The sequence below is a fragment of the Mesocricetus auratus genome, unplaced genomic scaffold, assembly GCF_017639785.1.
Source record: "Mesocricetus auratus isolate SY011 unplaced genomic scaffold, BCM_Maur_2.0 Super-Scaffold_100004, whole genome shotgun sequence".
Classification (NCBI taxonomy): Eukaryota; Metazoa; Chordata; class Mammalia; order Rodentia; family Cricetidae; genus Mesocricetus; species Mesocricetus auratus.
The window spans coordinates 118674050-118738340 of NW_024429189.1; the positions used below are offsets into that span (position 1 = coordinate 118674050).

Sequence of the window (64291 nt, forward strand, 5' to 3'; positions counted from 1 at the left end):
CTATGAGCATAGACCCTGCCTCAAACAACTTTTAGCTTTCATTTCCTGAGTGTTAGCATTGTCCACACCCCATCCTGGACCCACATTTTGGGTGAAAGACAGGCTTTCACTGTGTGATCCAGGCCATCTTCAGCTGCAGAAACTGGTGCCACGGCCTCCTAAGTAACAGATGTTTACATCTATGGATCTCTTGTATGTTTTGTTGTGGTGGCTTACGCTAACGTTTTTTCTTGTAAGTGCTAAGAATTGATTCTAGTGTCTTGCTATGCACATGTATGAGACTTAGCTACATCTAACATTCGGATGTCCCTTTCTTTTTTTCTTTTTTTGGCTTTGAGACAACTTCTCCCTGCCAACTTTCAGCGCTCCTGCCTCAGCACCCCAAGTGCTACCGTTGCAGATGAGGGTCCGTTTGCACTTGGTGTTGGGTCCTTGACAGCTTACCTAGTGTATCATCTTTCTGTTTCTCCAAAATAGGCTTGCAGCACACACCCCCCCAATAAAGAAGCAGTTGTGTGTGTGTGTGTGTGTGCTTTTCTAATTGCTGTCCACAATGTTGTGTGAGTCAGGGCAAAGGTCACACAAGCCCATGGACCCAACGGTGAGGACCTGACTCACTGTCTTAGCTGGCTTACTAGAGAGACAGCAATGACACAAGTCCTGGAGGTCTCATAAGGCCACAGTAGGCCAGAGATGTCACTCTTGGTGACTGTACAGCTCTTTGTCACTGCTTTTCCTGCATTCTTCTTCCCTTCAGAACTTAGCATTCACCCCCACTGATGAGGGAGGGAATGAGTGACAGGCCAACTGACCAATGGGCCCCAGAGGATGGGCTGGGCTGGGGCTTGTGCTGTCATGGAGAAGAGAGAAGCCTGTCTGAGAGGAGGGGCAGAGGGAAGGAGACCTGGAGAGAGCAAACAAAGGGGTCATGAGGAGAGAGTGCACTGGCTTCTTGAGGCTCTGCAGAGGCTGGGCAGGGAGAAAGGGCCAGGGACAGAAGGGAACTTAGGCTGTCTGGGGCAAGCATGCCATAATGACCTTGTTTGAAGAGTTGTCATACAGCAGTTAGCGTCTCAGACCTGAGCTTTCTCTTGAGTGCTCCATCTGAGCCATCTGAGTTTGATGAGGGTCCCGGGATAGGGTTCAGGAGCCCAGTATCACCCAGAGACTGGATCACGGGCCTCTCTCTTGAACCAAGGGTATAGAGACCATGGTGGGAAAGTTGGAATGAGCTGCCCTCTCATGACCCTGTCTCCTTCCTTTCTATCCATTATGGCCTCCTCCCACAGACAGCAATGAAGGGAAACAGCAGACACCTCAATGATGAAGAGGGTGTCAGTGGATGTGAGGACTGTGTTATCATCAATGGGACCTGCAGGGACCAGTCCTCAGATGCCAAGAATGTCCCCTTGACCCAAGTCTTGGAGGCACTCTGCACAGTGGAGAACGGCGGTAGGTGGGCACGGAGGAGCTGGGGTGGGATTATAATCTGACACAACAGGTACAGCTGCACACACCACTCTGCTGGGACCAGAGCTTCCTCCTGGCTCATGAAGCTGTGGTAATTCTGAGCGCCCACACATGCTTCCTTAAAGGGGACCGGTCCACTCCCACAGGACACAGGCAACACCAAAGCTCTGTCTTGCCTCTGCCCACAGCTTCCTGCCTTTTCTTCTTCTTGGGACTCTGAGGAAGAGCACCCAAGGTGGCGGGTCCCTTACTTTGCCATTCATGGTAAAGAGGTCATGGATCCTCTTGTGCTGACATCATCATGGATGAGAGGTGCTTCTTACTGCCCCTTCCTCATAGTACCCCCAAGAACACCTGGAATTCAGTCCCGATGGTTTCAAGCCTCCTATGTTGTCCAGTCCTGTCCTTGAGACCTATGGTTCTAATCAGAACTTTCTGCAAGGGCAAAAGTGGACATTTCCCATGTTCACCCTAGTAGTCACTTGACCACATAGAAATACTTAAATGCAGTCACTATTAGAAACCGGATCGTTCATTTAAATGAAATTGTTATCATAGGATTAGGCAGTGACTTTCTTAAGGGAACTGGATGCCTCCCCTCCAGACCAGGACCCCATATGTTGCTACTTAGCTTGTAGGGAGGAAGGCATGAGCTGGTGCCCTGTTGCTTTATGAGTACATAGAGGAGACAAGGACCCAGCACAGTCTCTGCTGATGACTGGTTTGGGGAGACACCAGAGAAGGCCTGTTGCCACTTCGTCTGAATGTGTATTCTGACTCTATCCCCCACAGGCTGCAGAGCACGCTCACGGCGGTCCAAGAGGAGGGTCTCCAACACGGTTACTTCCATTCAGGTACCATCTCCTCCTTTCCAAGGTTCTGGACATTTCTTTTTGCTTTCATCATATGTGCATCCTGAGGCTCGAAAAATTGGAAATCTAGACAATAAAGTCTCCACTCATTTATTTAATCAGGCTGGACAGTTCTAAGTTATTGGGTCCTTGCTTGTTTCTGAATCTGATTCTTAATTTATGTGATCAATATTGTTGATAAGTTGATTAATACAGCAAACTTCACTTATTCCAATGTGGTCGTACCATGTCTGGACTTTTTGGACTGTTTGGACTTATTTTGTTTCATGTTGAGACAGGATCTGTCTGGGTAGCCCTGCTGGGCCTGGAAATCTTTGTGCAGACCAGGTGTCCACCACACCTGATTTTTTTGTTTCCTTTCTGGGAATCAAGCCTGAAGCATCACACATGGTCTAATGTAGGACTATATCCCAGTCCTTAAAGTTTGGTTTTTAAATTCCTCTATTCTTATCACAAAAGAACAAGTCACAACATAAACAAACAAAAATCCAAACCAAAGAAATCCCCAAACATAAAATACTTGGGAATTAACCTAACCAAGAAAATGAAAGACTTGTATAATGGAAACTTTAAGACACTGAAAAAATAAATTAAAGAGGAAAGTAGATGATAAAAAGACCCCCCATAGCCGGGTGTTGGTGGCACACGCCTTTAATCCCAGCACTCGGGAGGCAGAGACAGGAGGATCTCTGTGAATTCAAGGCCAGCCTGGTCTACAGAGCCAGTTCCAGGGCACCCTCCAAAGCCATAGAGAAACCCTGTCTCGAAACCCCCCAAAAAGACCTTCCATGGTCTTGGATTAACAGAATTAATATGAAAATGATTGTGCAAACACAAGTAATTTACAGACTTGATGCAATCCTCATCAAAGTTTTGTTAGGAGTCTTTCTTTGTCCCATCAATTCCCAAGTAATGACACAGAGACTTATTAATTATGAAAGTGTGGCCTTGGCTTAGGCTTGTCCCTCTAACTCTTATAACTTAAGTTAACCCACTTATTTTAATCTACCTTCTGTCTCGTGGCTCATTACCTCATCTCTCCATACTGCTCATGCTGCTTTATCCACGTCTGGCTGGTGATCCCACCTTTCTTCTTCCCTGAGACCGCTCTGTCCCCAGAAGTCCTGCTTAACCTCTTCCTGCCTAGCTATTGGCCATTCGGCTCTTTATTAAACCAATCACATCTTTACACAGTGTAAAGGAATATTTTGCAACAAAGTTCCATTGAAATTTTCCAGATAACTAGAAAAGCACAATTAAAAACTCATATGAAAATACAAAAGACCACAAGTAACCAAATTGATCCTGAACAGAAAGAACACTGTTGGAAGGATCACAATACTCCACGTCAGATTATGTTACTCAGTTACGCAGGGACGAATTGAGTAGAGTGCCTAGAGGTAAACTCACACAGGTGTGGCCACCTAATTTTTGACAAAGATGTTAAAAACATAGCCTGAAGAAAGGATACCCTATTAAACAAATGGTTCTAGCAAAACTGGGTATCCATCTTACAGCCACTTGAGTAAGAATGACTTCCATAGGTTTATATGTTTGAATACTTGGTCTCTAGTTGGTGGAACTGCTTGGGAAGGGTTAGGAGGTGTGGTCTTGTTGCAGGAGGTGTTGCTGGGAGTGGGTTTTGAGGTTTCAAAAACTCCATGCCATTCCCAGTGAGTTCTCTCTAGTTCCTACTTGTGGATCAAGATGTGATCTCTCAGCTGTTCCTGCCATCATGCCTTTGTTCTGCCATCAAGGACTTTTAGCCCCCTGAAACCATGATCCCAATTAAATGCTTTCTTTTATAAGTTGCTCTGATCATTGTGTTTTGTCACAGTAATAAAAGGCCTAACTAAGACATACCTGTAAAGGAGTAAAATGAGAGTCATATTTCTCATCTTGTAAGAAAAAAATCAATTCAAAGTGGATCAAAGACCTTAGTTTTGACATGCTCAAAGTGCTAATAGAAAACATACAGAATACAGTTCAATACAAAGGTGTTTAACAGGGACTTTCTGAACAGGCTTCCAGTAGCATCAGAAATAGCCTCAAGAATAAAGAAACACAGCCACATGAAGTAAAAAATTTCTGCACAGCAAGGCTGGAGAGATGACTCAGTGGTTAAGAGTACTGGTTGCTCTACCAGAGGACCTGAGTTCAATTCCCAGCATCCACACAGCAGCTTACAACTCTATGTAATTCCAGTTCTAGGGCATCTGACACCATCACCATAGGTGAAACATCAATGTTCATGAAGGAAAACTAAATGAGTATTTTTTTTTAAAAACCTTACTACACAGCAAAGGAAACAGCCTATAGAATGGGATAAAACCAAAACCATTTCCACCAAATTTTAGACAGGAGTTTGGTATGCAGAATATATATATATATATATCTGCAAAAAACGAAACACCCAAAGTACTTATATCTAGTTTTTATTTAGAAACTCTCAGCTTAGCTACTAGTAAATTCATCTCTTAAATATTTTTCTTGCATTTCTTTTTATTTTTTTATATTTTTGGTTTTTTGAGACAGGGTTTCTCTGTATTGTTTTGGAGCCTGTCCTGGAACTCGCTCGGTAGACCAGGCTGGCCTCGAACTCACAGAGATCCACCTGCCTCTGCCTCCTGAGTGCTGGGATTAAAGGTGTACACCACCACTGCCTGGATGAGTTATATTTTCATCATGACCTCCCCACCCCTTCTCATTTTATCATTCTCTTGTTAGCTTGGGTTTTGCCCCCAATCGTCAGGCATCCGGCACAGTACAGAGAGAAATCACAGCAGTACACACATATTTCCACTTGGCTTTTGTTCCCCCTGGAAGGTGGTGGGAAGCCCCTTGAGGGGATCCAGGTGATGTCTAGGGACAATGGAAAATTAGCACTCCCAGGGCAGCTTGCCTCAGAAATAAAAGGGACACCTGAAAAGGCGGCCTGTAAGGATTGCTGTTGTGTTTCTGTGGTTAGTTAACAGTAAGAGCACTTAAATCTGAGCCTGGCACTGAGATAAATGTGCCTGCATCGATCTGGTGGAGGGACTGTTCATCTAACTTGAAAGGAACACACTAGTCAGACCACACAGCTGCCAAATGAAAAGTTAGGTTCTTGCTACGCGTGCATGACTCCAGCGGAGCCGGAGACACGAGCAGAGGCCGAACTTGGGATTTGACAAGATGGCCAGGCTGTCCTGCAGGATCATGAAGGAACCCCAGCGTTTGCTGGCAGAACCAGTTCCTGGCATTAAGGCAGAACCAGATGAGAGCAACGCCCGTTATTTTCATGTGGCCATTGCTGGCCCCCAGGATCCCCCTTTGAGGGAGGGACTTTTAAACTTGAACTATTCCTTCCAGAAGGATACCCAATGGCAGCACCTAAAGTACACTTCATGACCAAAATTTATCATCCTAATGTAGACAAGTTGGGAAGAATATGTTTAGATATTTTGAAAGATAAGTGGTCCCCAGCACTGCAGATCCGCACAGTTCTGCTATCAATCCAGGCTTTGTTAAGTGCTCCTATCCCAGATGATCCGTTAGCAAATGACGTAGCTGGGCAGTGGAAGACCAATGAAGCCCACGCCATAGAAACAGCGAGAGCATGGACTAGGCTATATGCCATGAATAATATTTAAGCCGATCAGATCATCAGGTGTGCATCACTTCTCCTGTTCTGCCAAGACTCTTCCTTTTTTTGTTTGCATTTGACGGATATAGTCTTAGAAACATTACGGAATAAAAGCCCAGGCATCCTGGAAACTTCTGTAAATCTTATGTTTTGGTAAAATATTTTTTGTTATTCAAAAAAAAAAAGAAAAGTTAGGTTCTTAATATTTTGACCAGACCTCCGGGCTTTTCACTGTCTGTGTCTGTTCCGTGTATGTATACCGGCTTAGTGTAAGGCCAAGGACAGAGTTAATGGTGTTGCTTCTTGGTTATTTTATTAACAGGTGTCCACCTTGGCCAGTTGGCCTGTGTCCTTCTCACACAAGTTGCCAATGGCAAAAATTGCCAGGGCCCCCTGCTAGGCAGCCTTGTGTGTTTGTACAATATCTGTCACTTTCTGATCACGTGGGTTTTACCCTTCAGTTTGTATTTGTGATCCTGTGGTTAGCTGTCATAAAATCTTTTTAACGTTTGTGCACCACAATAATTTATTGCTAATACTTCACAGGGGATATAGTTTCATTACTGTAATCACAAAATCATATTTTTGTACAGGGATGTGTAAGTGGACATTAATCAATGCATTTTCAAGTCACTTTGTAAAAAGGGTCGGTGGTACCTTCCTGGAGGGGAGATGCTGTGATTGTGGAGGTGTTTTTCCCAGGATGATGCTCATTCATTGTACACTGGATGTCCCGACTCCTGTGATTTCCTCAAATGTGGGAAACTCGACTATATAATTTCTGGTAGAGTGTTTGGGTTCTCATTTAAAAAAAATAAAGAGGATAGATAACCTTACTACAGGACATAATATACAGAAAAAAGATTATAAAATTTTCTGGCCTTGCAATGCCCTCCTGCTCCCCGTATTTTCCAGATAGAATCTTACTATGTAGCTCTGGCTGTCCTGGAACTCTCTCTGTAGACCAGGTTGACCTCACATTCCCAGAGATCTATCTGCCTCTGCCTCCTAAATTCTGGGATTAAACACTTGCCCCTCTATGCCTGGCTGCATTGCACTTTTTATTTTCATTTATTTAATTTTTAATGTTTTGTTCTTTGAAGCAATGTTTCTGTTACTTTTTTTTCATTTACTTTTAAAAATTATGTCTGTGGGTGTTTTGCCTGCATGGATGTCTGTGCATCATGTGCATGCTGTGTCCTCAGAGGCCAAAAGAGGTCGTCAGATCCTCTGGAACTGGGGTTACAGGTCCTTGGGAGCCTGTAACTCTTGTGGGTGCTGGGAATTGAATCCGGGTCCTTTGGAAGAGCAGCAAGTATTCTTAACTGCTGAGTCATCTCTACATCCCACACTGTGCAGTTTTGATTTCTTTCTTTCTTTTTTCTTTTCTTTTCTTTTTTTTTTTTTTTTTTTTTTTTTTGGTTTTTCGAGACAGGGTTTCTCTGTATTATTTTGGAGGCTGTCCTGGAACTAGCTCTGTAGACCAGGATGGCCTTGAACTCACAGAGATCCGCCTGCCTCTGCCTCCCGAGTCCTGGGATTCAAGGTGTGGGCCACCAACGCCCGGCCACACTGTGCACTTTTTAGTGCAAGTATTTAACATACAGTTGTGGTTAAGTAAGCAAAATATTGTAGAAAGTCATGCCATGGTCCACTAAATTCAGAGAGGGTAAGGACATGTAGCTTTTAATATCAACAACAATAATAAACATACCTGTCTAATTCATAAAACACACAGTGGTTTATTTAGATGGTCTTAAATTATTTTACTATGAATAAAGTATAAGAAACATCTCAATAGGGATAGTTGTTTTTATTTTTTTTTCAGGATCTCACTGCATAACCGTGGCTGGAGTAGAGTTCTGTGTACACCAGGCTAGCTTTGAACTGATAGAGAACCTCCAGTCGCTGCTTCCTGAGTACTGACTGGGGTTAAAGGTGTGTGCCAGGAGAGGCAGGAGCATTCTCATTGGTAGGTCATGTCTTTGCCTCCAAGTGCTTTGTCAGTTGTTGCTGTCACCCTGGGTGACATCACTGTTAAACTGTTTCAATCTGATACTTATTTTTGAATTGTTCTAGAGATCCGCTTATCGATCTCTGCTTATTCTGGTTTGGGCTTTCATGTGCCTTTGTTGTTTGTTTGTTTTTGAGACAGGGTTTCTCTGTGGCTTTGGAGGCTGTCCTGGAACTCACTTTGTAGACCAGGCTAGCCTCGAACTCACAGAGATCCGCCTGCCTCTGTCTCCCGAGTGCTGGGATTAAAGGCGTGTGCCACCAAGACCCAGCTGTGCCTTTGTTTTTTACCTTGTTTTTTATCTGGTTTGCTAGCAACCATTGTTTCTGCCTGAATTTCATAATTATATTAAGCAAAATAATTTGAGCGTCTCCCCATTTCTGTCAGCATTTCATTCAACAGCAACACTAAGGTGTATGTAGTCACCAAGTGGTTCTGAAACATAAATGCATGCACTGGCTCATTCTGGCCTAGAATGGTGTTTTTCCAGCTCTACAAGTTGGGATGGAGCTCTGGTGGCAGCGGTCTGATGCTCCAGGGCATGGGCCAGCAGCTGGGATGGAGCTCTGCTGAAGTCGGTCTGATGCTCCAGGGCATCAGCTGGGCAGCACTGGCAAAGGCAGCTATGTAGTCTCCATGTTCTTTTCAACAGCAATTGAGGCTTCCACGTTGGAATGAAGTTTCTGTTCAAATCTCAAATCGCTGCTATTTGAGACCCCAGAGACTCAGGTTCCCCAGTCAGCCTGTTGACCGTCCTCTACATCCCTTCTCCACTCAGGGCCCCTGTGTTCACTGCTGTCGCCCTGATGAACTTCCCAAGAATTGACTTAAATCTGAATCCCTTAGCAAAGGGGGATGTTTCACTGTTATCTGAAGACATCTTTCCAGAGCTGGTCTCCATTTCCCACAAATTCAGGGACTGATGAATCTTCTTTGCCTACTTTGAACTTGATTGTGTCTATTAAACTCTTCTGGAGCTGGGGGCACAGTGTAAATAATATGTAAATTGCTTTCTTGCTAATCTGCTATGCAAATGAAGAAAATAATTGAATCTTCTTTTAATTGAACATTTAATATTTTTTAATTTCTAAAAATATCTATCTGTCTGTCTGTCTGTCTGCCTGTCTGTCTGTCTATCTGTCTATCTGTCTTTGAGACAGGGTTTCTCTGTATAATTGCCTGTGTGGAACTTGCTTTGTAGACCAGGCTGGCCTCGAACTCACATAGATCTGCCTGCCTCTGCCTCTCGAGTGCTGGGATTAAAGGAGTGCACCACCACCACCTGGCTTATTTATTTTTAATGTGATAAGTATTTTGCCTGCACGTATGTCTATGTATTGTGCTTGATACCCTCAGAAAAGGGTGTCAGATGCCCTGTACCTGGAGCTACAGACAGTTGTTAGCTGTCTTGTGAGTATTAAGAATCAAACCCCAGGCCGGGTGGTGGTGGCGCACGTCTTTAATCCCAGCACTCAGGAGGCAGAGGCAGGTGGATCTCTGTGAGTTCGAGGCCGGGCTGGACCGATAGCCTCCAAAACAATACAGAGAAACTCTGTCTCGTAAAAAACAAACAAACAAAACAAAACAAAAAGAATCAAACCCCAGTCCTCTGGAAGAGCAGCCAGAGAGTAGCCAGTGCTCTTAATCACTGAGCAATCTCTCTAGCCCTGAAAATTCACTAATTGGACTTGGGAAGAGAAGTTCTTACTCTATTTGCCATGGAAGCATTCATGCTATCACCAATATTCTATGGATCTGATGCCCCAATCTCTATATAAAAAGTGGACTCCCATTTGCTTTTTATCCAGTTTCTTCCTGGGATTCATCAAAGGTCACAGGGATAGCCATATGCTTTGTTTCAATTCTGGGAGCAATGGCTGCAGCGGGAGGGACAGGAACGACTGAAGGAAAGGGGCAGGTTCTCTTTCTGGGCTGTCCAAAGAAATCCAGTGGCTTTTGCTAAATGACTCCCTATAATATCTGTTAGGATTTCCACAGGTTTGGGCCCACTGCAGTCTGTGCTAGTATCTCTTCAGGAAGACTGCAGTTTGTGCAGTTTGCTGCTATCTCTGTGGGAAGACTGCTGGTTCTGAGATGATGGACATGACTCCAGGGTGGAGAAGTTCTGGTGACCTCTCTGTCCTTTATCTGTCGGTGGATTGTGCTTCCCATGGTGGAAGAAGGTTCCATGAAGTCTTATTAATTAGAGCAAAACGAGGTGGGTGGAAGTATTTTAGGGACCCTTAGAGAGACATCATTATGCATTTCAATGCTATTCTCCTTCCTTAGCTGTGTTGCTTGTGTGACTTGGTGACACTGGAAAGCTGTTTCCCTTTCACAGGACCTGACAGGAGATGGAGATGAAGGTAGAGATGGTGAGGTGGAGGACAGCAGTGGCTCTGGCACTCTGGTGATGCCCAGGTTTTTCTGGGAGACCAGGACAACCTCTAAAACCCCAGCAGTAAGTTCCCTCTTGCCTCCAGGTACTTCTTACCATTAAGACCTGAATAGGTGGTTCAGCAAGTCTTTGCCCATGCCTGTTTATATCTATGTCAGATCAGCTGGGCAGTGGTGGCACACACTTTTAAACCCAGCACTCAGGAGACAGAGACAGGCAGATCCCTGTGAGTTTGAGGCTAGCCTGGTCTACAGAGTGAGTTCCAGGACACAAGGGCTAAACAGAGAAACCCTGTATTGAAAAAACCAAAAAGAAGAAAAAACTACATTAAATCATTAAAAAGTTGTTTTTTCTTTTATTCATATGTCTCTGTGTGCATGCCATATGTGTGCCTGTGCTCAGAGGCCAGAAGAGGGCATGGGATCCCCTGGAGATGGAGTTACAGGCAGTGTAAGCCCACATGAGGAGGGTGCCTGGAACTGAACTCAAGTCCCCTGGAAGAGCAGTAAAGACTTCAACTGCTGAGCCATCACTCCAGCCCCAAATCTTTTTGTTAACTAGCTCCAGGTCTATTTTATTAAAAACAACAAACAAGCAAATATAGCTACAAGACAAAGTCTGCCTCTCTTTCCTGAGCGTTAGGTAAGGTCCTAAGCCTAGGCTTCACTCTTGGCCCGTCCTTATTGGAATTATGTTGAGGATGCTAGAATTCCCATGTCCAGTTTTGGCCCAGCTTGGAGCTGAGCTGAAAGCCACTGGCATGCATCGCCCTTGTCTCTGTGGCTTTTTCTGCTGTCTTGAGGCAACCCCAGCAGGTCCTGCACATTCTACTTCTGTTTCCAGATGCACAGGAGCCAGTTTCCCAGAGACCCCACCTCTCTGAGCTCAGCTCAGAGCCTCCGGTCTTTGCACTCTCATCCTTTTTCTGCTTCTGCTCTGCCTTGGGGTCAATGACCGCCAGCTCTTGTCCTTATAGAACAAAAGGGTCCCAGTTTGTTTCTTCACTATTGCTTGCGTGGGACCTGATGGAGGGAGACTGTTCCTATATACCCCACCTGCTTTGCCGGGACTCAACCTTTTTTTTCTGTCTACAGTCTTCGAGTTGGCAAGCAACCACTTCAGCAAGCACACCGTGGCGGCCTCCTACCAGCCCTTACCCCACCATTGACCTCACAGATGAAGAAGTGATACCCCAGAGCATCAGTACCCCACTGGTTGACTTGAGCCAGGACAGCCATCATGAGGGCATGGGTACCACACAGGTGGATGTGGGAAGCAGAGATGGAAACACCACCAAATATCAGGTACCACTGAAAAGGGATTCTGCCTGTCTTAGTGTTTCTATTGCTGTGAAGAGGTACATTGCCAAGGCAACTCTTATAAAGGAAACCATTTAATTGGTGTGACTTATAGTTTTAGAGGTTTAGTTCATGATCGTCACATTGGGACCTGGTGGTGTGCAGGCAGACATGGTGCTTGAAAAGAGGCTGAGAATTCTACATCTTGATCCATAGGCAACAGGAAATGAACTGTGTGTGACACTGGTGTAGCTGAGCATAGCATCCCTAAAGCCCACCCCCACAGTGATACAAGGCCATCCCTACTCCAACAAGCCACACCTCCTAATGAGCTCATAGGGCCCAGCTACATTCAAACTACCACACTGTCTTAAGCCTCTGGATATAAGGAAGAGATAACAGTTATATAGTGATCAACCACTATGATTGTTGTCTTCTTTTTAGTTTTTGAGACTGGATTTCTCTGTGTAACAGCCATGGTTGTCCTGGAACTCTCTTTGTAGATCAGGCTGGCCTTAAACTCACAAAGATCCACCTTCTTCTGTCTCCCAATTTCTGGGATTAAAGATGTGTGACATCACACCCAACAATTGTTGACATTTTTATCATACATTACAATTCTAAATATTTTTCCAGATGCAACATAGCTCTTCCTTTGCCCTTGGCTCCTGGACACCAACATGAACAGTATTCTCTCTCTGTCTCTCTCTCTTTCTCTCTCTCTCTCTCTTCCTCCCTCTCTCTCCCCACTCTGTGCACATGTGCATATGCGTAGCATACGCATGTGTAGGTAGAAGCCAGAGGCTGACATCAGATGGTTCCTCAATCACTTCTCCACCTGTTATTATTGTGTGTTTGTGCACGTGCGAGTGCAGGTGTGTACATGCCACAGTGTGTGTAGAAGGCAGAGGACAGTCTCAGTGTCAGTCCTTGGCTCCCACTGTCCTTTGAGACATGGTCTCCCTCTGTTTGCCACTTTGTGAGACAGGCTTCTCCTATGTCTACTTCTCACATGTCCTAGGTTAGACAACAGAAATGCGTTATTGCATGTAGCTTTAAATGGATTCTGAATTCTGGTGTTCACTCTTGCATGGCAAGTGCTTTATCCAATGAGCCCTCAACCCTACTTTATTTTATTTTTATTTCATGCAGAATTTAATTTAATTAAAATTTTTATTTTATGCATGTAGATGTTCTGCCTGCATGTATATGTGTACCATGTACATGCCAGGTGCCCTCAGAGGCCAAAAGAAGGTGTTAGATCCCTTAGAACTGGAGTTACAGACAGTTATGAGTCACTGTGTGGGTGCTGGGAATTGAACCTGGGTCTTCTGGAAGAACAGTCTGTGCTCTTAACCACTGAGAAATCTCTCCAGCCCCGTCCACCTTATTTTTGAGACAGTGTCTCTCACTGGCACAGGGCTCACCAATTGGGGTACGTTGGTTGGCCAGGAAGCTCCAGAGATCTTTCAGTCTGCACCTTCTCAGTGCTGGGATTCCAAGCACATGCCAACACAACCAGCTTTTGCTGTGGTACTAGGGAATCTGTGTGGCAAGCACTTAGCCAATGGAACCATTGCCTCAGCCCCATGGACACTGTTTTCTGGATGTTGTTTTCTTTCTCGCACATTCTGTTCATATGCAGACGTATGAGTACTAGGGTGGGCTCACTTTCAAGCATGTGTCATGCACCCAGGGGGGAGTACTAGGGTGGGCTCACTTTCAAGCATGTGTCATGCACCCAGGGGTCTGGAGCTTCATTGAGTCAACGATGGAGCTTGTATGTGTGCATCGCTGCATGGTGCCTTCCTGCACATGGCTGTCTCCTGGGGGACGTCCTTTCCATGTCTATCACTTCCCACTCATTTGCGCTGTAGTTTTGTGATTTTGTTGGCTTTTGTTTTGTTTTGAGACAGGGTTTCACTATATAGGTGTCCTTCTTGACTGACTGGAACTCACTATGTAGCCCAGGCAGGCCTTGAACTCACAGAGGTCCATCAGCCTCTGCTCTAGAGAAATATAAACTGCACACTGAGTGAGGATAAAGGTGACTATTTATTGTGGGAAGGCACTTACAAGAGAGACCAGCAACCCAGATTCCAAGACCTGACTGGAACCCAAAAAGAAAGAGGGTGTCTCCTCTGTACAGTCCCATTTCCCGAGTCTGTATGCACATGTAGCCCTGCCCAAAGTGGGTATGGTCAGCGGCACAGGTATCTAAGATCTCTCCCTACACTCTGCCCTTTGAGTGCTGGGATTAAAAACTTATCTACCATGCCCTTTTTTAAATTTTTGGTAATGAAGCAGTGTGGGAACTAATTAGTAAAAGATTTAGTGAGGTTTAAGCAGATTTTTGTGGAGTGGGAGACTTATGACAAGGACCTAACCCACTTAAGAATGGGCACAGATTTCTTGAGAGTCACTTTAGCTGTCCTTTCGCAATTTTTAGCATAATGTTATCGATTATTTGAGGATTTCATAATGTCATTAGATCATATGCATGCTCTACTCCTCCCCTTCTTCCAGATCAGTCCACCCTCACCACCTGTCCCAACTTTGTGCCTTAAAAAAAAAAAAAAACAGCCGAGTGGTGGTGGCGCACGTCTTTAATCCCAGCGCTCGGGAGGCAGAGGCAGGCGGATCTCTGTGAGTTCGAGGCTGGGCTGGACCGACAGCCTCCAAAACAATACAGAGAAACCCTGTCTCGTAAAAAACAAAAAAAAACCCAAAAAAACAAAAACAACAACAACAACAACAAAATCCACTTAATCCATGTTGTGCTGCCCATATACTCCTGGGTGTGGGGCCATCTACAGGAGTGTGGTGGTTGACCTACTGGGGACCACACTTTTTTTTTTCTTCTTTTGAGACAGAGTTTGTCTGTGTAACAGCCCTAGTTGTCCTTGAACTTACTTTGTAGACCAGGCTGGCCTCAAACTCACAGAGATCTATCTGCCTCTATCTCCCAAGTGCTGGGACTAAAGGCAATTGCATGCCACGACCACCGCCGCCACCACCACCACCACCACCCAGCTTAAATTCACTGACTCTTCCTCCCCAAGAAGCTGACACCTGTCAGTGGCCCCTCAGGTAGGGATGGGGCTCATGAGTCTCCTTCCTCCATCTGAGAAGGCTGACTGCTTGCTCTTGGGCAGTCTCCTGGAGACGCAGCTGCCGCGAGTTCATGAGCGCTGTGAGAATCACAGCCTGAAGACACTGTTTCACTTCAGTCCTTCCCAGAGTGTTATCATCTCTCCTCCCCTTTCACAGTGGTCCCTGAGCCTGGGGAGGAGAGGTGGCGCTTGTCGGTGTGTACGTCAATTACTTATTTTTCCTGGGCATCTTTTTTTTCCTATGACGTGGTGGATCCAGGGCTTCTCTCTGTGTAGCACTACTGAGCTGTACCTCAAATCAGCATCTTGGATTTTATGGAAATTTTTTTCTCACTCTCAACGTCAATGGAGTTATGTGACTTTGCCCAAGGTCATCTGTCTTTGCTACTGGGATTCCTTCAAGTGCGGTTTGTTTTTTTTTTTCAGGATGAGAAGGAGTTTGGAATAGGTGACTTCAGGTGGGAAAAGGCCGAGGGCCTGTCATGGTGGTGTCCTGGAAAGCCACCTCCCCGTGCCACGCCATGCTTGGCATACAGTGGGGACAGTGGTTTGGGGATGGCAAGTTTTCTGAGGTGAGCTCAGGGCAAGGCAGGCTTGGGGGTCTGCAGACCTGAGGGCTGACTTCCCTACTGGGGATGCTCTGAGAACAGATTTCCACATTAAGCTTTGGCACTGGGTCTGGACAAGTGCTTCCTGAGTGACTTCCCTGAAATCGACTCTTGGTGGCTTGTAGGATCAGAGACAAGTCTACTCGTGAAAAGGGTAAAAGGTTAGAAAGTTCTGGATTCAGGGCTCCATGGATTTAAATTCTTTCTTTTGGTAATTCTTCTTTGGAGTCAGACTCACCATTATGGGCCCCGAGAGACCAGGAACAGTCAGGAATACACTTGTGAATTTAGAAAGAAGCCTGGGAGAGACAAGAGAGATAGGCTCTCTCTCTTAGTGGCATTTAGTCCTGCTTGGGGGGCAGGCAGGAGGCCATGGCTGAGCCTGGAGTGAGGCAGACTCTATCAGTGAGTCACTCCATCAGACCCAATTTTGATTCTTAGATACCTGTTGAACAAATGGTCTGAGATCTGCAAAGATTTTTAATTGAAGGATGGAGATAGAATGGTTTCCCTGTAATGGTCTCCTAGGATTGTTAGTCAGGGTCAGACCAACTCTCAACATAAGATACAGGGACATGGAATGGGGCAGGGTGGAAGCACATGGGAAACTATTAAGACCATTGCTGGGGGTGGGGGTTGGCTCAGAGAGGTCTTGAGTTCAATTCCCAGCAACCACATGGTGGCTTAGAACCATGTAATGAAATCTGGTGCCCCCTTCTGGCCTGCGGGCATACATGCAGGCAGAACACTATATACATAATAAATAAATCCTTAAAAAAAAAAGGAACATTGCTGGAAGTGTGTGGGGGGGGGTGGGAGGAGGGGAGGCTGGAGAGATGGCTCAGCTGTCTGTTAAGAGCACGTGATGTTCTTCCAGAAGTTTAGTGCTCAGAACTGCACTCAGCAGCTCACAACCTCCTGCAACTCTAGTTCCAGGGTATCTGACGACACCCTTTTCTGTGTTTTGAATGCACTAGCATACATGTGGCATGCACTCACATGGACAAATACACATGAGCAATTATAAGTTCTTTTGAAAAGAACTTGAGGTTCTGGTTTCAACAAAAACTATTATCAAATCTATGAGAAACTTCATGCAGTTGTGCTGTGTGACCAGCAGAGGGCGGAAAAGGATAAGTGTCCTGGGTTTATGATGGCACTCAGCATCACACTCTGGGATGTGTGCACAATGACTTGTGTGGCCTAGAAGAGGGATGCTTGCTATATCTAGTGAGATATGGCATACTAATTTCTAGACAAGGCCATATGGCAATAAGGTGCAGTATGGTGAGAGAGGATTATGGGATGGAATTACAATGTGCTATGGTTTTAGGGCTGGAGAGATGGCTCAGTTGTTAAGATCACTGATTGGTTTTTCAGAGGACCTGGGTTCAATTCCCAGCACCCACATGGCATTTCACAACTGTCTGTAACTACAGTTTCAGGGAATCTGATACCTTCACACCAATGCACATAAAATAAAGTTAAATAAATTATAAAAAACAAAACAAACAGACAAAAAAGTCACCATGTGCTGTGGTCCTGGCCAAAGACCGAAACCTGCTCAGAGCCTACCTAGTATCCACTGTGTTCTTCTCATGTTGGTTAGAGCAGCTGGCACTTCCTTGTTACCCATGGTGGCCGCACCACAGAGTCGAGGCTCTGAGCATAAGATGGGTGTGAGTGTGAAAGCAAGCGTTTCATCCCGAGACATCCCACTTGTCTACAGCTGTGAAAAGCAGCCTGGAACATCTGCTTTGTCTCCCCCCTCACGAGGAATGCCACCCCACAACATTCCTGCATTCATTGTCTGGGGACTTAGAACACGCAACTTGCCATTCACGTTCAAGACTCGCAATCATTGTGCGTAGTAAGAGCTCTCTCTGTGCCAAGCATGCTCTCTGAACCTATGCATGATGGGAACTCACTGGATGAGAATCTGAAGACTCAGTAGCTGTCCTCACACTCAGGAAGGGCAAAGAGCCTGCACAAAATGCATTTAAGCCAGTTTCAGGACTGAGTCTCATGACTGTACCAGTGACATTGACTGTTCATACATGTATGCACACATACACCATGTGAACACAAATGGGCTGTATCTTATTGTGCCCATTCTGAGCTTCATTCTTCCTCACATTTGGAGTGTCATATGCCCTTGTTTCAGGCTCCACGATATGTGCTATATACTGTCCCCTTTTTGGTTTTGGCATCTGTGAATCATCCTAGGAATAGGCCCTGGGTGAAGAAGTATACTTGCAGGTTGATATTGGTAATGTCTTTCTCTGGAGTGCTGGTATTAAAGGTCTGAGCTACCACTGCCCTAGGTGATGGCTTTCTCTACTAGGTCTCTGCTGATAAACTGGTGGCCCTTGACTGACTATTCATTATAACCTGGACCCCTTCAATAAGCTGTTTTCTGTTTTCTTTCTTTCTTTCTTTCTTTCTTTCTTTCTTTCTTTCTTTCTTTCTTTCTTTCTTTCTATCTACCTACCTACCTACCTACCTACCTACCTACCTATCTATCTATTTCGAGATGGGGTTTCTCTGTGTGGCCCTAGCTGTCCTGGAACTAGCTCTGTAGACCAGGCTGGCTTCGAACTCACAGACATCCACCAGTCTCAGCCTACTGAGTGCTGGAATTAAAGGCATATGCCACCACAACATGGTTATAAGATGGTTTCTTACGGGAAGGTCATATACCACACGGAGGTAACCTAGGTGTAAGAGTGAGCTCTTGAGTTTAAGAGCTGGGAGGAAGGGAGAGCCATTTAGTTCACACCATTGTGTTGCCAAGGTTGGCTTGGAGGAGACAGGGATACCATGGAGGCGGTGAATGCCAAAGACAGAGGGCTTGCTTGGGAAAGGAATTTGAGATGTGCCAAGGTCACTAGAGAGTTTCTGGTACTGTCAGCTGAACTGGGAAAGATGACTGCTGCCTTGTGGAGAATGGGCTGGATGGCGGTGCTTTCAGATTCAAAGGAGTGAGTTTATTAAGTGAGTAGCAAGCAAAAACAAAACAAAACAAAAACAAATAGCAAACAGCAGATAGACAGAAAAACAGCAACATATCCGATGCTCACAATATCCAGCCATCTGGACTAGCCCAACTGGGAGAGCAAGCAGAAGAAATGTCATCAAATCACCAAAGAAATGGTGCGGGAGGACCTGCTGACAGCGTCAAGAAGCCAGACTTCTTGACTGAGAGAAAAATCTCACCTCTATGGACGAGCTTCTGCCCCTTCGTCCCACCTGCAGCCACCTTTACCACGTGGGGATAAACCATGTGTCCCCTGTTGAAAACGGTTTTACCTTCTAGCTGTTCTCAAGGGTGTGATGTTTGTAATGCCCTCAGCAGTTTGCTGTTCTCCTTTGTCCCTGACACAGTCTTATGGGCCCAGCTTGCCCAGACAGGGATTTTTAGAAGACACTTGAAATCAATATGCTTGAGTTTGAGACAGGGGCGGGCAATTCATTTCCAGCACCAGCTTTCAGTGAGTTTAAGCAGCACATGACAATTGACCAGTGTAACGTACGTCACAGGGGCAAATAGTGATATTGCAGGATAGGCTGCCCCAGAGGCGGCTGAGCTTTCCTTCTTCAAGGGGGGTCCTTCAAGGCCTAGAGGAGGCAGCTGAGGCCCATTGCCTCCTCCCCTAGTCTGTAGACACGATCTCCTCTGAGCTATTAGGCTCCCCACTACTTGCCTCCAGCCCCTACCAGCCTGCCCCACTTGGCCAAGTACCTAATTAGGCATGTAAATTGGCAGTGCCCTTAAAACGAAGAATGCTTGACCACATTCACATCTTGTGGAAGACACAGCAAGAAGTCTGCTGTCTGAGACAAGCTGCAGGAGGGTAAGGTAAATCTTCCTGAAGCTCCTGCATTTTAAGTGGCAAAGCTGAGTTGAAACCTTCTCTTGGGAGAGAGCTGCCCAGTGTCTGATTCTACAGGGAAGAGGTCATATGTGGTGCCTGCCCCGATGGATGGTCTATTGTTTCCTTATCTGTCCCTCAAAAGCAGGCCCCTGTCACATAACAAAGCCAAGGACAGCTGTGCAGCTCTGAAAGACTCCAGTGTTTAGGGAATGCAGGCCCCAGCAGGAGGAATCCCTGGGTTCACCCTGGCACATACCTCATTCGCCTGTTCCCATTCATGGACAGACTTTGCCTTTATTTGTGTCTTGGCAGAGAGCCAGGGTGCGAGCTGGCAAGACCTTCCCCAGCAGCCCTGGAGACTCACTGGAGGACAAGCTGAAGCCCATGCTGGAGTGGGCCCACGGGGGCTTCAAGCCCACTGGCATCGAGGGCCTCAAACCGAATAACGAGCAACCAGGTGGGGATGGATGGTGCAGGCAGTAGGAACTCCGAACCCGGGAGACACAGTATTCCCTTACCATCCTTGAGATCTGTTTTCTTTGCTCTGTCCTGCAATTTCTTGGCATCTACAGTGCTCACTAGAGAAGAATCAAGTCTCCTAAGCTGAGCTGAGTCACTCGCCCTCACATATGACCCTCATGGGAGCCATGGGTGCATATTCAGCCTCCTATAATTTTAGGACTCCTGCCTTCCTTTTTATTTCTTAGTATTAATAACACACATAAGCATTGGCAAATGTCACCTTGCCATCAAAGGTTCTTTTGTGTTTCTGTTTTCTGAGAAAACAGTCTCACTACATTAGCCAGGTAGTGGGGTGGTGATAGACAGGTAGTAGTCCTGTCTGGTCTCATGCTGGGATTGCAAGCATGGGTCACCACATTTGGCTCCTCATGCCTGATTTTGTTTCCTAGTATGTGTGAATGGGGAAGAGTCAGATTCAACCATGACCACTGTGAATCAATAGTCCAATAAAAGTATAAATAACGTTAATGAGTGGGAGCCACAGAATGTAATTTAATTATTTTCTCATAGAAAATATTATAAAGGATCATGTGAAATTAATGTCAATCATATATTTTGACCTAATATTTTCAAAACTTAGCATTTAAACATTCAGTCTATATAAAACATTGGGACATTTCGCTTTTGTCTTGTACTGTCCTAAAAATTTGTGCTGTTAGGTGAAAGTTAAACTAAAATTGATTAATGAAACATACTAATTTCATAAATTGGCTAAGTAGATTCCAGGGTTCAAGTCAGTCCAAATTAACCAAACCAGTAGCATCATTTGACAATTTGGACCTGGCCATCAGTGTGAAATCCTGTCCCTCCTGACATTTCAAATAGCTCCCTGCCTCCATCCGGCGTTGTGGTGGGCATCACTGTAGGAACCTCAAGAGTTCCAGCTGTGGCCCAGCATGTGCTCTAAACTCACTCTAGAAGGATGGATTTTCGTACACATCCAGATGTCTAAACCCCATGACCATGAATCTGCCTGCTTCCCGGGTGAGAGGAGCTCTGAATTGGCTTCTGCTCTGGGCTCCCCTCTGGGTTCTCTGCACCCATCAGGGTCCCCTGCTCTAGATGCAGCTGGATCCCAGGCAAAGCATGGTCTTGTCCTAGGCCCATCTTGTCCTAGGTCTTGTCTCTTAGACCGTCAATCAGATCTGTCTGCTTACCTTTCAGAGAACAAAAGTCGAAGACGCACAACCAACGACCCTGCTGCTTCTGAATCCTATCCCCCACCCAAGCGCCTCAAGACAAATAGCTATGGTGGGAAAGACCGAAGAGAGGATGATGAGAGCCGAGGTGATTTGGGGTCGGGTGCTGACAGGTCTGGCCAAGCATGGTGCATACTAGGGGCAGCAGGTCCTCAGACCACTGCTGTGTGGAATGCAGAGGTGCATGGCTGCATGGGAAAGGAGAGACTTCCCCACCTCATCTCACACCTTGTCCCTCTTTCCTCAACAGAACGCATGGCTTCTGATGTCACCAACAACAAGGGCAATCTGGAAGGTACTGTTGTCCCCCGGTCCTTCCTTCCTGGGGTGCCCCAGGCCTGTCTTAGCCTGGCTTTGACCTTCTGTATGGGTTCAATCCAGAGTCCTGGGGACCATTTCTGCTCCTTATGTATTTCTTGCTATGTTTTTTTAGATCAAGTGGTATGATTTGCTTCCACTCTTAACCGAATGTGATGTGGCCACTCACTGGAGTTGGGGAGCAATGGAAGCTGTGGCACTTTGGCCAATGCCCGAAAACTCCAGATCAATGGAACCTTGAACTTGCCATGCCATAAGCACAGCTAACTTGTAGGTTAAAATAAGACACATTTTGCCATTGGCTCCTTCTCGAGCTGACTCTGCTATCCTTTTCACTGAGTACTGCTCTGGGATTCAGAAATCTTCCAAAAACAGACATAATGGAGTTTGAATGTGCGATGGACTCTTCATTTGCATTCTCGGCCCAATGTGCCTTACTCTTCAAATATTTATCAAGTAGTTACTCATTATTGGGTTAGAAAACAGACCTGGATCCAGGGTACCCTAAAAAAGCTGAAGTTTGGAGCAGTACCTACAAGTTAGAAACTGGTGTGTGTGTGTGTGTGTGTGTGTGTGTGTGTGTGTGTGTGGTTTTTAGAGATAGGGTTTCTCTGTGTAGCCTTGGCTGTCCTAAAACTCACTCTGTAGACCAGGCTGGCCTCAAACTCACAGAGATCCACCTGCCTTTGCCTCCTGATGCTGGGATTAAAGATGCCTATGACCACCCCACTCCCTAGCTAATGTAGAGTCATCTACCGTTAGTCTCTTCCCCCCATGGGACAGTATTGGCCATTTAAAGGTTTTGTCCTCTTGAATAGTTAATCAGTTTATAGCCAAGAAAGTATGGCCTCATATAAAAAAATAAACAAAAACAAAAACAAAAGGAAGAAAACCAAGGTCTGGGATGGTAATCTGTGATTGGGCATAGTTGCAGACAAGTTCTTTATCTGCCACCAAGCCAATCAGAATCAGTACCAGTGCCTCAGTGTCTGAGATTTAATGTTTATGAAAATGGAGATGTCAAGCAAAAAAAAATATTCAGCTGCTTGTCCTGCCTGCCCAGGCTTTGGCCTTTTCTGTGCTTCTTTTTGTTAGTTGGAACTCGTCTTTCCCAGACTATGAATGGGGATGGTTCTTTAAACACTGTTGAGTCTATGGCCAACCACCCTAACACACCATATCTCATCTGAAATGCTGTTGGAAGGAGTTAGACATTAGACATGGTACAGAGTCCTCAGCACACGGCTGGCATGGGGCAGATGCTCAGAACTGTCAGACTCAAGGCCGGAGCTACTAAGCTTAGCCCCTTAGACTCTGACACCCTGTCTTTCTCTCAGACTGCTGCTTGTCCTGCGGTAAGAAGAACCCTGTATCCTTCCACCCCCTCTTTGAGGGTGGGCTCTGTCAGAGTTGCCGGGTAAGTCTTCCTGCCCCTTGCTCTGCCACATCCTTCCCCAGACAGGCCCCCAGCACAGTTCCTGTTCCAGGCCCTAGTGAACATCCCCAGGGCACATCCCCACCACCCTTCCTGTTTGGGGGACAGGTGCTGCAGCAGAGAAGGCTCTCCATGAGGCACTCAGCTCATATGTACTGTCGCTGAAAAGCACCCCAGCTATCAGCTAGGGCCCCTGCCAGCTTGCTAGCCAGACCTGGTTGGGGTCAGGTCTATGGTCTCACGGGCTTTCTCTCTGGTGGTCAGGATCGCTTCCTGGAGCTCTTCTACATGTATGACGAGGACGGCTATCAGTCCTACTGCACTGTGTGCTGCGAGGGCCGTGAGCTACTTCTGTGCAGCAACACGAGCTGCTGCAGGTGAGTGTCCTTCCATGGGGGCTGCACAAGAGGGCCTAGGGTCCCCGGTTGTACCCTACAGTTCCTGCAGCCTGTAGGCAGCTAAAAATCAAATAGAAAATGAGCACCCAGGGGCCATTCTGTGGAGTCTGTTGTGCATGGGCATGGACCGCAGTGATGCATAGTGCTGGACTTGATCCAGGTGTGCCTGCGAGGCCAGCCCTGTGAGGTTTCTGAAATGGTTGGTTACCCTATAGCTCAAAACATGTGGAGGCAGGAGGCGGAACATCATGCAGGGGTGGTCATGCCCTGGAGAACTAACTGAACCTGCTGGACAAATGTCTGCTAACCTTGATCCATTCTCTGGATGCTCTGGCACAGGTGCTTCTGTGTGGAGTGTCTGGAGGTGCTGGTGGGTACAGGGACAGCTGAGGATGCCAAGCTGCAGGAACCCTGGAGCTGCTATATGTGCCTCCCACAGCGCTGCCATGGGGTCCTCAGGCGCAGGAAGGATTGGAACATGCGCCTGCAAGACTTCTTCACTTCTGATCCTGACCTCGAAGAATTCGTAAGCCATGGGCTCTGTGCAGCCCCTTGCAATTACAGTCCCTGAGAATCTGGAATCCTGTGCATCTGTAAAAGCAAGGGTTAGGCCTTTAATCTCAGCCCGTAGGAGACAAGCAGTCATATGACTGACTCCAATGACAGCCTGGTCAGTCAAGTGAGTTCCCGGCCAGTCAAGGGTACCTACGTACTGAGATCCTGTGTCAAAATAGACAAAACAAGTTATAGTAACAGGCATAGTGACATAGGCTAGAATCACAGCACAGCTACCCGAGCCATGAGCTTTGTGATGAATTTAAGGGCAGCCTGTGTTAAATAGTGAGGTCAAGGGCAGCTGGGGATGTACAGCAAGATTCCATCTCTGCTATACCATCTGTACCTCCCAGAGCCGGTGCCTGCCAGAGGCTGAGAGTCCTTGCTAGCTAACATCTCTAGCAGACAATTCTCCCTTCCAGTACCTTCTGAGGAGGGAACAGGATGGAAACATCTGAGCGTATGAGTGATGAGGGCAGCTGCTCCCACAATGTAGGAGTTTATCTCCTGTTCTGAGGCCTTGGCTGTTAGCGGTTAAGCTCCTTATCTGGCTCTGTGTCTGTAGGAGGTGACTGTGCCTCCTATCTAACGACAGAATGGCCAGCCTGTGCCCAATACTCTCTTACTGGTTCCCATTGATGCTTCTGAGTACAGGAGGACAGATGGACACTCTGGAGGCATCACTCTTTGTTTGTCTGGTAGGAGCCACCCAAGTTGTACCCAGCAATTCCTGCAGCCAGGAGGAGGCCCATTAGAGTCCTGTCCCTGTTTGATGGAATTGCGACAGGTGAGTTTGAGGCTTCTCTGAGGATGCTCTGTTAGGGCAATGAAAGAATCCTCTAGGCAGGCTGAAGGCTTCTCTCTCATGACAATTGAGAAGAGAGGCAGCTGGGATGTCATGTGTGTCCTTTCTTGCTGCCCTCCATGGCCTTTGTGCCTTCCCACACCCTTTTCACATGTGTGTGACTATAAGCATGCACTTGCCCCATAGACAAATGTGGAAGTCAGAGGACAACTTCTCTCCCTTGTGAGGTTACCCAGGTATCAGGTTTGGTGGCAAGTCCCTTTTCCTGGCCTCACTGGCCTTTCTAAAGGAACATGCATCTTGCTTTACTTGTTTTCCATCTGCTCCAGCAGCTGGAAGTTTCCTGGCTACACATGCCAATGCTGTGAAAATAAGGCCGTGCCCCTCAGTCTTGGCTCCTTTTTAGTTTTTACACTCTGTATGCACACAGGAATCTGTTACCATGCATAGCACTCTCTGGTCTGTTGTGGCTCATGCAAGGTTCTTGGTCCCTTTTTAAAAGGGCACACTTCTTAGCTCTTGCATTTTATCTTTTATTCTTAAACTTTTCCTTCTATACTCATGAATACCTTTGTGGTCAGTTAGGCAACAACTACCTTCCTTAATTCTGGCTCCTTTCCATTTTGTGAGATGTCCTATATGTAGAAGGAATGAACATAGCCATTACAGGCAGTGCTGTGAGGTCCCCTGGAGTCGACACAGACACCCTGAAGTGACAGTGATGGAGTAAGGGGTTCTCATTGTGCTTCAGGAGGACCCTGGGTGGGCTGATGGCTCTGCACTTGGCCTCTTGGCCTCACATTTCTATTTGATCCCTCACAGGGTACTTGGTGCTCAAAGAGCTGGGTATCAAAGTGGAAAAGTACGTTGCCTCCGAAGTGTGTTCAGAGTCAATCGCTGTGGGAACTGTTAAGCACGAAGGCCAAATCAAATACGTGAACGACGTCAGGAACATCACAAAGAAAAATGTGAGGGTGACCTTTTTCCTGGGGTTCATTTTTGCTTGTTCCTCTATTTCCTGAACCTTGGTCTCATGGCATGTTATCCCTTTCTCTGAGGCCCAGGGTTGTGGGTAGAAGAGAACCAGAGACATTTCAGAAAGAGTGATATAATAGGAATAATTCAGGACTTTTAGTGGAATGTGAGCATTCAGGCTCCATGCCCTGGAATTGGAATTGTTGATGGAGCAAGTTTCTAGAACTGTGTTTTCTTAGCAACTTCTCTAAGAATTTAAGTTTTCTTTATTGTAAATTAAAAAAAATCATCATCGTCGTCATCATCATTTGTGTGTGTATGTGTGTGTGTGTGTGTGTGCATGTGCACACACACATGGATGAGCGTGCCAGTACCTTGGCACATGTGTGCAGATGACAGGACAACTTCCTGGAGTCAGTGTTCTCCTTTCCCATTTACATGGGTTTTGGGGATCACACTCAGGTTGCCAGGCTTGCATGGTAGGTACCTGAACCCTCCAAGTCATTCACCTGCCCCAGAATCAAGGCTTTCAGTCCCTCCTTCCTCAGGCTCATCCCTGCCTTTTGTGTTTTCCCTCAGATTGATGAGTGGGGCCCATTCGACTTGGTGATTGGTGGAAGCCCTTGCAATGATCTCTCCTGTGTGAATCCTGTCAGGAAAGGTTTGTATGGTAAGCAGTCATTTGTTTTGGCTCACAGAGGCCCTCCCATACCTGAGTGCTGGTCCATGTGGGGTGGTGGAGAAGTTAATTTTTGTTTAGTGCCTTTGTCCTTAAGCAAGCCTGCTCCCTTATAAGTCCTCAGCTCTCAGAGAAAGATGTCAGTGAATGGTGTTCTGCTGTCCCTGTGCCCTTCCCTGTCATTCTAGGGGACTAGAGGGGGTTGGCTGTGGGGGATATTGGCTTTACTGATGGGACTTATTGGGGTTCTCTTGTCTCAGGGAATGTGGAAGCTTATACTGAAGATTTGATTAAACCCTGTTCTCTGATGTTCTTTTATGGATATAGAGGGCACTGGCCGACTCTTCTTTGAGTTTTATCGATTGCTAAATTACTCACGTCCTGAGGAGTGTGACAACCGTCCATTCTTCTGGATGTTTGAGAATGTGGTAGCCATGGAGGTCGGTGACAAGAGGGACATCTCACGATTCCTGGAGGTGAGTGGCCTGAGTGTCAAGACTACTTGGGTCAGGGAGACCACATTGGCATTGAAGGCTACTGGGTGTGGACAGGTGGGCATGGTTCCTCGGTTTGTGACTAGATCTAGGGAGGGAGGGTACAGCACACTTGTGAGTCATGGGAGACATTTATCCCTAACATAACCCTGCCTGTGCAAGGCACCAAAATGACACCAACCTCTACTTTTACTTTAGATCGTTCCTTGTTTCCATTTTCTTCTGAAAATGGTAGCTTTAGGAGTTACAGAGAAGTTAATTATCCACCACTTGAATTACATCAAACACTGTACTAAGTAGGTTTTTAGATTTCCCTTCCTTCCTTCCTTCCTTCCTTCCTTCCTTCCTTCCTTCCTTCCTTCCTTTCTTGTTTTTTGTTTTTTTTTGAGGCAGGGTTTCTTATATATTTCATGTGCATGAGTACTCTGTCAACACGTGCATTTACATGCCAGAGAGGGCATTGGGTCCCATTATAAGCAGTTGTGGCCCCCATATGTTTACTGGGAATTGAACTCAGGTCCTCTGGAACAGCAGCCAGTGCTCTTAACCACTGAGACATTTCTTCAACCCCATGTTTGGTTGTTTTTTAAGACAGAGTCTCATGTAGCCCAGGCTTTTCTTCAACTCTTGATCATTTTGTCTCCACATCTCAAGTGCCAGGATTACAGATGTGTACCACGCCTGGACTGTTCCTTGGTTTTCTTTAGAATTTTACAATGTTGGTCTCAGAGGTGATAGAAATGGCTATTTTCCAACTAGCATATGTTACTTGTGACTGGGTGTCCTGAGCCATGTGCTGCCCACACTGTCTGTCTGCAACTGGGATTTGACTTAGCAGATTTTGATGTGGAACACCTCTACCTTTGAGCACACATGATTCAGAGTGGGCAGGTCTGATCTGACTTGTTACCCACCATTCACAGACAGAGATCAGCTATCTTAGTCATTGTTCTATTGCTGTGAGGAGACACCAGGGCATAGGCAAACTCTAACAAAATAAACTAATTAGGTGCTTGATTATAGTTTCAGAGGTGTAGTCCATTACTATCACTGTGGGGAGCATGATGGCATACAGGCGGGCATGGTGCTGGAGAAGAGGATGAGAGTTCTGCATCCTGATCCACAGGCAGCAGGAAGAGACAGCCTGGACCTGGCATGGGCTTTAGAAACCTCAAAATCTACCGCCAATGGCATACTTCCTCCAACAAGGCCACACCCCCTAATCCTTCTAATCTTTTTTTTTGGTTTTTCGAAACAGGGTTTCTCTGTGGCTTTGGAGGCTGTCCTGGAACTCGCTCTGTAGACCAGGCTGGCCTCGAACTCACAGAGATCCGCTTGCCTCTGCCTCCCGAGTGCTGGGATTAAAGGCATGTACCACCAACGCCCGGCTCCTTCTAATCTTTTTAAGCGTTCCACTTCCTGGTGACTAAGCATTCAAATATATGAGCCTGTGGGAGCCATTCTTATTCAAACTATTACATTCTACCCTTTGCCCTACCCCCATAGGCTTATAGTCATATCATAATGCAAAAAGCATTCAGTCTAACTTCAAAAGTTCCCATAGTTTTTCACAGCTTCAATACTGTTTAAAAGTCAAAAGTTCAAAATCCCCTTTGAGACTCCTGGCAATCTCTTAACTGTAACCCCCTGTAAAAATCAAAATAAAAAAGCAGATCACATACTTCCAACATACAATGGCATAGAATATGCATTACTATTCCAAAAGAGAAGAAAGGAAACACAGTGAGAAAATACTGAACCATAGAAAACTGAAAACCAGCAGGGCAAACTCTAAATTCTGCATCTCCACATCTGATGTGAAAGTACACTTCAGATCTCCAATTTCTTCCAGTTTTGTTGAATTCTCTGTTTTGGGCTGGTTTCACATTTGGTCTGCAGCTCTTTTTGGCAGGTATCCCATGGCTCTGGCTTCTCCAACATCTTGGAATCTCTAACACAATCAAGGTTTCATCTTCACAGCTTCACATAATGGCCTCTCTGGGCCTCTATGCAGGGGCATTCCTGACCTGGCATCAGTTGCTTTCCTTTGCCAAGAAGGAAGATTCCACAACCCCTTTCTTGTACTTTTGACTTGAAAATCAGAGCCATGTGAACCAAGTTCTGCTGCTTGGTGGGGCTGGAATTTGGGCCCCTTTTCCAATTACATTTACACCAGTTTTCTGTTGTTCATGGTTCCCTTCACTGCCTAAGCTTTTCTTTTCTTTTTTTTTTTTTTGTTTTTTGAAACAGGGATTCTCTGTGTAGCTTTGGAGCCTGTCCTGGCACTTGTTCTGTAGACCAGGCTGACCTTGAACTCATAAGGATCTGCCGGCCTCTGCCTCCCAAGTGCTAGGATTACAGACATGTGCTAGTACTGCTTTTCTTTAATTCCTTTTCACAAGTTGGAAAAAAAGTTGGGTGGGGTCTTGCCCTGAGGTTACCACTCCCTTTATTTCATTTAGCATCAGGCTTAAAAAACAAAAACTTTTTATCTCCTTGAACACTGAATTTAGCTCCATTACAGTTTCTGGTGCTCCTTAGCTCCTCAAACTGAACATTTTGTATTTCTTTTTATATAGCTTAGTCCTTTTCATTATAGATCTGCATAAGAATGATTACTGATAACCATACTCTACAGTTATACTGAAATCTCCTCTGTCAAAGTCCTTAATCCAAAACTCTTCAGTTTAGCCACAGGCAGATTTTTAGGACAAGAGCAGAAAGTGGCCACATTCTTTGCCAAAGTATCACAAGAATTGTGTCTAGGCCACTTACTAATATTCTTCCCCTTGGAAACTTGAGCTGGGGTCACACTGCTCTCAGCATTACTGTCCAGGCTCCTATTAGTATGCCACACTTGTAAGCTTTAGTGTTCAGCTGCTTTTCTATCCAAAGTTCCAAAGTCCACATTCTGCCAACAAGCAGCATGGTCAGGTCTCTCAGAGCACTATCCAACTCCTGGTACCAACTTCTGTCTTGGTCACTGTTCTAATGCTGTGAACACACATCAGCTCTGCTCAGCCAGCCTCTAGATGGGAACTGGTCTGTTTCCTTGCCTCTTGTGTAGCTAGGAAAACCTTGTCATCTCACAGGTCAGACCTGGGCTGACTGGCAGCCTAGTCTTGCTGTTTCTCCAGCAGCTCCCTTTCTCTTCCTGCAGTGTAATCCAGTGATGATTGATGCCATCAAGGTTTCTGCTGCCCACAGGGCCCGGTATTTCTGGGGCAACCTGCCTGGGATGAACAGGTAAGAGACCTGAGAGGGACAGGTAACAGACAGCAAAGTTGTATAGAAGTCTGACTAACATTCCTACCTTCTAGAAAGTCCTGGCTTTAGGATGCTCTGGATAACTGGAGCATTGACCAGGACTCCTTGGGTAGCTGTTTTGCTCTAACTGCAGGGTGGGTGTTTCTCAAGGTCCCCTTGATGACTGAGAACTGTGAAGCCTCCCTGTTCTTCCTGATGTGCTAAGTCTTCCATTGCAATGGGATGAAGTGGGACCTGGTATAGGCAACTGGTGGCCAACCAGGAGGCAGAGCTGAGGTGTGAAACAGTAGCACAGACACTGACTTCCTCCAGTTTTCTCAGTCAGGAACCTTTTATGCCCTTAAAAATTTAGTTTGAGATTACAATTTAATCATAACATTCCTCCCTCCAAATCCTTCCTTATATTCCTTTGTGTTCTCCTGAAATTCATGGCCTTTCTTTTTATCAACTGTTAGTGTATACATATATCTATTCCTAAATATGACCATCTAACGTTACTTGTATGTCTGTTTTCAGGGCTGTTTGGCACTAGACAACCATTTGGTGTGCTCTTCCCTGAAGAAGGCCACCCTTCCTGTTCCCAGCATTCCTCTGTTGCTTATACTTCTTTGTGTAGGGTTGAGGCCACATGGACTTTTCTTCCTCCACTTTGGCATCTCACATTTGTGTAGTCATACCCAGTGTTTAGTAGTCCTCAGGATTCGACACAAATCAAGTGGCTCTGCAGAGCTCTCCTTATGTCATCCTTTGTGCTTTCATGAACAGCTTGCTAACTAAGGTGTGACATGTGATTGTAGTGACCATCCCATATATGCAAATGAGCTCAGCTGTGAAACCCTTCCCGGAAGATGTGCTAGAAGCATACATTTTGGGAGTCTGGCAGAGCGTGGACAGCAGTCACAAAGTCCTGGGACAGCTTGGAGATTTCTCTAAAATGCTGTCATTTTTTTTAGTTCAAAATTTTAATATTGTTTTTACCCCTGGCATAGTTAATGTTTACTCAGTTAACCATCTAATCGAAAGGTACCACGTTCTCGTTTGGAATCACATGGGCTGATTTATTCAACGTTCAAGCTCTCCCTGCCAAGCACTGTATTGTTGCCAATTCAAGGGGGAACACAATGATGTCAGTGGCTCTCGCAGAGAAGATGTATTAGTGGGAGGGTTAGAGAACACAGTGAGTAATTGTATGTTCATGGTTGGGGAGGTGGCATTGGAAAGTAGGGTGGGGAAAGGGAGAGGCCTCATTCAATAGAACTGAAGGAATGGAGCCAATCCAGACAGAAGGGAGGGCTCTGGGATAGATGGTGGGCAGGCATCCCCAGACCAGCTTGGAGATTAGTGTTCTTGGGTCAAGAGTGGCTTGAAAAAGGAGATGCAGGTATCTCTGACTGGATACTGCAGGCCTGATACATGGTGCCACTTAGTTGTACACGGGGGTAGGGTATTACAAAAATTAGCTTAAGCAATTAAGGTATACTGTGTCTAGTAGAAGGAAAAGAGACAGGGCTCAGAGATGGGGACACTAGTGAGGTGGTGCATTGCAGAAGGCCAGCTATCACGATGTGTCCTAGAAGGTGCCATCCAGTGAGAAAGCAAATGAAGTTGCTGGCAGTGATCTCTGGAGTTTGTAGGCTGGCAGGGTATTTGAACATTTGTTTATGCATTTGGTGGCTTCCAGGCTAAGAGGATGGACTGCTCTAAGTGAATTCTGATGAGTGATAGAGTGGGTGTATGAAGTGTCAGGTGGGCTGAGGTCTGAGTTATCTAGTTTATGCATATCTTTTCACATATAGCCCTGGCTAGCCCAGGACTCCTTATGTAGATCAGGCTGGCCTTCAACTCACAAAGATTCTCTTGTCTCTGCCTCCTTAGTGCTGGGATTAAAGGATGTGCCACCATGCTCGGTGTTTATATAAATCTTTTTTTTTTTTTTTGTTTTTACGAGACAGGGTTTCTCTGTATTGTTTTGGAGGCTGTCGGTCCAGCCTGGCCTTGAACTCACAGAGATCCGCCTGTCTCTGCCTCCCGAGTGCTGGGATTAAAGGCGTGCGCCATCACCGCCCGGCTAAATTTTAATCTTTGAATCTATATAACACCGAGCTTTCCATATCCCTTTCTCTTGGCCCCTCATCTCACTTAGGTTCATGGAGGACACAAAAGGGATAGGAAGCCAGTGGTGTGACTCAGTGGGTAAAGGAGCTTCCTATACAAGCCTGATGGCCTGAGTTTGATCCCCAGATCGCCCACCCTCTGACCTCCAAACATGCCCTGTGGCATGTGTGTCCACATACATCAAACACACATATACACCTTAGCGAGAAATACATTCTTAAAAGAAGAATCACGGCTGGTATTGGGTAGCTGAAAGGTGTAGTCAAGGGAAATTCTTGGTGTGATTCTTCAGCCCTGTGTGGCACTCATTCTTTTTTCTTTTCGACTTTGAAGGCCCTACCTAGGGCCACTACAGGAGTTGATGACTCCTGCATGCAGATGTTGTGAAGACATCTGCTTCTAGCTCTTGCCAGCTTGTTTGTCTCTGCATTTGTAAAGCAGGTTGCCTGAGAGAAAGTGAAAGGTTTGACTGTCCTTCCTTTCGTGGTGGCACCAACTTAAAAGCCACTTGAGCTTCATTTCCAAAGTGTGGGATACTCTTATGAGGTGACTCACCAGCATTTAGGCTCAACCTTCCTAATGCTGCCACCCTTTAATACAGTTTCTCATGCCTCGGTGACCCCACCAATAAAATTATTTTTGTTGCTACTTCATACTGTAATTTTGCAGTTATAAATCATAGTGTGAATATGTGTGTTTTCAGATGGTGTTAGGCGACTACTGGGAAAGGGTTGTCCACCCCTAACGGGTTCGAGACTCACAGGTTGAGAACCTCTGATCTAGACCAGGCTTCTTTTTCACATTTTCCTGGTCTGCACAGGTCCCACTGTAGTGCTCCTGTCTCTCTGTGGGAGCCTCACTTTGCCCACTGCTAAAACCTAAAATTCAGAGAAACACTACCTCTTGCCCTGGGCTGTCTTCTTCAGGGATTAGTGGACTCTTGCTCTTACCTCACAGATGTGTCCCTTTTCATCCTGTGGCTGAACATGGTCACTGCCAGAGTTTACTTGGGCAAAGCAGATTCTCTCCTTGTCTGACTTGTGAGATCTCTAGCTTAGACCTCCAGGGCAGATGCTGGAGAGTAATGGGTTTTGGCTGTTCCCAGGCCTGTGATAGCTTCAAAGAATGATAAGCTCGAGCTGCAGGACTGCTTGGAGTTCAGTAGGACAGCAAAGGTAAGACGCTGAGTGGTCTGTGCTGCACCTTCTGGAAAACTGTGACCTTGGCTCTATCCACGTGGCTCCCGCTCATTCCCTCACAGACCCCTGGTGCTGGGCCTCTTTCTCCACAGGATTGTTCTGTCTCTTCTTCAAGTGCAGAGTAGGAGATGTTCTTGGTAAATAATTCCAGTGAGAAAATGCGACCGGGTTCTGCATTGGTTAAGGCTGGAGGCATAGACGCTGTGCTGCAGGTGGTCTTTGCAGTAGCAACAGTGGTGGACGCTGTTACAAAAGGCTGTGCACAGTCACAGATGCACAGTGCAGAGTCTGGTGCCTGCTCCTCCGTGTCTGTGAAAAGCAAAGGCCTATTGCTCAAGCTCTAGTTGGCCATTCTGAGTCTGGATGGTTTTTGCTCTTAATGACCCCTTTCATCAGTAACTGGTGTCTTGGCCACTATGTGATCCTTCATGGTTACCTTTGGCTAAATATATGTGGTATTTGAGGGAAGCATAAGCAATCTCTTCAAGTCTCTTTGTCCCCTCTCTTTGTATGTCTGTCCCTGCCACCTCTCCAAACTCACCTGAGCCTGATTCCACTTGGAAGCCTTCTATGCTCACCCCTCAATGTTTATTTTCCCCCTCCAGTTAAAGAAGGTACAGACAATAACCACCAAGTCGAACTCCATCAGACAGGGGAAAAACCAGCTTTTCCCTGTAGTCATGAATGGCAAGGACGATGATTTGTGGTGTACTGAGCTCGAAAAGTAAGTGTATTAGTTACTTTACTATTGCTATGATAGGACATTAGGACCAAGGACATTTATAAAACAGAGTTTATTTGTGCTTATGGTTCCAGAGGACTAAGAGTCCATCATGACAGGGAAGCAGGACTTGGCAGCAGCTGAAAATTTATATCTTGAACTGCAAACATGAAAGCAGAGAGAGAGAGAGAGAGAGAGAGAGAGAGAGAGAGAGAGAGAGAGAGAGAGAGAGAGAGAGAGAGAGAGAACTAGAAATGGTGGAATCTTTAGACTCATGAAGGTCTCCCCTAGTGGCATTACCACAGCAAGGCTACATCTTCTAAATCTATCCAAAAAGCATTAGCAACTGGGGACTGTATTCAAATACAGTCTGAGACTGCGTTGTTTATCATTCTAATCACCACAAGGCTGCACTTGGAGAGGGGATCTGTGGGGACAGAGACTGGAAGGAGAATGTAGTTAGAGCCAGCAGCACACAGAGCCTTAGTTCCTCCAGGTCCTCCTGAGCCTGTGTAGTAGGGTCTGCATGATAACAGCTTTTCAGAACGGCCCTTGTTTTCCCACAGGGATGGTGGCACTGTGTGATGAGAAATCTCAGGCTTGAGGTTATTAGATAGTGCAGCCTCTCCGTCACCTGCACGGCCCTGACATTTTCCTGTCCCAACTTCCTGGGTTCTTAGGAAGATGGGACACCCCTCAGCTCTTTCAGCTACATTCCTCATGGGGCAGCTGATTCCTCCTTGGTCACGGTCTGTCTTTAACCTCTTTCAGTTTACTGGGCTATGTGGTCTGTTGTTATGTGAAGCTCCACCTCTTGGATTTCAAGTTTTTTTCCTTCTTTTTTATGTTGTAGCTCTATTCTGAAGACTTTTGTAGTGCATATTTTCGTCCCAAATCTCACTTCTGGCTTTATTTCTTCTTTAACAAATAGTTTTAATAAAAATGTAACTTTTTTTTAGGGGTGAGGCAAAGTCTCGCTCTGTTGCTAGGCTACTCTGTAGCCAGCCTGGAACTCAGTATGTAGCCTAGGCTGGCCACAAGCTCATGGCAGCCATTTTGTTTCAGTCTCAGGGGCTGCACCACAGGCACGAACCACCATACACAGCCTAGAAAGTTAATTTCTGGGCTGGTGTGAGGGATCAGCAGGCAAAGCACCCATGGCACAAGCCAGACAAACTCAATTTCACCCGGGAAAGGTGTCCTCTGCCCAAACACATACACATACACATATACACACACTAAATAAATTCAAATGATTGAAAAATAGTGATTTCTCACTAGTAGAAAAACTGTAGGTAACGTTGCTCAGTCAATCTAGGAAGAGTCTCCTGGAAACCCTAGCATAGTGTTCAGAGCTGTGATTCAGAGGCCCAATGCAGAAGGATGACACAATGGTGACGTCAAAGCAAAGAGAAGCAACCCTGGGGATAGCCACTGGCTTATTGGTGCTGCTTCGAGAACCGGGCCATAAGAACTTATTTCTTTGAAATGTTATTACATGCGCATTGTGTGTCTGTGTGTCTGTACTTGGACAAAAGTCATATTCAGATTCTGACTTCTAAATTGTCCTCAACTGAACTGGGGTTGAAAGTCTGCTCTGCTTTTTTGGGGGTGACTTTGTTCTTCGTTAAAGAAACTGCAGGGCTGAGGAGATGGCTCGGTCATTAAAATGACAAGTGAGGGGATTTGGGTTCGAGCCAAGTATGGCAGGCAGAGCAGGAGGATCCCTGATGCTTGCTGGCAAACAAGCTAGCCTAATATGCAAATTCTAGGAGATCCTGTCTCAAGAAAAGAAAAGAAAAAAAAAGAATGCATGGTCCCTGAGGACTAACACCTGAGGACTGAGGATGACCGCTGGCCCCAGGGACACAGACATGTGCACACCTACATCTCTCCATCCCAAGAACTCGATTGCTAAACTTCTCTCGTTGTGTTTTGAAGTCACACAAGTGTGTGGGCTGACTGGCGATTTATGGATTAATTCACAGTAGGCATTTAAGAATGGTCCTCGCACAGCACATGAGGACCAGAATCATAGTCCCAGTGTGGGGGACACAAGACCGCACCAGTGCCCTGTGACTCAACTATCAGCTGCCAGCAAGTGTTCTGAGGATCCAGGGGAACTGGTGGTCTAGAAGGTTCCTTTGAGCCCAAGAGTCCTGACTGAAGGCATGGGGAAGGGTAACTGCGTGCAGAGACAGTGGCAACCTGATAGCTTTCCCAGGCCTGGGTTTCCAGAACACATCTGTCCTGGGTGTGCTGGGGATACCGGCCCTTCTAACCTCTAACTTCGTGTCTTTTCGCTCTGTACTCTTCCAGGATCTTCGGTTTTCCTGCACACTACACAGATGTGTCCAACATGGGCCGTGGCGCCCGCCAGAAGCTGCTGGGAAAGTCCTGGAGTGTGCCGGTCATCAGACACCTCTTTGCCCCCCTGAAGGACTACTTTGCGTGTGAATAGTTCTACTCAGAACTGGGGAGCTTTGGGGTCTTGGAGTTAATGCCAGTCATTAGGAGTACTGATCCTTGAAGCACCCTGACTCTGCCCTTCCTTAGCTCACCTGTTTGGGGCCTCAATATATACTCGGCTCTCATCTGCTCAGTGGTAGCAAAGCCTCCTGGCCCTACAGGGGACCCTCCTGTGCACAGCTCAGATCTGGCATCTTATAGTGGTCCAACATGGTTCTCATGTTTTCCAAGTTTAGAACTTTAAAGCCAAGCCAGCCAGTGGTGCTTTTAATCCCAGCTTTTGGGAGGCCAGAGGCAGACAGATCTCTGTGAGTTCGAGGCCAGCCTGATCTACAGAGCAAGTTCCAAGAGAAACCCTGTATTGAAAAACCAAAACCAAAAAACCAGAGTCAACAAGGGAGAAACTGCTTTGTTTCAACAGCTTTTTGGTGGTTTTTAGGCTGAAAGATGACAGGTGCATAGGGTTTGCCCTTTTGTTTAATTAAAATCAATATTTCTCAGCAATAATCTCTTTTGCACTTTGTTCTTCTGGAAGTGTGCTGTTGGTTAACCATGCATCAAGCACAGGGATGCCTGGGGTCGCAGGGGCTCCTGGAGCCTGAGGTCTACTGCAGTGCCCGCAGAATGCTGCATCAGCGTCCCTGGGGGCTTCTGACAGCATCTGCTTCATTTGCTGCTGCTCCAGGGAGGGCAGCCAGCTGGAAAGGCCTATTCAAGTTTATTCCAGTTTATTTTCTGTTGCTCTGACATGCTGGGCCTAGTGGTACACCTTTAATTTCAGCACAGGGGAAGCAGAGTTCAGGATAGCCTGTTCCACATATCAAGTTCCAGGCTAGCAAAGGCTACACTGTGAAACCCTTTCTGAAACAAAACACGTGTCTTGTGCCCCCCCCCCCCCGCAGAAAGAAAACAAAAGCTAAGATGATACCCATGCAGAAGGACATAAGTCCTGATTTCTACGGTTCCTCACAACTTCTGTAGGAGTTTACTGAACCTCATTTCCCAATTGTCCAGTAGACAGGGTGCAGGGCAGCTACCTTTAGTGACCAGGCTGGGAATGGCTCTTGTGACTCTAACAAGTATTTAATTTTATGTATTGTATCATGATCATCATCATTATCAGTATGTGTGTTTAGCACAGCATGCGTGTGGAGTTCAGAACAGCTTTGTGGAATGGGTTCCCCTTCCACCTTTACAGAGACCCTGGACATCAGACTCAAGGCATCAGGCTTGTGCAGTAGGCACCCTCGCCCCCTGAGCCATCTCATGGACACTTAACACAATCTTTTATCTAGACTTGTTTACAGTGAGTTGAATGCCCAGACTAATAGCATCTTTATTGACCATTTAAAGATGTACTTGTTTCTTCACACTCAAAACTGCAACAGCCTTTGGTGGCTCCATCTTAGTTTAGCTGGAGCCAGCTAACAGCCAAGACATACAACACCTAGAACCTATCATGACACGCTCCAGCCTTTAGTTAAGAAGCAGGGGCCAAGGAGAGCATACTTCAGTTATTAGCCTGTGGGACAGAGGGTAAGATGTGCATTGGGTGCATGTGGCCCTGTATCAACCTCACACTGATCTCTCTCTGCCGCATGGCGTGACATGGCTTGCGATGGTACCTTCACTGGTCAGGGTCTCATAGGGTGTGGCCCAGGGTTAACCAGTAGCAGATGGGGAGGGGAGAAGCTTTGCAAGTGGAGGATGGGAAACCACGTAGGTTATTAGAAAGTTGCCTGTGGTTAGAGCAGCCCTGGTAAGATTTGCCATGGTGACACAATTAGCAAAAGACTGGGCCTGCATACTCTTCTCTCTGAGGACTTGAGACCCTAGGGATGGCTGCTGCCCAATTAAGCCATCTTGTGTACAGCACCGCACCAAATGCCAGGACAAGATGAAGCAGAATAAACAGCTCCCTCCTCAGAACCTCAAGAGAAGAAACCGACGAGCCCCCCAGGTGAGGGCCTCTGGGGCATCCCAGCCTGCTTGTGGGGCAGCTGGTGGAGGCCTTAATGGGGGGCTGCTGTAATGTGAACTTTTCTCAGGATAGGCTAGGCTTGAATTTCAGTGACCCAGGATGTGTGGCTATGGGAGAGTATGAACATATTGGGACAAAAGGTTGGAGTTTACATCCCATGTAGATCTCTTGGCATGATCTCATGGGATTGTGTCTGGGGCCTGACACACTCTGTATTGCCTCAAGCAGATGCCTGGAGATCTGGAGCTTCTAATTTCACATTTAAAGGGCGAGAATAATACATTCTATATACTTTATAGGTTAGTGAATTCCATGGGTGAGATCTGGAGAAAATGCCTTGTTTCGTTCCTTATAGGCAGCAAGACTTACACTTGTAACAGACGGCATTAAGAAAATGAAAGCCATCTGTCATCTCAGTGTTAACAGCAATGAAGACAATGATTATGAATCATGAAGTCCTTAAAGTGAATGGGACAGTATTGCCCAGATGTACAGCAGCTGCCCACTGATGCCAGTGCTGGCAACAGCAGCATCTGGTGTGTGTCTTTCATTGTCCTTTACTTTTTGAGGTCTTAGTGTCCCTTGTTAGGGAACAAGCAGGTGGTTTTGGGTACAAGGTGGGGATCTTGTTTCAGGATCATGGCCCCGGGTCAGTCCCATGGCTGTGTGGTAGTGGTAGGGTAAACACCAAGCACATGACTCTCCCATTCCTCTTCCATCCTTCTTGTTTTCCTGCTAAGTGCTTTAGTGTCTGCACTGTGATGTTCTTGGTCCTTTATTCCTCTCTGGAGCCAGATTATCTGGGTTCCCGTATTGGTGGCCCATTCCTCTGTGTAAGCATGGGTGTTTTGGTGTCTTCTTTGGGTCCCTCCCCTCCCCAGATATGAACTCAGCCTCACAGGGCTGGTATGAGGTTCAAATGATTGATTCTTTGGGAAGCATGACTGAGAAATGCTATTTCTTGCAGTTGGGACCCCCTAGCAACTTCTGGGAGGACTGACTGTAAGCGTTTCTTTGACTGGTCCCTTTTCCCTACACTGACCACTGCAGCTATAGAGGAAGAGAACTGGGAGAGGCCCCATCACAGGGTCACGCAGCTGTCAGGCTTACGGTGGCAAGCAGAAGCCCAGTGCCTGAAGCCAGTCTGTCTTTGCTCCTTGGTCTTGCCTGTATCTTGTTTTGCTTTGCTTTGGTGGGAATTAAAAATTCTCTGCAGCCTTTGGCACTCGTACAATTTGTTCCTTCATGCTACCTTCCTATTTTTTTATCCAGTCCACTGCCCTCCTTTCTCACTGCCTGTCTTGTTTCCTCCTTTTCTTCTTCTCCTGCCACAATTTATTGAGTTCAAAAAAGTTTGGAATTAAATTTTTATATGTATTAGTGTGTGTGTGTGTGTGTGTGTGTGTGTGTGTGTGTGTGTGTGTGTGTGTGTGTGTCCCAGACCTAGCCTTGAAATTGTGATCCTCTTGCCTTCAGCTCCAAAGTGCTGGGATTAGAGGCTGGGGCCACCATACCCAATTTCCCAAACTGTTTCTATGACAGGATGGAATTCTCTTTTTCACCTATTTTCTGATCAAAACATACTGAGATAAAGATAAGCTTGGCGTATTATTTATTTTTCTTGTGATTGTGAGCAAGTCCGCCAGGCATGTCAGGAGAACACAGCGACAGGCATCTCTGTGGAGCTGTGAGTGTGTGGCAGCGTGTTTATATCCTAGTGGCAGAGGGAGCAGAGAAAGGCAGATGTTAGCACTCGGTTGCCTTCCTCCTGTCCCCCTTTTCTTTCAGACCAGGACCCCAGCCCATGGGAGGTCTCCACCATTCTCAGCATGGGTCTTCTTTCCCCAGTTAAACCTCACAGCCATGCCCACATTCTTCTAATTGACTCAAAATATGATCAGGTTGTCACTAAGGATTAATGGTGGACTGATGGGTCCCTCTCTCTTCTCTGTCGGAACTGTCATGGAGTATAGGTGAGTTTTATTTTAGAAACCCTGATTCAGGCACCTCCCAAGACTCCCTGTGTTTCTAGAGCTGAGTCTATACTTCACTCCAGTACTAGACGTACCCCAACCCCACCCCAGACAAGAGGGTATTGCTATGTAGTCTAGGCTGGCATAGAACTCAGCCTCCCAAGTGCTAGACTTCCAGGTGTGCACCACCACACCTATCTCAAAGCATGCCTGACCTTGTCCATTGTTCTCACGCCCACACGAATGTCCTCACATCCCAAGCAAAACGGCCTGTAAAGAATGAAATGATAAAGTGACACGGTTTGATAACCGACACAAAGTGAAGGAACTCAGACCTTATTAACATTTATTGAGCAATTACTATGTGCTAGGGACTTTACACAGGCCTAGGATAAAGTGCTTGCTGCCCATGCATGAGGACCAGAGTTTGGATTCTCAGGATCCACAAAAAAGCCAAGTGGGCACTGTGACCCATCTGTATTCTCAGCACATGGGAAGCAGAGATGGGAATCACCAGAGTAAGCTGGCTGACTAGACTAGAGAATTGGTGAGCTCTGGGTTCAAGTGGGAGTCCCTGTTTCAGTATATGAGGTGAGGAAGACATTGGATGTCAACCCTAGGCCTCCATACCTGTAGATACACATGCATGCACACTGGCACACATTCAAACATGCACACATGCACACACATGCTATACACATATACACATGCATAAAAAGTAAATACCTAAAGAAGAAAAACTTCACAGAGATCTATTTTTCCCAGTGGTGCTGAAGGTGGAATCTAGGACCTGTGCATGGTAGACAGTTACTGCACCGTAAGCTATGACGCTGGCCAGTACATATCTCATTTAATTCCAACTCCTAGCAGAGGCAGATCTACTAGTTTTGATACTTAGAATATGTCTTCATAGCTGGGCGTTGGTGGCACATGCCTTTAATCCCAGAACTTGGAAGGCAGAGGCAGGCGGATCTCTGTGAGTTCAAGGCCAGCCTGGTCTACAGAGCGAGTTCCAGGACAGCCTCCAAAACAATACAGAGAAACCCTCTCTCGACAAACCAAAAAAAAAAAAAAAAAAAAAAAAAAAGAATATGTCTTCATATGTAAAATGGCATTATCAATGTTTCCCCAAAGCATTTACAAGTATTTTAGATGGACTATTGTTATTAATGCTTCATTATACTTGTGTGTGTGTGTGTGTGTGTGTGTGTGTGTGTTTAAGAGTGTCTCAAGTAGCCTAGGCAGTACTTAGAGTTCCTGGTCCTCCTGACCTCCTAAATTCTGGTATTACACCATGCTTTGCTATTTTCTCTTGCTGGTATTTCCCTATATTAACCCTTTTATAATGGCAATAGCTCATCTTTTGGGACCAATGTCAACTCTGGGATGTCTTCCCATGCTGTAAAGTGAAGTTGAGTCTCTTGGGATGTGCTTGGAGTTCTACCTACCATGGAAACCATCAGTGTGCAGGCTGGGAATGCAGCTGGTGGAGTGCTCACCCAGTATGCCCAAAGGCCTGCATTTGATCCCCAGTATCACATAAAATGGGTGTGGCAGTATACAACTGTCATCGCAGCACTCAGGAGGTGGAGGCAGGAGGATCATCAGTAAGTCAGACTGCTACCTTGTCAGATTTCTTGCCATTCTTAGAAAAATTCCCTGGGATTCGGCAATTGAGACTAGGGCCAGACTTTCAGGGAGCCTGCGCATACAATGCAAGTGCCTTGTTATATACTGCCTTTGCTTAGCCCTCAATCTGATCCCGTGCTTGACTAAGATTCAGGTCACTCATGTGTCTACTGTGTCTCCTTTGCCACAGTAGGAACTTTAGGAGGTCAGAGGTTATGTTTTGTTTTAGCTCACCGTCAAATGCCTAGGGCCTGTTTGGTCATAGAAAATAAATGCTTGTAGTCAGGTTTGGCGATACAGGCCTGTAATCTCAGCATTTGTAAAGTAGCAATAGGGGGGTCAGGAGTTCAAGGTTACCCTCAGCAATATAGGAAGTCAGAGACTAGTCTGGGCTGTATTAGACTCTTCTTTTGAAAATGTGAAGTATATAAACAAGTGCTATTGAGACAAAGAAACCAGTCTGAGACCTGGATCCAACTCTGATTCTGGGCAAGTCACCTGGCTTCTCTGAGCCTGTTTGCTCTTCTGTGAAGTGATTTATTTCATCCTGTCACCAAGATGCTACATTTAAGCACTGAGACACAGCCTGGACCCAGAATAGGAAAGCTTCTCTGTGGGAAGGCAGAAGATAAAGGCATGGAAAGCAAGGAAACTTCTGTTTTTTTTGTTTGTTTGTTTTTTTTGTTTTTCGAGACAGGGTTTCTCTGTATTGTTTTGGAGGCTATCGGTCCAGCCCAGCCTCGAACTCACAGAGATCCGCCTGCCTCTGCCTCCCGAGTGCTGGGATTAAAGGCGTGCGCCACCACTGCCCGGCAGCAAGGAAACTTCTTTTGAAGTGCTAAGAATAAATGGCATGATATTGCAGGTGTTCCTATGAGGTGACTCAGGTTTTTGATTAAGGTGCTGTGCCGTATAATTCTATGTCCATTTGACGCAAGCTAAAGTCATCTGAGAGGAGGGAACCTCAATTGAGAAAACGCCTCCATAAGATGGGCCTGTAGGCAAGCTTGTAGGGCATTTTCCTAGTCATTGGTAGTGGGGGAGGGCCCAGTCCACTGTGGGTGGGGTTACTGCTGGGCTCCTGGTCCTGAGTTCTGTAAGAAAGCAGGTAGAGCAAGCCAGTAAGCAGAACCCCTTGATGGCCTTTGCAGCTACTCCTCCCTCTAGTTTAGGTTCCTGCCCTGTTTGAGCTCCTGTCCTGACTTCCTTCCATGATGAACAGTGATATGGACGCATAAGCCAAATAAACACTTTCCTCCCTAAGTTGCTTTTGGTCATGTTTCATCACAGCAATAGTAACGGTAACTAAGACAGGTACCTATCTGATAGTTTTTTTTTTTTAAGACAAAGTCTCACTGTGGTGTAGTTCTATGGCTGGTCTTGAACTCACAGAGATTCATTTGTCTCTACCTACTGAGATTAAAGGGTTACACCATCACATCAGGTTAATCCATCTTTATTTTTTTACATTTATTTGTGTGCATATTTGTGTCTGTCTCTCTGTGTGTGTGGGCACGTGGGAGTCAGGGGACAACTTGCGGGATTCGGGTCTCACCTGCTATCAGTGGGTCCTGGGGATTGAACTCATGTCAGGCTTGGTGGCATTTACCTGCTGAACCATTTCAATGGCCCCTTTTTCTTTTAGTTTTGAGACCGGATCTCGCTGTGTAGCTCCGGACAGCCAGTTTCTATGTAGACCAGGCTGGCCTTGGGTTTGCGGCGATTGTCTTTCCTGCCCAAGTGCAGGGGTAGCCTATCACTCCCGGTTTCTTCTTTTTCCTTTCTGAGAGTGGGTCTCATGTATCCCAGGCTGAACTCCCAGTGGGATGATGAGTTTCTGGAATATGCTCCTCTACAGCCGGTTTCTGCTGAGTTGGGGACCGAACCCAGAAATTCATGCAAGCGCCGGGCAGTGGTGGCGCACGCCTTTAATCCCAACACTCGGGAGGCAGAGGCAGGCGGATCTCTGTGAGTTCGAGGCCAGGCTGGAGCAACAGCCTCCAAAACAATACAGAGAAACCCTGTCTCGTAAAACCAAAAAAAAAAAAAAAAGAGAGAGAGAGATTCATGCAAGCTAGGCGAGCATCAACCAAGCTTCATCCCGAGCCCATTCAATAACCCACCTTGGTCAAACCAATTTTCTTACGGGCTATAGGGAACCAAAATGTGGAACTGGACCCCGCCTAAGAGGACTCACATCTCATTGGCCACAACCGATCACGTGCCCAACAGGCTTGTTCCCCGCCCCCGGGCACTCCAGCTGTCGATCAGGGGCTCCGCCCCGCCTCCGGCGCGCGGGCCAGTCCGTCTCTATAAAAGGCCGGGCGGGCGATGACGAGCGCGTGCGTCGGCGCGTCACGGCGGGGTGCGTGTGAGGTCATTGCGCGCGGGCGGGCGGGGTCCGACGGTTTGAACGAGACGAAGACGGAACCGGAGCCGGGCGCGCGGTCAGTGGACGCGGGTTCCCCGAGAGCCGGTGAGGCGGCTGGCGGGCCCGGGCGGCGGCAGCGGTCGGGAGCTCTCGGGAGGCAGCCCTCGTGAGCGGCGCGGCGCCGCGCGGGCGGTGGGGGGGAAGGGCGGGGCGGTGACCCGGCACGCGGCCTGGGCCGGGGGCGCGCGCTCCGTTGTCCCGAGGGCGGGGCGTGGGCCGGAAGTGGGGGTCGCTTAGTGGCTCCCGGCGAGGACCTGGCTGTACTGCTGAGCCCCGGAGGTGTTCACAAGGGGTGAGGTGGGGAACTCGCGGGGTAGGAAGCGTCATTGCATAATGGGTGGGGAGTTGGTCTGCGGAGTTGGACCCCAGAGAGCGACCTTAGGCAGATGCTTCAGCCTCAGTTTCCTCGTCTGTAAAATGGAGACAGTAGGTTGAAGCATAGACCTGTCTCAGCGCGGTGCCTGGCAAAAGTAAGGCGGTCAGCCGGCGTTTGTTGAGTGCCTAGTAGATGTCAGGCCTCGTTTCCATCAGGGGGTGGACAGGCAAAGACATGCTTTCTAGGAGTCTGCTTTGTGGGCAGAGAGCTGGGAAGCAAGAAAATGAGTACATGGCCAAGATAATTTCTGTAATTACTGTAAAAGGGTAATGCCAGTACTGCAGGGTGCAGCCTGACCTCTGCCCCTTGGAGATGAGGATCCGGAGGCTGGCCCACTGAGGGAAGTTAAGCTAGGCCTGATGTCTGCCCATGATGGGATGAATGTCTTGAAGAGCATTAATCAAGATCGCTCTTTAACGGGCCCTTCCTTGATTTAGCATTGTGTTATTTCATAGTCACATTGCCTTGAAGATACGTTATCTTCATTTTCTTTCTTTCCCCTCGATTGTATTTTGCTCATTTTGTCTTTATTTATTTTGGTGATGGGAGTTGACTCCGGTTCCTCCTCCCCTCCACATTGGGCACACACACTGTGTCACTGAGCTACTCTCTGCTCAGCCTCATTTTTGCAGAGGCAAGTCAGAGACTAGGTAGTGGAATGACTTGCCTTATGTTGTCCAGCAAGTAACTCAATTCCATTCATAACCTCATCTACAGGCATGCCTCTTGTGTCAAAGCACCAGCACAGGACACTGGGTTCCTTACTGTTAGGGTGTCCACTCGGAGTCTTACTCAGTCCTTACCACAGCTTTGTACAGATGGTAGGGTCTCGCCTATTTTACAAGTGAGCCATTTCTGAGGAGAGAAGTGTTTCATTCAGTCCCTCCCGACTTTCCCTAGGACCCGGAATGGTTCTTGGAGGGGAATACCTTGTACTTTAGCCCACTCTGAACTGTTGTGAGTCGGGGAGCCAGGAGTGGTGGCACATGCCTGTAGTTCTTACTCTTGGGAGGTAGAGGCAGGAGAATGAGGAATTCAAGGTCATCTAGCTTCAGAGCTAGTTCTTGAGCTCCTGTGAGAAAGAGCAGAATAGAAAGAGTTAGGGAGACTCCCAGGAGACTCACTGAAGGGACAGAGATACTTGAGTAGGTGGGAAGGGGATTTTTCATTGTGGTTATACCTAGGTCAGAGACTCCTGAAAGGGGTCTTGTTGTACTCAGGGGTCTTGCACTAAGGAATAAGCAGTGGACATTTTTGTTACTTTTTGGAGCAGGATCTGAACTCTGTAGCTCAGCCTGGCCTAAAATGCACTGTGTGGTCTACTGGTGCTGAACATGGAGTGACCTCTCTGCCTCAGCTTTCTGAGTGCTAGGTTTGTAGGCGTGGGCCCTGACTTCTGGCTCAAACCCTCTTACCAAAAAGAGTGAGGGAGAGAGCTCAGCTCTGAGAGCTAGTCTCTGTTTTGAGTGTCTGGAAGAACCAATTAATTGGTTGAGTGAGTGGATGTTTATTGCACATCCGCAGGGCGCCTAATCCCATGTATTTAGTGGCTACAGTTTGTGGAGCACATGGGACCTGGTATTAATGTCTTGCTAATGAAAGAGTTTGAAATAACATGATGGTGAAGGGCCATTAACCTTTTTTGAGCTGGGTGTGGTCAGGAGACACATGTGGCTTTACCAGCTGCTTTCATTTTATGGTAGCATGAGACACATAATACCCGATGTATACATGTATACCCAAGATAGGTTGTAAGTGTTCAGCCTGGCATCATGTCTTTTTGTTTGGGTGACTCTCATTGGTACTTGATAATAGCATCCTGCACACAGTATTCGTTTTACTTGTTCAGGGATTTTTAAACAGGAGAGAAATACCTCATTTGATTTGTGATTCAGAAAATTCTTTCTGGCTGCCGTTTAGGAACAGATTGAGACAGACTAATTTGAGGACTTGCAGGGGATCTTGAGCTGTTGGCAGCAGGTATCAGGCACAGTTCTCAGCACCGAAGATAGCATGAAAGGGAGACGGTCCCTACCCTGGATCCCGTTTGTTCCTATGGCTTATGTTTGATATAATGCCAGTTATATTCCATATTTCAGATAACTCTCAGATCCTTTTCAGGTGTTTATATTAATTTAGTTACTGAGTTCAGTAGCTTGCCCAAAGTCACATGGAATGGACTCATGTTTAAGCCTAGGTCCTCCAGTAGCCTCCTGGCTTAAGTCTGGCCTGGGAATCTCAGAAATGAAGGAATAATGCCAAATTTAGTGTGATAATTAAAGTCCCAGAGGTTTGAATGAAGTGCTCTGGAAGCATGAGGAATGATTTACCTGTGGAATGAGGAACAAAACTGTGCTGTTTCCTTGCTAGTTCTGCCAGCTGCCTTCAAGGAGTGTAGAGAGTGTTGGTAGGTAGCTTTCTGAAAAGAGTTTATATATTTGCTCTGTTCAATGTACTGTGTGAAATGTGGGGTTGTGGGGGTGGGGCATAGGACAGGGAGATCAGGCTAAGTTACCTGTGTTTGTAGACCTAGTCACCACTGCTCATAAGAGCACTGGGAGAGGGAACACCATCTTTGGTTCTCAGTCGAGAGTATGTGTGTGACTCCAGGCTTGCAGCAGCTCCATGCAGGAGATGAGAGTGGAAAGAGCCCCTCATACACTAGTTGCTAGGTGGAGGGGTGAAGTGCCCCAGGAGAGCTAAGGGCTGGGGTCTCATGGTTGTTGTAAACCGCTGTGAATACCATCCCTATTCCATTGGCAAGACTGATGTCTCAGGGAATTAGGACAATTCTAAGTATTAGGGTCACTATAAAACCTACTGTTTGGGCTAGTGAGATGGCTCAGCAGGTGAGTGATTGCCCCCAAGACCACATGGTAAAAGGAGAGAACCAAATTCTGGAAGTTTTCCTTCGACCTCCACAAACATAGGTATATGTACACACAAAAACACAAATAAAAAATGAGGGATGGTTGAATGGGAATTCAAAGAGTATGGCACCCACATTTATTAGTACCTTAGATGAGATTTATAGTTGAATATAATGATTGGTACATGTAGTACCAGCTGCTACCAAGCCTGAGGAAGAGGATAACACAAGCCTAGAAGTTTGAGTCTTGCCTGTGCAACATGGCGAGATCTGCATCACCAAATAAAAAGGTTATTTCAGGAGTCTGGCTGAAAGGTGAGGGGCAGCATTTTCTGAGAAATGGGAAAATGAGGCTGGGCAGGCTTGACTTGGCTGTAAATAATCAGGGCCTCCTTTCTTCACCCCTGAAATGAAGAGAGTGAAGTGGGCCTTGAAGAGGATTGTCAGTTCAATGACAGGTGTCCTTGAGAGACTTCATCCTTTGTTGGTGTCAGGTACTCCCTAGTCCCCCCAGAGAAGAGTAGGAACCAAGGACTTTTAGAGGTTGTCACTTGACCTCACTTGTATACAGTACCTAGGTTATTGGAGAGTAGATAGGTATTACTAGGGGTTGGCCCAGGGCTTGATGCAAAGCACTGTCATGGTGAGCAGTGCTCTCAGCCCTTAGTGTATGTGTTGTTGTTGATGACTTGAGACAAGGTCCTACTTAGTAGCCAGTGCTGGCTTGGGACTTGAGGTTGTCCTGCCTCAACCTCCTGAGTACAGTTATGCTTCCACCATGCCCACCTGGGTTATTTACTTATTCATTCATTCATTTATTCGTTTGTTCGTTCATTCATTTTTGCTGATGATTGAGCAGAGGCAACACATGTTCTATTACTCTGAACTACCCCCATAGCCCTTGGACTAGAGTTTTTGAACAGAATGTTGTTTGTGCATCAGCCTCCTGTAGGCAGAAGTTTCTGACCCACCAGCAGCTCCCACATAAACACACTGAGGCTTATAATCATTATAAAGCCTTGGTCAAATAGCCCAGGCTTGTTACTAGCTAACGCTTACATTTAAAGTAACCCATATTTCTTATTTATGCCTTGCCATGTGGCTTGGTACCTTTTCTCAGTATGGCATGCCCATCTTGCTTCTCTCTGTGTCTGCTTAAGACTCTTCAGATCCCGCCTTTCTTCCTCCCAGCATTCTGAGTTTGTCTTTCCTGCCTAACCTTATTCTGTTCAGCCATTGGCCAGTCAGGTTCTTTATTAAACCAATCACAGCAACATATATTCACACAGTGTAAAAGAATATTCCACAGCCTCCCTTTATAAAGTGTTTATCTTTTAGTATCTTTTGTGACTTGTACTTTGTGGGCCTAAGTTTTAGACTGACTAGTTTGGGGCATTTTTTTCAGGTCATGTTATGCTTGGAACTCTGGCTTCTGACTGAAATCTTAGTGTCTGGTTTCACTTCTCAGGGAAGAAGGCTGGGCTTAAAATTGAATATTTGTGCAGATTTGTTCTGGGTGATCTTGGGAACTGCTTGCCTTCACTTCCATGCTTACCATAACAGTAGCCTTCTGTCTTTGATTGTGTGTTGCAGAAGATGGCAGTGAATGTGTACTCGACGTCAGTCACCAGTGATAACCTAAGTCGACATGACATGCTGGCTTGGATCAATGAATCTCTGCAGTTGAATCTGACAAAGATAGAACAGTTGTGTTCAGGTAAGAGGAATCTACTAGAACCCCCCCCCTTTTTTTTAAGATATTATTTTCCTGTGTAGCCTTGGCTGTCCTGGAACTCTAGACCAGTCTGGCCTTGAACTCAAATATCCACCCGTCTCTATCTCCTGAGTACTGGGATTACAGTGTGCACCATAGCACCTGGCTCACTAGAGCACTTTTAAAAGCATATAGGGTTTGCACAGGCCTCTATATAGAGCCAGAGAGAGATTATAGTTTCTTTCTTTCTGCATAGTGCTGGGAGGTATGGCTCAGTTGATGGAGTACTTGCCTAGCATTCACAGGGCATTGGGCTTGATTGCCAAGGAGTGTGTGGGTATGACTGCCTGTGTGCTTGCATGTGGAGGTCAAGGTATCAGTGTCTTGTCTGTTGCTCTCCACTTAGTTGCTTTGAAACAGGGTCTGTCACTGAGCTGGAGAACCGGAGGTAGAAGCTTGCTGTTTTGGCTAGGCTTTCAGTTCAGGGGAGGCTGACTGGTGAGGTCTTGATTGGCCTATCCATCCCCTAATGCTGGGGTTATAGGCATGCACACCACCCCCTGGTTCTTAACATGGGTGTTGGGGATTCAAACTTAGATATTCTCCATTGTGCTTGTAGTGCAAATGCTCTTACTCACTGAGCCATCTCCTCAGCTTTGCCTTGTCAGTACTGTAAAACGGGATCCTCCACAGTTAGTAGATGAATTTAAGAACATCTATATACCAGAGTTGGGTGTGATGGTACATATTATCAATCCTAGCTTTTGGGAGGCAGAGGCAGGCAGATCTTTGAGTTCAAGTCCAACTTTCTACATAGCCTATGTGCAAGTACTAGGCCAGCTAAGACTACATGATGAAACCCTATCTCAAAAACAAAAACACCCCCTCCCACACACATACAGGGGTGGGAAAGGGATATGTCAGCTTCCTAAGAAGTTGGGGTTACAGACAGCCTGAACAACCAGGCTCAGCTATAAACACTTCTCAGACATCTCCATTTAACCAGTGTATTTCTAAGAGGAAGGTAGAGGTACCTCTGATTTCAGATGGGAAAGATGGCTTGGAGAATTTGAATATAGAGCCAAGAGCACAATGGGATTTGAACCTTGTTCCAAATCAAGAACCTGTATTCTTTAGTCCCTGTACTCTATTTGCACTGGACTTTTTCTTAACTAACTGGTGCCATTTGTGTTGATTTAAAGAGACTGCCATTCCCTAGCTGCTTCTTCTGGTGCTCAGCTTTTCTACTTCCTTTTTTTTTTTTTTTTGAGGGGGGAGGAGCTCCTTCTCTTGGTCTTGGTTTCCTTTGCCTCATTTGCCTTGTGAGGTCCAATCTGTTTTACAGTTGTCCAGAGGGAGGTGGTATAGGAAGAATGAGTGACTAGTGGTCCCAAGAGTGAGTGACCTTTATTAGCTTTATTTTGTTGTAAGGTAGTTTGTGCCTCAGATTTGTGCTGCTGTCCTCTATCTCCTATCCATTTTCTCAGCTTTTCATTGCTGTGCCACATTTTGTTGGAGGCTTTTTAAAGCACTTGTTTGCCTCGTGCTATGAGTAATGTGGGAGTGAGGTCATCTTTGTTTTCATTGGAGACTGCTTTCACCAGCAGTTTTTCCCTAAACTTTCTTTCTGTCTATAAATACAGTCCAAAATATTTCTCACTTAATTAGAAGATGCATCTCTTCCTGTGTAGATAAGTTGTGCATGTCCCAATCTGGCCCCAGGTTTCTCTCTTTTTTTTGTTGTTGTTATGGGACGCTTCACAAATTTGTGTGTCGTCCTTGTGCAGGGGCCATGCTAATCTCTGTACCGTTTCTTTTTTTCTTTTTCTTTTTCTTTTTTTTTTTTCCGAGACAGGGTTTCTCTGTATTGTCTTGGAGGCTGTCCTGGAACTCACTTTGTAGACCAGGATGGCCTTGAACTCACAGAGATCCTCCTGCCTCTGCCTCCCAAGTGCTGGGATTAAAGGCGTGCGCCACCAACGCCCGGCCAGGCTTCTCTTATTTAGGCAGGGAGTCATATCATGGCATAAAGAGGCCTTGTGACCCTGTGTGAATTCTTTGATGGTCTTCTAGAACTGTTTCCTCAGCTGTGAACTGGTACAGTAGTTCTGGCTTACCAGCTTGGCTCTTGTCAGGGGCCCCTGTAATGTTGATACCTGTCAGACCCTGGTAGTGAGTAAAAATTTCTTCATTTTAAAGATGAGGAGATTGCCCATGGGGCATAACTTAGACATTGCAGAGCCTGTTTGAACCTAGTTTGTGTGTGTGTGTGTGTGTGTGTGTATGTGTGTGTATATGTGTGTGTGTGTGTGTGTGTGTGTGTGTGTGTGTGTGTGTATGTGACATGTTCATGGATGCCTATGAAGGCTAGGAGGATATTTGGATCCCTGGAGCCAGAGTTGCAGATGCTTGTGAGCTGTCTGATGGGGGTGCTGGGAAATGAGTCTGCAAAGCAGCCAGTGCTCTCAATTACTGAGCCATCTCTTTAGTGCCCCCACCTTACCCTTTTTTAATTCTGTAACCAAGGGTAGTTGGTTTCTAACTTGTGACTATTCTCCTGCCTCTGCTTCTCACATGTTGGGATTACCTGTATGATATTACACATGGCATATGTTGCATTTTTAGAGGCATTTGGAACAGAATTGAACAAATATAATTGTATATTAATTAGTTATAATGATACTGTTTTACAATAAACTCTGAAGTATTTCAGCTTTTCTGGCTCCTGCCACTATTCTTATCCCAGATAAGATGGTTTTCCTTAGTAGAAAGTGTTGAGTGCAAGACGTTTAGCTGATATGCTAGTAAATTATATTCATTGTTAGTTGTCCCCTTGAAAGCTGCGGGGGATGGCGCTTAGAGTATGTAGGTGGTTGCATTGTGTTTCACATTGGTGTTTTGAACACAGCTCTCACTTGTAGCCTGATATCACACAGGAGAAGCTGCCAACTCTTCCTGAAGAGTTGTGTGTGGGGGTGCTTCTCAGATCCTGTGTGTCTAAAACCTTCAGCATGGGTCTGATTCATCCTTATTGAACTTTTCATAAACAATGGGTCAAAAAGACCAGAAATTCCCACCAAGCACAGTTTTTATGAGGGAAAGATGGATTTTTCTCTAGAAGTTCAAAGCTGGGGTCCTTCCCTGTAAATGTGCTGCTGGCTGTGATTTGACTGAGTGTCATCAGTACCCATAGCTCCCCACTTGCCCACAGAGTAAGGAGCCCTTGCTTGGTTCTGGAAGTGAGAAAGGGTGAGGAGACCTGTGACACTGGCAGGTTGATCAACTTTGGAGTGCTATCCAGTCAAGTCTGCAGATACCATCAGAGAAGGAATCGTCTTCACACGGAATGATTTTGACATCATACAGTGATTTTTGACAGCACGCTTGCTTTTGTCCAGAAGGAGCCATGAGTTGCTTTTTGCTTCCCTGTGTGTGGTGGACAGTACTGTTAATTTATTTGTATCAATCTTCTGTTGGTGAATTGGGTATGTAGTTTGTTTCTAGTTTCTTGCCCCTCAGACTGTTATCAGTGAGTAACATACAAACAAAAGCAATGTTTAAACAGTTCTGTTTACTGCTTTAAAAATCAAAATAGCATTTTCCTTTGTTGAAATATTTTGAGCTTGAGTTTTTTCTCATCATTAAAATTTTATTTTACATACCAATCAGTTTCCCCTCTCCTCCTCCCATCCCTACCCCCAACTCCTCCCTTCTACCCCTCCATCCACTCCTCCTCCATCTCCATTCCGATGGGGTAAGGTCTGTACTAATGACTCTTTAGCCCTTTCTCTTCAGTTAAAAGCAGGAAATCCTTATTAATCATCTAAGATGATAAAGTGGCATGTGCTCTTTGAAGCCTAAATACTCTCATCACTTTTAGTAGTCATGTGTGTTTAGTGTATGTTAATATTAAGTACTGGAGTTATGCATTTTGTGTGTGATGTTTGGGTGTGAGGGGTCTAGTGTGCTGTGGTGCACATGTGGAGATCAGAGGACAGGTCTTGAGTTGATTCCCTTCTACCTTGTTGAGGCAGGGTTTCCTCTCTCTTTCTACTAGTCTGTGTACTCTATGCTTGCTGTAGCACAGCTTCCTGTCTGCTGTAGGAATGCTGGGATTACAGGTTACAGTGTATCTGACCTTTTCTGGGTCTTGATCACCTGATCCACCTTTTTTTAGCTTCCTGAGTTATGATAGTGTAGATGTGTACCATCATGCCTAATGTAAGTGAATATTGGCTAGGATTTTCATTAGACTTTACAGGAGTGCCTGAACCAGGCTGAACATCAGTACACTTGAGATAAGAAATTGTCTGATAACTGGGCTGTGCCATAGCCTTGTATTTTGTGGTCTCTGTTCCTAAGCAGAGCTTTAGAGTGGAGCCAGTGAACATCCTGACATTGCCTTAGCTTCCTTCCATTAGTTCACACTGTCAAGCCAGAGACTGAGTGGACTATTGTTGCTGAAGATTGTTGTGATGTTGAAGCTTTGCTTGCGTTGTCAACTTTTGCCCTAGTCTCAGCTGCCTTTGTCATTCAGGGACTGGAAAGGATTTCCTGCCTTTTTTTTTTCTAGCTGAAACATTTATGGAAAGGGTAGGGGGATTGGACATGGTAGTTCTTATCGGTAAACCCAGCATTTGAGAATTTCAGGAAGGAGGATTATTGAGAGTTTCAGACCAGCCTGGGCTGCATAGCATAGCAAGATCCTGTCTCTACACCAGTTAACCAACCACCCAAACAAACAAACAAACTAAACCCCCTGGATCCTTGTATATAGCTGGGAAGCTCTATCCCCAGCTTTTTTAGTGGGACCTTAAACCTTAATTTTTTTTTCCTTCAGTTTATTAACACTGTTTTGGTCAATGAGAGTGTAGCCACATGGTACAGTCCCTTCCTAGAAAATGCTTTTCTTGATGATATGGTGTCAACCTATGTGGACTTCTAATGTGGTGAACAGCCATGCTTGGGAATCAGGAACTCGATGTAATGCTAGGGTTGGTCTCTGGCCTCTGTGGTATTTATTGGGCCACATATTTTGGTCCCTGTTTTTAAATTTCTTTGTGTGTGTGTGTGTGTGTGTGTGTGTGTGTGTGTGTGTGTGTGTGTGTGTGTTGGGGCTTGAACTCAGTGCTTGGCAAGTGCTCTGTCACTGAGCTACATACATCCCCAGGGACTCTCATGTTTAGTTTTTAAAAGTTACACTGTTTCTAAGGATTCTTTTGAGTTCTAAAATAAAGACTAATGATTTTTTTGAGCAGACAACTTGCTAAGAGGCAGATGACTTCTGCTGCTAAGTAGTTGGTTGGCTGGTTAGTATATTTGTTTACTATTTAGCTGTAAAAAATATTGTGCTGGGTGTGGTGTTGCATGGCTTTAATCTCAGCACTTAAGAGGCATGTCTCTGTGGGTTCAAGGCTAGTGTATTCTACATAGTAAGACTCTGTCTCAAAACAAAACAAAAACTATGTGTGTGTATGGTGTATGTGTAGGGGCTTGCATGTGCCATGATGGCATGGTGGAAGCCAGAGAACAACTTTGTGTAATTTGTTCTCTTGTATGTTTACCTGGGTTCCAGGGATAGAACTCAGATCTCCAGACTTGCATAGCCAGCACCTTTAGGTACTGAACCATTTCACTGAACCAAGTCACTTGCCTCAGCTTCTCTAAGTGCTGGGGTTACAGGTATGTACCACTACACCCAGCTCCTCCAGTTTTCTGCTAACCTAGTTCAGAAGAGAGATCTTTGAAATCCCCTGTGCCCCTGTGGAGAAGAGTGAGTCTGTATCTTTGTGAAGATTTAGAAAATGTATTGCCTCTTTTTTCCTTTTTGCTGTTCTGGCATTCATTCTCTTTCTAGTAGTTATAAGAATTTCTAACAAGAGTTAGACTCTCATAGCAACCTTCATTTTCTGCCTGTTTTCCAGTTGAAACTTTGTTAAAGAATTTGTCAAATAAAACCAGCTTTGAGTTAGCACTTCAGAGGTTGAGGCAGTGGGATTACTATGAGTTCATGGCCAGCCTGGGCCCACAATAAGTTCCAGGTCTGCCAGAGCTACATATTTCTAAAACCAAACATAAGACCCCTTGTCATTCTATTAATAGAGTAAAAATTATTATGTGAACGAGTGTTTACCTGCATGTGCGTCTGTACATCACACAAGTGTGCTGGGTACCCTTGGTGCCAGAAGAGGTCATTGGATCCCCTGGAAAATGGCGTTAGAGACAGTTGTGAGTGTGGATGCTGGGAATCAACATGTCCTCCATAGGAGCTCCCAGTGCTCTTAACTGCTGAGCCATCTCTCTAGCCTTTTGTTAATAGATTCTTTAAAATTGATTTTGCATTTTTATAACAACCCCCCCACAGAAAAAATTTGGCTTGTTGTGTGTGTATGTGTGTGTGTGTGTGTGTGTGTGTGTGTGTGTGTGTGTGTGTGTGTGTGCACACATGTGTGCTGTTGCCCACAGAGGCATGAGATTCCCCTGGAGCTGAAGTTACAGGTGATTAAGAACCACCTGATATGGCTGTTGGGAACTAAACTGGGGTTCACTGTAAGAGCTGTATATGTTCTTAACAATTGAGCATCTTTGTAGCTCCATCTTTTTGGTTGCCTATGGTCCACTGTACAAATTTAAATTGTATTTGGGGCCTGGGAATGTAGAGTACTTGACTAGTACATGTAAGCCCTGGGTTTCACCCTGAGCTCCACACCTACAATGGGGTGTGTTGTCTCATGCTTAAAAACCTCCACACTCAGGAAGTGAAGGCAGGAGGATCAGAATTTCCAGGTTATCTCTGCTTATTTGAATTTGAGCCTAGTCTAGGCTACATGAGAGTTATCATTAACAAATTGTATTGAGTTAAATAGATGTGGATGGATGACTGTACCTTTTTAACTAGTAGTATTTAGAGTGGGTCATAGTAGTGTATACCTTTTATCCTAGCACTCACGAGGCAGAGGCAGGTGGATCTCTTTGAGTCCAAGGCTAGCCTGTCTACATTGAGAGTTTCAGGCCAGCCAAGGCTGCATTGTAAGATTCTGTCTGTGGGGGAAAAGTGGCATTCGGTGATCCAGTTTATTGAATTTCTGTTTTGTGTTATTGTTGATTCAGGGGCTGCATACTGTCAGTTTATGGACATGCTCTTCCCTGGCTCCATTGCTTTGAAGAAAGTGAAATTCCAAGCTAAACTAGAACATGAATATATCCAGAACTTCAAAATATTGCAAGCAGGATTCAAGAGGATGGGTGTTGACAAAGTAAGTGAGCTTTATTCCTTTGTTTAGGTTACTTTTTTACATTTAAAATTTTTTATTTAAGTTTTAGATATCTTTAACAAAAAGATTCTGTGTGTGTGTGTGTATGTGTGTGTGTTTGTATATGGCACATGCAAGAGGATAACTGGGGGGAAATCAGGTCATTAGGCATGTGTCTTTACCCATTGAGCTGTCTCTTTGCTCCACACTCCCTTTGATTTGGTTTTGTTTTTTGAGACAGGCTCGCTCTATGTAGTCCTGGCTGTACTGGAACTCACTATGTAGACTAGGCTGGTCTCAAATTCACAGAGATCTGACTGCCTCTTCCTCTCAAGTACTGGGATTAAAGGTGTGTACCAGCTTTGTTGGCCCTTTTAAAATCATTTTTTGAGAGTCTGTTTAGTTCAGGCTGGCCTTGAATTCACAGTGTAGCCCATGCTGACTTTGAATTCATGGTAGTCTTCATACTTCAGCTTCATAAGTGATGGGATTACAGGTGTGAGGCACTCTGTGGGCTGGACATTTTCTCTTTCCAATTTATGTCACCTCTAGTTTCTAGTTAACAGGAGTTACAGGGAGCCAGGTTTTCCTTTACCCCCTTCTCTACTTCTTTCACTGTCTTCTTTATGGTCTGAATTTAATAATGGTTTGGAGCAGTCAACTTGTGAATCTGAACCAGTGTTTTAAAAAAATTAAAAATTTAAAAGACTTATTTATTCTATGTATATGAGGGTTTTGCTTATATATATGTATTGTATCGTGTGTGCAGACTGCCTGTGGAGGTCAGAAGAGCGGGTTTGAGCCCCTGGAATTGCAAGTGGCTGTGAGCCACCATTCGGGTGCTAGGAATCAAACCCAGGTTCTCTGTAAAAGCAACAAGTGATCTCTCCAGCCCCTAAAACTTTGTTTTGTTCTATTTTATTGAGAGAGAGGGGAGAGAGTGCATGAGTGCATGTATGTGTGTGCATGTGTGACAGCACCTTTACCCACTGAACCATCTCACTGGTCCTGTATCATACTTGTGAGTCTTTCTTTGCCCCACCAGCCAGCTCCCAGATAAATGGCACAGGGACTTCTATTAATTATGAAAGCTTGATCTTAGCTTAGGCTTGTTTCTAACTAGTTCTCATAACTTAAATTGACCCGTTTCTACTTATGTGTTACCACATGACTAGTGGATTTTACCTCTTTTCCTATGTTCCCTCTGACTCCGCCTTCCCAGCATTCACTGTACCTTGAAAATCCTGCCTAGCTATTGGCAGTTTAGCTTTTTATTAAACTAATCTGAGTTACACTTCTTCACAGTGCACCAAAATATTCCACAACACATGCTAGTGGTTTTTTTGTCTTTTGTTTTTTAAGTATTATTTAATCTCTACTAGTCTGAGGCCTATCTTAATTTCTAGATTTACTTCTATAAAATATATTGTTCTTGATTCTGCATTATGATTTATTTTTTCCCTTCCTTATCTCCCTTATCTCCCTCCCCTCCCTCATCTCCCTTCCTCCTTCCCTCTCCTCCCTCCCTTTCTATATAGATTCTTACTTTGTAGCCTAGGCTGACCTCAAGTTTGACATGCTCCTGTCTCAGCTCCCAGAGTGTTCACCCAGCCAGGGGATTTCTCTTTATGCCTTTTCTTTCAGTGTGTCTTGATGTGTGGCTATGACTTTGCTGATAGTGGTTCTCAGGGGTGCAGAGGATGCAGTACAAGACCTTGTGCAGCCAGGCAGGCACTGGACCACAGCCTGGTCCTTGTTCCTTTTTTGTTCAACATTTTTCCTCGGGAGTTTGGGGAACTTGACTAGGGATTGGTATTGTAATGAAAGCAAACTGATCTTAGCAGTAAGATCTCGTAAACATTTTCTCATTTTGGCAGAGCTTGTAGTGTTGTGATGAATGGGCAGGTTTGATGCTTGCCTCTGCTTTGGTCTAAACAGTCTTGATTTTTCTCTGCAGATAATTCCTGTGGATAAATTAGTAAAAGGAAAATTTCAGGACAATTTTGAGTTCGTTCAGTGGTTCAAGAAGTTTTTTGATGCAAATTATGATGGAAAAGAGTATGATCCTGTAGCTGCCAGACAAGGTCAAGAAACTGCAGTGGCTCCTTCTCTTGTTGCTCCAGCTCTGAGTAAACCGAAGAAACCTCTGGGCTCCGGCAGTGCAGGTAAACAGAACCATTAGCCCAGTTCTGATAATTCCACTTGCTCAACATTGGGCACAGGTGTTCCACATAGAACTATGCTGTAGCCCTGAATCAGGAGATTTGAGTAACCATAGATCTGCCTGTGCTTTTGGCAGGGACATGGATTCTGCATGTGGTAGATACATGTCTGTGCTCTGCAGCTCTGTGGGAACCTGTTCACTCTTGCCCCCAGGGTCTTCCTCCTATATAAAATGGGAAGTTAACACTTGACTCTGGCCTGGTTGAGTTACTGTGTGCTGTGTTACCTAAGGGCTTTTTTGTTGTGTGTAATAGAATTTACTTATGTTAGCTCACATAAGAGTTACATGGGAAGTTAGGGCATTTTATAAATACCCAAAAGGGTAAGTTACAGTTATTTCTAGGTCTTTCAGGGATCCTTCTAGGCTGTCTGAATCATCTTGCTGTCAGTCCGCAGGCTGGCTTTCTGTGCCTGATTATGGCTTCTTTTGTGGAGAGGAATGGGAGAGCTGCTGTGGCTTGCTTTGCTGCTAGCAGGGTCTAGGAGGGAGGGGAACATGGGTGGTAGAGAGTTTCTTGGAATGTTTGGGCCTCTGGTTTTCCAAGATGTCTTTTTAGTAGTATATTCACAGAACATGTACTTAACGTTCTGGGCTACCACTCCCTGCTAAAGATGGGGGTGTTTTTTTTTTTTTTTTAATTTTATTTTGAGACAGGGTTTTTGGCCCAGGCTGGCCTTGAACTCACTGTGTAGCTAAGGATAACTTTGAACTTTGTTCTTCCTGCTCCATCTATTGGAGTTTTATTTGAATAACTTTATTAAGAAAGAATTCACACACCATACATTTTACCTTCTTAAAATATTTAACCTAAAAAAAAAGAAATTAAAAATTTTTAATGTATCTGGATGTTTTGTTTGCATATACGTCTGTATTACATATGTGCCTGGTGTCCTCAGAGGTCAGAGAGGGTGTTGAATTCCCTGGAACTGGAATTATAGATGGTTGTGAACCACCATGTGGGTGTTGGGAATTGAACCAGGTCCTCTGGAAGAGCAGCAAGTGCTATTAACTTCTGAACCATCATCTCTCCAGTTCCTCAGTGTGTGTGTGTGTGTCTGTGTATGTGCAGGTGCATTTGGAGGTCAAGGACTACCTTGGGTATTCCTCAGGTACCATTCACCTGTTTTTTGAAATACCTCATTGGCCTGGAACTTGTTTAATAGACTAAGCTGGCTTGTCAGGGAGTCCTGGGTTCTGTCTTTCTCAGCCTCTCCATCACTGGGATTATAAGCATGCACTATTACACAGGTAGCTGTTCTGGCATTGACTATGTAGACCAGGCTGGCCTCTGCCTTCCAAGTGCTGGGATTAAAGGTGTACACTGCTGCTTCCTTCGACAGCTCTTTTTTTTTTTAAGTCAAAGAATTTTAGCCATATTACCACAGACAATTTAAGGGTATTTTGATCACCCCAAAAGAAGCCTATTTCCTCTAACGTTTCTCCCTTTTCTAGCTCTAGTCATCTACTTACCTGTTTTCTGTCTATGGCTTCAGTTATTTTGGACATTTTTCTATAAATAAAGCCATAGAATATGTGCCATCTTGTATCTATCTGGCTTCCTTTACTTAGCACAGTAATTAGTTCATCTGTGCTGTAGTATTTATTAACTTTTTTGTTTGTTTGTTTGGATGTTTTGGTTTTCTGAGACAAGATTTCTCTATGTAACAGTTCTGGCTCATCTAGAACTCACTGTCTAGACCAGACTGGCCTCAGACTCACAGAGACCTGTCTGCCTCTGCTTTCCAAAAGCTTGGATGAAAGGTGTGTATCACCACACCCAGCTGATACTTTTTATTTTTTTATTGTTTGGTGTGTGTATGTTCTGTCTCACAAATGCTAGGGAAGCTGTGTGAGACTTCTGAAACTTATCAGCTCCCCCTACATCTACACCTTTTTTTTTTTAAAAGTGTTTCTTTTTTTTAAGATTTATTTATTATATATACAGCATTCTGCCTGCATGTATGCCTGCAGGCCAGAAGAGGGTATCAGATTTCATTACAGATGGTTGTGAGGCACCATGTAGTTGCTGGGAATTGAACTCAGGACCTCTGGAAGAGCAGCCAGTGCTCTTAACCTCTGAGCCATCTGTCCAGCCCACATCCACACCTTTTAAAAATTTTTTTTGAGACAGGCTCTTACAAAGTTGTCCGGTTGGTCCTTGAACTTGTGATATTCTTGCCTTGTCCTTCCAAGCAGCCTGGCTTAGTACTTGATTATTTTTGTTGCAGGATAATATTCCATTGTTTGAATATTTCATTTGTCTATTGATGGTCATTTGAGTCGTTGCTGGTGTTTGGTTGTTATGAGTAATGCTGCTGTGAAGTTCATGTGTAGTTTCTGTGTGGCATATCTTTTTTTTTTTTATGAGACAGGGTTTCTCTCTGTGTGGCATATCTTTTTATTTCTCTTGGATGTATGTGTCCTCAGGAGTGTATTTTGAAGCTGAATTCCTAGGCTACATGAAAGTGTTTATAGAGCTGCCTGTTTTCCAGAGCAGCTGGTCACTGCCAAACTATTAGCAGTGTCTTATCATCAGTGGTGTAGGAGGGTTCTGGTTGCCCTCAGAATTGTGGACTTTTTATTCCTTAGCTGTTGAGAATGGCAACTACATAGGTAATCTTGGATGTAGCATATTTCAGATCCTGCTAACAACTGAGTGGAGTCTTGTAGTAAACATTTAGTGTTCAGGACAAACAAGTTCTAGAGAGCACCATCCAAAGGAAATGCCTATGACTGTGGACCAAAGGTCTGTGATCATAGATTTTGGGGTACTGGGAAGATGAGATGTTTCTAAGTCTAGCATAATATCTGTGTTTTACAGAATAATTGCTAGATGAATAACTAAAGTGAGGAAGTGAGGAGTGTTACATTTATCTTGAAGTAGCCTATTCCTAGTTATATTAACTTGGAGATCCTTTCCTGTCACTGCTTCATTTGCCTTTTGGCTATAAACACTGAGAGATCTGTAAATCTTAGTCACTGAGGTTCTTTTTCTCTCCTGACCCTGTAGACACCTAAAAGGTGAGCTCTGAAGTGGAAAGGGGGGGGGGGGGCTCTGCTCCCAGCCTTTGTGAGCTCCTTACCAAATCCAGTGAGTTAGAGGGAGCTAGTTTTCCAGTAGGAGTGCAGTACTTCAGTACCAGCTGGAATTGTGATCTGTTCTTGATACAAGGTTTGCCTTTGATCCATGAAACTACCTTGCTTGTGGGTTAAGGTTCATCATTTTATGTTCCAGTGTGATTACACCATTTAGCTGACAGTTCACTGCAACAGAGTGAAGATCTTATTGAAGGACTTATCCCCAGCATGAAGGAGCTTGCTAAAATTGTTAAGTCTGCTGCTGGGTTAAGAACCACTTTGTGTTGGGAGGTTGTGCTGTTTTATTTGGGTTCTCTAGTATCACTTCCCTTCATTGACTTGTCTGTGGAAAGCAGTTGATTACAGACCTCGCTTTTTGTGTATTTCTGTCTGTTTTTGAAATTCCTCCTAACACAGTCTTCTCTCAGCTCCACAGAGACCCATTGCAACACAGAGAACTACTGCAGCTCCTAAGGCTGGCCCAGGGATAGTGCGAAAGAACCCTGGTATGGGCAATGGCGACGACGAGGCAGCTGAATTGATGCAGCAGGTATGTCCCTCTTGTGTTGTTGACATTGTCATTATGGAACCCTTACTTCACTCCTGAGGGGCAGGGCTTCTCTGCTTGCCTGATCAGTTTTCTTGACATGTGAGCCTTTGGTTACAGAGTGGGCCATGAGCTGTAGAGTAGAACAGGGTTTGGGCTGGTACCAAAGAAACCTATTTCTGTCTGGAAATCAACTTAAAAGATTTTTTAATTTTTACTTTGTGTGTTTATGTGTCTGACGTGTGTACAGAGGCCAGAAGAGGTCAGTGGATCCCCTGATGCTAGAGTTATAGGCAGTTATGATCCACAGTGTGGATCATAGTTAGTTCTTGAACCTTGTTGGAATGCCCTCAGATTCTCTGGGATTAAGAGAGTGAAAGATAATGGAGAGTTGCTTTCTGGATATTGAGAATGGAAATGCTACGAAAGGCACTGTTCTTCACAATTCAGTGACTGGAGGTATATCAGAAAAACAAAATGGGGACCGTTGATCCTCTTTGTATTAATCCTACCTTTGCTCATTGCTTTTGGGTGATTATTTTGACTCAGTCATGCTGTTGCTGTGAAATATAGAGTCCTGGAGGAAAAGGAAACCTCCCTAAAACTTCAGAGGAAGCAGTTGCAGAACAAAAAGGATATAAGAGTATAAAGAGTGGTTGACTGAGGCCACATGGCTAGCAAGTTGACCCGGCATTCTACAGAAACAGTTTTCTTCATGATGAGCACAAGGAGGAACTGAGACCAGCTCTGTCATTATCAGTTAGCCTCTCTGGGCTGAATAATTCATGTGTGAGTTGGGGGCTAATATTTTGTGGGTGGTTTTTTGGTTGTACTTTTTTTTTTCTTTTGAGATAGGGTCTTACTATGCAGACTATGCTGGCTTGAACTTGTGTGTGTACTGCAATCTCTGCTTCCCAAATGCTGAGATTACAGATGTGTACTGCTATGCCTGGAGGGAGCTAATACTTGCTCATAACAATTCAGATATCTGGAATGGTATTTGGTACAGATTCCATTGGGATAAAGACAGTGCACAAAAGACAGTTCTGATTATTCTTATAGTCTGGATAGAATGGAGTAGATGCTGTAGTGTTCTTTAAAAGTTCACATCGATTAGAACTTTTTGACTATGTGAGAAAAAAGAATGAATCAGAAAAAGGAGACTTCCCTAAAACTTTAGAGTAGTGGTTCTTAAGCTGTGGGTTGAGACCCCTCTCTACAACCTGTCTCCAAAAAATGCTTATATTATGATTCATAGCATTAGCCAGATTATAGTTATGAAGTAGCAATGAACATAATTTAATGGTTGGGGTCACAACAGCATGAGGAACGGTATTAAAGGGTCACAGCATTAGAAAGGTTGACAACCCACTGTTTTAGAGGAAGCACTTGCAGGAAAAAATAACAAGAGTGTAAAAAGTGGTCAGAAATACAGAATTGTCTAATGTTTTTTATAGCTACTTATGCCATTTGTAAGGTTTTACAGATGAACATAGTGTAGTTAGAATTCACTTCTGGTTTCGTAGCTGAATAGGAGATTGAGGAGGTATAGTGAGGTTCTTTGCCATTTGTAAGGTTTTACAGATGAACATAGTGTAGTTAGAATTCACTTCTGGTTTCGTAGCTGAATAGGAGATTGAGGAGGTATAGTGAGGTTCTTTGCTTGCACCCTTGATGGGGGAAATCTTCCTGTGTATATGTTTATCTTATTGGTTGATAAAGCACTGTTGGCCAATAGGGAAGCAAGATAGGTGGGACTAGGAGTTGAGGCGGAGTCTGGGAAATGTAGTCA

The 64291-nt window shown here is 45.4% G+C and overlaps 2 protein-coding genes and 3 pseudogenes across 4 annotated transcripts in view; 4 read left to right on the forward strand and 1 right to left on the reverse strand.

The window, feature by feature from the left end:
• The first annotated feature begins 1295 nt into the window (after window positions 1-1295).
• Window positions 1296-36920, forward strand: LOC101823340 (DNA (cytosine-5)-methyltransferase 3C). Its single transcript, XM_040746526.1, is given in 21 exon segments — window positions 1296-1452; window positions 2263-2324; window positions 10323-10442; window positions 11474-11683; window positions 15217-15277; window positions 15280-15362; window positions 17743-17767; window positions 17770-17816; window positions 18072-18107; window positions 19586-19730; window positions 20960-21082; window positions 21245-21289; window positions 22650-22729; window positions 23012-23124; window positions 23485-23671; window positions 24403-24487; window positions 25328-25473; window positions 26060-26150; window positions 26487-26635; window positions 29814-29899; window positions 36275-36920. Coding segments are annotated over 21 exon segments (2193 nt in total). The 3' UTR covers window positions 36417-36920.
• On the forward strand, window positions 5517-5989 carry LOC121140568 (annotated as a pseudogene).
• LOC121140615 lies at window positions 6621-6774 on the forward strand (annotated as a pseudogene).
• A 7415-nt stretch (window positions 36921-44335) lies between the features above and the next one.
• Window positions 44336-64291, forward strand: part of Mapre1 (microtubule associated protein RP/EB family member 1) — a 25914-nt gene continuing 5958 nt past the window's right edge. Inside the window, exons 1-5 of one of the 3 annotated variants that reach the window (XM_040746527.1) lie at window positions 44336-44483; window positions 49277-49400; window positions 56508-56653; window positions 58608-58815; window positions 62381-62502. In XM_040746527.1, coding sequence (XP_040602461.1) covers window positions 49280-49400; window positions 56508-56653; window positions 58608-58815; window positions 62381-62502 — 597 coding nt within the window. In that variant the 5' untranslated portion in view covers window positions 44336-44483; window positions 49277-49279. Of the gene's footprint in view, window positions 44484-44650; window positions 44731-49276; window positions 49401-56507; window positions 56654-58607; window positions 58816-62380; window positions 62503-64291 lie in introns of those variants that run through there. The other 2 variants (XM_040746528.1, XM_040746529.1) reach the window with 2 other exon arrangements.
• LOC121140574 lies at window positions 51140-51224 on the reverse strand (annotated as a pseudogene).